Genomic DNA, 71,710 nt, shown 5'->3' on the forward strand with positions numbered 1-71,710 from the left:
CCCAGGGGGCTGGACCTCAAGTAACAGAAAGTCTTGCTTTGCTCAGTTTTTAGACCTTTTTTTTTTTTTGGCGGGGGGGCGGGTGGCAGTGGGAAGCTTCTGGTTATGAAGTCAACACATGCTCAAAAAAAAAAAAAAAAAAAAGAAAGAAAGAAAATGACTTAAAAGTATAAAGAAATAAATAAAAATGAGCTGAAATTTTCCTACCATGAAAATATCCACCTTTGGCAGGTTAGTGCATTTAATTTGTTTGCTCGACAAATGTTTATTGCCTGCCTGCCATCAGCCAGTCCCTTGTTCTGGGTTCTGGAAACAGCGTGAGAACAAGATGGACATGGTCCTGGGCCTCCTGGACCTGAGACTTGGCAAAGCTGACCTGGGCAGCATGGTGGGTGTGGTGGTGTGAGGGGGGCAGAGGCGGCCTAGAATACACACAAAATCAGAACTTACTGATAGGGTTTTGGAGTCCACAGTCTCCACTAGTAAATGGGAATGACTAATTGTGGAATTTTCAAAATGCAGCTGTTGGGGTAGAGGGGAGGGCAGACAGTACACCTCATAGTCAGGCTTTAGGATGAGGGGCCCATCCCCCTACAGGAACCCTCTGGCCTAGCTGCTTGTCCTCCTGGGTGTTTGTGTCTGTCAGAGCCTGGACTCAGGTCTCACCCAAATTTCTCTGGCCCAAATCCTGGACTAATGTGAGTCATCTATGGGTGTCTTGAATGGCCACCTTTGAAGTCTTTCTGCCTTGTTTAGCTCAGAGCATGCAGGGGTTCCATGGAGGTTGCACAGCAAGGCAGGGCCATTGCCAAAGTCAATGTCAGAGATCAGTATTCTCATCTTCTGTGTTTTTTTGCTGCCACCCTGCTCCATCCTGAGCCAGTAGGGTATGGAGACAGCCTGGCTAGGGGTCTCTTGCCCATCTCTGCTCTTCCGTTTCCTGCATGAAAATGGCCAGGCTTTCTAGAGAAAGGGCATCTTTGCCAGCAGCCTCTCCTTGGGGCTGTAGCATTTTACACAGAAGCAGGGGGTGGACTTAGTGATCTCCTGATGCCCCATCATCCCACCTCATGGCTGGGGATGCTGGGCTGATATTCCAGAACAAGATGTTTGCAAATAGGCCACGCAGGGCCGGAGAGATCCTGCACCTGCAGTCAGAGGACTTGGTTTCAATCCTTGTGACCTTAAGTATGTCATTTAACTTTTCTGTGCCTCAGTTCCCTCATCTGTAGAATTGAGATTGCATTCCCTGCATCATGGCCTGGTCTGTGGATTAATGAGCTAATGGTGCTAACAGTATTAATAGTGCCAAATGACTTTGTCAGGAATGCAGTTAAGTGCCCACTCAAAAGGTGGTAGCAATTATTGTTTTGGTTAGAATAGCAATTAGCTTTTTCTGTATGCCCTCCTACCCCCAGCGGGTAGGCCTTGCACAAAATAGGCACTCTAAAAAACATCTGGCTATTGCCCAAGGAACTGAGACTTTACAGCCTTAAGGGCATAGCCCAGGCACTTGGCTGTATTTTACCCTGAGGTGGGACTATGAGCAAGCTTCTGTCCAGCGCATGCACAGTGACTGACTGAGCACACGGCATGGCTGATGAATGTCCACAGCACAATGCAACTTTGCCCAAATCAGACAATAGATCCTGCCAGTGCACTGACTTGAGAAACGAGATTCGATTTCTAGCTGCTATGATGTATAGGCATGCTCTCTATAGAAGCTCCTAGGCTTTTCACTCGGGCCATATCACAGCCAGGTTCCAGCACCAAGAGCCTCACCCAAGGACCCTGGCAGAGACCATGGGAGCACAATCCTCAGGATTTCCTGGCCATGGCTGCAGCCTGCTGGCTATTGGGAGACGGGACATTATGGCTGAGAGCAGCCAAGGGATACCTTGTCTCCTTGGTCTTTCCAGGACTTGGAAGTTTGCAGAGCTGGCCTCATCCCTGAAGGCTGGGAAGACCGTCTCTGGAAAGGGATGTCCATCCCTGGGTCTAGGGTGACCAGGCTCAGCTAATAAAAATTCAGAATGCCCACTTCAACTTAAATCTGAATCAAGATCAAATACTTTGAGAATAGGTACCTCCTAGACATTAAATGAGAACTATTTATAATCCTTTACTAACCTGCAGGTGAGGCTATGCTTGTGTTTTTCTGCAGGACTCTGATTCACCCATCTGAATCCCTGATAGACTAATCTGACACCTTGGTTCCTCCACTTCACCGGCTGAGACTTGAGGAGTCACAGACCAGTCCTACTTTGCCACCAACTTTTGCCACTCTGCGTAGCAATCTGCCTCCCTCTGTTCCCTTGTGTAAAACCTTGCTTGATTTAAATAGTGCTTAAAATAATGTAGACAGATTATCTTTGTAATTGTTTATCAATCTCCTTATGTTATACTGCCTGTAGATCTAGAGAAATATTGGTATGATAATTTTGGTATTTATGCTCATAGATAAAAAAATTTTAAGACTTGTTTAATGTTCTCAAGGAAACACTTTCGTATATTGGTAATCAAATTCAGCATATCAAAACTCACTTAACCACTAATGTCACTCTGATTGTAAATGGATTTGTGTTACTCCGCATGTTTATAATTCTTCATCTATCTCTTGGAATAATGTTAAAAATCACTTGTTAGGAGTTTGGGATGATACGAATGTTTCGCTGGATCTTACTAATCTTCAAGATGATATTAAGGCAATTAGTTTAGCTTATGTTTCTTCCTCCACTCCTGCCGAGATTGCTGATTCCTTTCTGGCCTCCTTACAGCATTACACCACAAAAACCGCTTGGTTCCCCTCCTTCATTAACTTTGGCATTTCCTTGCTTATAGTGCTGGTTCTCTTGTTTTTGTTCCCAATTCTCGCTAAATTGTTTTTTCGTGCTATGAAGCAAACTAATATTGAATTAAAAACAATGCAAATGTTGGCCAAAAACAAAAAAGGGGGAATTGCGGCAGGCTGCACCTCCCATGCTGTCTCTTGACATGGTCCGGGCACTGGGGGAGACTCCCGAGAAGCGGGGAGTTCCTGTGCTCCCCCGAAGAGGGAAAGTTGTACTTCCCAGAAGAAGGAAGTTCTTGCACTTCCCAAAGAAGATCTGAACTAGGAAGTCTCCATGGCAACGCCTGCTAAAGCTCTCCTCTTTGTTCTTGGTTAATGCTGAAGTAAGTTAGTTATTAATTGGCATGTGAAAACCTAATTCGGACCCAGGTGACAATTGGCTTATTGTTCTTACGCATGAACTATCACAGAGGAAGTAAAAATTGTTAAAGATATAGTTAGGGAAGAAATGTTTTGGCCCTGAGAACTATGGAGAACAAGCTGCCCTGAACCAGCTGTGCTTGGAAACCATAGCCTAACCTAGGGGGGTACCTGTTTGGGGCAACAATACATTCCTGGTGTATGCAAGAGGTCAATAATTTGCAGGCCGTGTGGAGGTTAGGAATTTCTAGTTAAGAGTTAGACTTCAGCAGAACTTACATAGATTTGATGAGTTGTTTTAGATCACTTTGAAGTAATTGATAATAGGCTAGATTAATCTAGTGCTAGAGAATGGGTTGATTTTAGTAATATAGCATAACAATGCTATATTACAATAACAATTAGGATAGCTTGACAAGATGATTGATTGGTACTGAACATTGTACTGTCTTAGACAATTATGTTAGAAAATGAGTTGTACCTAGGAGAGTATTTGTCCCTGTTGATTTTCTTAATCAGATTAAAGAAGTGTCCTTTGTAGTATGAGATCAAGAGGGTCTTCGTATATTCATGAGAAAATATGTAATGATTGTTTCTGTTCTGCTTTGATGCTTATGCTGATGTAATCTCACTGCTCGCCTTAAGGTATAAAGACCTGCTGAGACCCTCAGTAGGAGAGACTTGCACCAAAGAGAGTGTCTGTGTCTACCTCACTTCTACCTCGCTCCACTTCCTCTCAGCCCTCTGAAAAAACTTCACTGACACCGTCTTCTCCTCTCTGAGGAGGGTCTCTCAGGGGTCTCTGAGACCCCTGACACAACTTCTAGCTGGAGATGGTCTCCAGCATTTATACTAAAAAGTCATTGTTTATCTGAGATTACTATTTAACTGGGCATCGTAATACAGGGCAGCCTTGTCTAAGCCCTGCTAGTACCAGCTGTGAGACCCTGGCAGCTTGTCCCTCTCAGATCCATGGTCTCAACTATACAGTGGGGGGTCAACTGCCCTCCTGCAGGGTTGTGTGGGTGTTGGCAAGATTGCATAGACATGTCATAGAAAGGATGAGTGAATTTAGAGGCAATCTGAGTTGAAATCCTGACTCGGTAGTGTCCTAGCAGTGTAACTCTGGGCACATGCCTTAGTTTCATCATCTGTTTTAAACAAAAGATGATCATAATACTTTCCTCAAAGGGGATGACTAGATTAAATCATATAATACACATTTGAAGTGCTTATTATAGACCCTGGCACATGGTAAGTGATATATAAGGATAAGGTACTATTGTTGCTGTTTTACTATTATAGCTACTATTATTATCATCATTATGGATTGCTCCATATTATTCAGTGATCTTGCAAGGTTGTTCCCTTCTTTTTAGTCATTTTCACTTTAGTATGAATTATGTGCTAGAACATTTCCAATGGGTTACTTGTGAGCACAGGCTTGAAGAGGGGTGATTAGGAGAGAGAATGAAGGCCTGGTGTCCAGAAAAGGGTACCTGAAGACCCTCAACCCCACATCACACCTGGATTCCAGGGGCTTTTCAAAGGCATCTCAAACTTGACTTGTTCAAAATTCAAATTCTTGATTATGCCCCCAGCTAAACCTGCAGCTTCCACAGCGGTCTCATCTCAAGGGCCTGCAAATCTCTTCCAGATGCTCTAGTCAAAAACCTTGGCCTCCCCTTGACTCTGCTCTTCCTTCCACACTCCATCCCCAAATCCACAGGGAAACTCTTATGATTCTACATAAATCGAGCATCTGACCACTGGTGGGAGTCATTTGAAACATTGCAGGTACCTCCTCCCTGGTCCTATCAGGCCCTAAAGTTGGGCTTTCTACCTCCTCCCTTGACTATCAAGTGCTTGACTGGGCTGGAGTATCAAGTGCTGGACTGGGCTGGAGTGATACTCATCAAATGCATGTAGATTGAAACAGGACTCTGCAGGGAGGGCTGGGGGACTACTGTAGGGGAGGGGGGAGGGCATGTGGGCTCAGGCTGGACCTGGGCTCTGTGAAGCCCCCCATGGAGACAAGTCACCCACCAGCCTCTGAGAAGCTTCTTCATGAAGAATCATTTTTGCAAAGCATGTAAGCTGGAGTGCAGGTCACTGTGAGACTTAATTCATCGGTGTCTGCAGAGCAGGGGCCTTCTCTGAAACTGACAGACCTCTGGGGGCGCACCTCTTTGGGGAGCCAGGATATTGGATCACTCTGTGCTTCTTCCTCAGCTTGTGCCCACTGTATCCAGATACAGGCTGGAATCTTGGCAAGAGCCAGGGCTGATTTTAATATAAATGAATCTTCTCTGCTCTCCAGAAGCCCGAACTGCTCTAAAAGGATAATTAATTGGAATGAAAACACCAACTCTGGCTCCTAGGAGCGGCTTCTCTTGGAGAATTCACAATTCTCTTCCTCCAGGCCCTCCCTGTCCTCCTCCCCAGCCTTGCTTTTCAGGCTCCCTGCAAATTCTTTTAGCATTTCAGCAGCAGAGGAACATCCCTGGCTCTGTCTCCTGTGGGAAGAGGTCCTCTGGGGTACCATCTTGGGCTGTGCATCGAGGGCTTCTTGTTGGATGGCCATAGACAGATTGGGGGCAGGAGAGGTGGTCAGAAGCACAGGGCGACCTGTTGCAAGAGACAGAGGCTCTCCCTTGGCCCAGACCATCTTCCTCCCCATTTCTTCTTCCCCTCCCTCTCTCCCACCTCTTTCCACATCGGTTCCCCTGGGTTAGACTGATGGTGAAGTTGGCACATGGGTAGTAACCACCACCCTCACAACCAGGTGCTTCTAAGAACTATGAGTACTGAAACTTTACAGTCACACCCCGTGAGTTAGGTACCATGATGGATCCATTCTATTGAGGAGGCAACCGAGGCACAGAGAAGTTATGCTGCTGCTCAAAGCCACACAGTGAGTGATAGAACCAGGGTTCCAGGTTCCCTGGGCCTGGACCGCTGGGTGGGATGGAGAGGAAGGACATGGTCAAGCTCATGGTCAAGTTCCCACCCACTGCCCAGTGCCTCTTTGCCAATACTCCCTCCTGGCAGCTCTCTCTCCGCTGCTGCCCTCTCGCACAATCACATCCCCTCTCTCTTGCTCTTTCTTCCCCCTTAAAAGACCCCAATCGTGGCTGATCAGTTCTCAGTTCTCCGTGTGAGAACATAAAGCGGACCTTGGTTCTGAAGTGAAATTAGACGTAATAAAGCACAAGAGTGCTCAGCTTCAAAAGCCCTTGAGAAATCCCAGAAGCCCCCTTCAGAATTGCCACCACAGACTCCAGTTCGCTCCTGGCTCCCAGAATGCAACTGGCTCTCCTCCACGCTCTCCCTCCAGGTGAAAACCTCCTCTTCACTTTGTGGTGGATACCACTGTTTTTCTGTAGAGTTTCAAGCTGAGTTTGGAGGCGAATTGCACTCTATTCTCCGGGGCAGGGAGAGGATCCGAGCTCAGCGATGACCGAGCGGGCTGTGGTGGGCTCGCCTGGGGAGCAGCCTGCCTTTACCAATGCTGTGTCTGTGGGGAATGCACCCGGGTCCTAGAAGCCAGGCTTCCCCCCCTGGTGATGACGTGGCTTATACACAGCTTCTTGCAACCGCAAAATGCCTTTTGCATTGCAGAATTGGGCTGCTTGGAGGAAAAGAAAGGTCCTCCCTTCCCTCGGATTTTCCCACCTCACTCTGAATAGACAAAACGCAACCCCCGATCTCTTCATTCCATCATGCACTTTTCAGTGCCAGTGAACTATCCAGGGAGAGGCGCAGTGGGGAGGGAGGAGCAAGAGCGCTGGGTATGTGCAGGAGAAGACAGTGGCCATATCAGTGCGCTCCGGCTCCTGTAACAGATGCCACCGACTGTGTTGCTTAAACAGCAGTTAATCTTGTCACACTTTGGAGGGAGAAGTCCAAGATCAAGATCCAGGCAGGCAGCTTCCTTCTCTTTGGTTTGCAGGGGGCCACGTTCCTGTCATATCTTCACATGGCCTCCCTCTCTACACAACTGTGTGCAAATTTCCTCTTCTTCTGAGGACATGGCCACTTGGGATTATGGCCCAACCCAATGACCTCATTTGACCTTAACTACCTCTTTGAAGACCATATTTCTAAATATAGCCACATTCGGAGTTGGGGGTGGTTGTTAGGACTTCAACACGTAAATCACAGAAGGGAACATAGTTCAACTGGTAGGAGCAGCCTTTTGTCCAGTGGGAATTTCAAGAGCCCTGAGGGGCAGGTGGGATGGTTTAGCTAGATGTGAGGCAACCCCCTCACATCAGCAGACACAAATGAAGGTGTCCTGATCACCCGCAGCTCCCCCACCTTTTGTGACTGGTTGTTTAAGATCCCAGAGCAATGAAGCTTAGATAGAGCCTGATTCAATTCATAACATCTGTAGGGATTTGACTGACACCTAGAAGCCTCTGGAATCTTGGGATTGAGCCAGGGAGTGTTTCAAATCCAGTGCAGAGGAAATTTCTTTAGAATCTAAAGTGTAGACTGGGGTTCTCTAAGTCAAAACCTCTTTTCCCACTGCACCATGTCTCAACCCCGCTATTGCCATTGCAGGTGCTTTATAAGTAGAAGTGGGAGGAGCGAGCCCTCCCAGGTGATTTCTACCCCCAATTTGACAATGTTTGCCCTTTGGGTCTCACCTAATAATCTCACCTCCATCTGGTGACTGGCCCATGTGTCTGAAACATTTCTGGGTGTGCATGGGATTGACTTGACATCTTGAAAGTGAAGGCTATTCTTTGGGTCATTTGCATCTGTGGATCATAAGAAATCCTCAAGTGGCAGCCAGTGTACCTGGCCAGTGACAGGAGCAGTAGGACCTTCAAACCAACAGAGCATGTTATGCCCAGGAGGCTACTTGTTAAAATACAACAATACAGGACGAGCGGGACATGGTTTTGGGAGCAAGTTGGAAGAGTAGGGTTCAAAGTGGGCTTGGCTCTTTGCTCCTTGAGAGGGGGGGCTCAGCCTAGCCCCCTTCAATAGAAAGAGCCTAAGATTTTTGAATCTGGAAGACCTAGGTCCACATTCTGGCAGTGTGACCCCTCTATAAAATGGGGATACTCAATGATATCATCTATAAAAGTGACGAGCCTAGTTTCTGGCACATAGAAGGCATTCAGGACATACCTGCTTCTTCTTCCTTGTTCTCCCTCCCCCCAAGTCTGTTTCTCCAGGCCTTCCCACACTCATCTTGCCCAGGCAAAGTGACTGTCACACCTCTTCTCCCTTCTCTGCAGGGTTTGTCATATAAGACAAAGCAGGCTGGGTATGTGCAGTAGAGTTTTTGAGTGTTCCTCGGTTTTCCCACCTCTAAGTGAGTGGGTTGGATATGGTAATATCGGGGTGACTTCCTATTTCTGACTCCCTGAATGTTATATTCTGTTGGGGCTGTAGAACCTTGACTTGAGCTTTCAGTTTGGGGGCAGTTAAGCCCCAACTCATCTTGGTAGTGAGAACGGGCCTGGATCCCTAAGGGCCAGCTCCAGGTCAAGGGGCCTCTCCCCACTCTTACCATGAGTGTCGGGTGGGTGGGGCCGGCACTGGTGACAGAGCTAGAGGGTGTTGCTATAATTAAAACACCAAGTCTTACATCGATTCCATGCTGACACTTTTCTACAGTTGGGCTGACATCCATGACTAATAAGAATGCTTTGTCAAAATAATTTTTTCGTTATGAAAAGATTCTTGCCAAAGCAGCAGAACTACTCCATCCAGGAATCTCCAAGGGTGAACTGACTCAGAGCAAGCTCTGAGCAGAAATCTGCCTTTTGGCTCTTACAGACCTGGGGCTGGGATGAGTCTGAGTTCTGAGGGGTTACTAGTTCCATGTCTGGTACTCCAAGCTCATAGTCAAGGCCTGACACCCCTCTGTGCATGGAAATAAAGATGCCTGGAGCTTGAAGCTCTTGTCCAATGCACAGGGGGGAGAGGACCTGCCTGAGATCTCACTGACTCCTGGGAGGGCAGGGCTGGAGGCATTTTATTCATGAGTGAGGCACTGTAGAATGGAAAAGACGATGGGCCAAGTGCTGTTCCTCTCTTAGACTCAGTTTCCCTAATTGAAAAGTAAGGATGATAATGCCTCAGTTAGGGGCTTGTAATGAGGGTTAGATGAGATAGTTTATGGAAAGGTACTCTGGCTTGGTGAAGATATGAGTGATTCTTAAGGAGGCTCTATGGAAGGGTAAAGAGCCTAGGTTCTCAGCAGAGCTCTGCCCCTGATCCATTACATGACCTTGGATCCATCTTTGCTGTTCTCTGGAACTCAGTTCTCATTTTGTGTGGTACGGATAATAATGCCTTTTGTGCTGTTCTCACAGGGCTTTATCAAGATGATTGAAGCTAAGAGGATGTTGTTCCTCCTGAACAACATTATACCTGACCCCACCGGACAGGAATACAATAAGGATTGGGGTTCTGAAGTGGTTGTTATGAGGCCGACAATATTATTTCCATTTTATAAATGAGAAAACAGACACAAATGGTCGAGTACCTTGTCTGAGATTGTGCAGTTCAGGCAGCCCAGTTCCAATCTGTGCTCTTGTGCTCCACGCAGCCTCTCTAGAAGGATCCTGAGTGTTTATAATGACAATCCAAAGCATCCTAGGCCTTCTGAATGATGAGCCTGTCTCAAGGACTATGCTCTATGAGGATGTACTACTGACAAAGAAGGTGCCAGGGTCTATGATCAACTGACGAGTTGCTCTCTTTCCCTGGTCCTGCCTTGGAAACAAGGATGTACAACTTTGGGGAGCTCTCTGGGCAGAGAGGCAACACTCTGGGCTCCAGGATGCTCTTTCTTCCTCATGATTTGATGTTTTTTTTTTTGTCTAACTGCTTATGAAACAGTTTTGTTCTCTTGAGCCCTGGGGATTGAAATGGTGGCCTTCCCACATTTCTGGGAGAATCCACGAAGCAATGTGCTACTTCTCTTGGGAAGTTTTCAAGGTCCTGGTCTCTGCACCACACAGCCCCAGAGGTTCCTAGATAATCTTCCCAATGCCCTGTGAGAGGGTTTTGGGGGGGGGAGTCTGGGGAAGGGGCCTGCTAGTCTAGATACAATTCAGGATTGAGTTCAGGTCAAAGCACGACAGGCTACAGGTTAGGCTGGGCCAGGAGTAGTGGCATCTGGAATTTCCATGGCAGTCACAGCACAGGTGTAAGGCAGGGGTGTATAGACTTCCAGCAACCCTAGAAAACAGTGGGTCCAAGTCTCTCTTTCAGAGATGAAAACTGAATTTGGGAGAGGGGAAGGAGCTAGCCAAAGCTACACAGCAAGGTGGTTGCAAAGATGAGACAAAATGAGATCTTTAAAGAGCCCTTAGGCTGCACTTCCACATCTCCAACAAAGCTTGTAGGACAGACTTAGAGCTGGAGGAAGGAATATTGTCCTTAACTCTTGGCCTAAGGGCTTCCCTCTTATGGACTCTATTATTTAGCATTGTGCTCGCCAACTAGCTAGGCCTCTGGCTTGGGAGGTCAACCCAACACCCTCTCAGATAGGCCTTAATCAGCTGTCAGCTTTATGGGGACATACGAGTCCTTCCCCTTTAAAAACATACAACCAAACAGTGTCTGGCTCCCTGCCCACTGCCTTTTCTGTGCCAAATGACTTAGTGCTGTCCCAAATGGAAGCATTTCCTAAGGTAAAAAAGCCCACACTTCAGAAACAGGGGAATGGCTGGGAACTGGCTTTAATTGGACACCCTGGGACAGACATTTATTGTTTAAATCCCATAATAGCAGTATGAGGCAGGTATCATTTAATTCCCACATTATGGAGGAGACAATGGAGGTTCAGGGTGGGGGGGGGGAACTTCTGTGCCCTAGGACACACTGATAGGTGTCAGAGCTAGGACTCACATACAAAGCTATTAACTCCAGGATCTGAACATCTTCATAATACCAAGTTGTTCTTTTAGAGGAACAAAGAATGTGGGAGAATTCCCCTCGGTGGAGCAAGAACTTGGATGATCTATCCCAAGACCTGAGCCTTGGAATAAGAGAGAAATGCAGCTCTTAGGAAAAATCAGCTGTATTATGCAACCCCCCCCCAACTTTAGATAGAACTGAACCCCACTTGTGCTATGGGGTGATGTTCATCTGAGCGAGTCATCGGGGTGAAGTGTACAAATGGGAGCTCTGAGGTTCAGAGAGGTCTGGGTATTAGCTCACGGTTGCACTGGGTTTTGGGGCAATATCAGAACTTGAATCGCATCTCTAGTAACTCAGAATTCTGAGGCCTTCCCAGGGAGCTGTCCCGGGTGCTGATCCTAGATCAATAACTCTCGATGGATTTGGGTTCTTAATCTGACTTGAATTCTTGCCCCATGGGACCCTTAACAGTCTCTTTTGGTAGAGAAGGACAAAGCCCTGAGAAGACAAGTGACACATATAGGCCACACAGCAGATCCTATGTCACTGGAGTTACCTTAGCATTCACTGTGCTGGCTGCAGATTTTGCATTTCTAGATTGACATATGAATTTTTTTTTTTTTTTTTTTGGTCTCCTGGATTCACCTCAAATGCTTTTTGAGACCTGACTTTAAGCTTGTCTTGGTCACTGACTCTGCCAAAGTAACAGAAATATCCTACAAGTGTGTGGTATTTGCTAATTTAATTGCAAGGTGCTTTCACTTTGAATTTTTAAAATAATCTTGTGAGCAAGGCAGACAGGACGGAAAATAGAGATGAGAGAGAAGAGATTTAGAGATGTTAAGTGATTTTCTTAAAATCATCCAACTAGTGAGAATCAGAAGTTCAATCTGGTTCTTCTCTATCCTTAGCCTGATGTCCTCTACACGTTTCCCAAATTTGATTCTGGAACAACTCTTGTTGGCTTCAGACCTCTTCTTGACTGGACATGCCTGTGCCCTCACTCTATGCCTCAGCCTACTTTCTAGCACATTTGGGGGTCCTGCTCACCTGGTTTTGGGCAGATGCCCTTTTTACAATCATGCAAGGAGGGAAAAGCACCATTTACAACCCATCTCCACCTCCCTATTGTCCTGAAAAGCAGCAGATTCAGGGACACTGGCCAGGAATTCGTACGAAAACTGTATGGGGGTCCACAGTCTTGACCTTTAAGACTAGTGAATGACTACGACAGGTTTATTTTGGAGTTGAGAGACAGGAGGCTGTGGGGGTAAGTAGGACTCAGAATGAAAGATGAGTAGCTCTCCATGTTTCATTACAGTATGTTGTGGATGAGGGCACTGTGACCACAAAAACTTGTCCACAGTGTATGTGGAGCCTCTTTTGGGCTGGTAGATTAGGGTCATGTCTTCAAGGCGGTTCTAACATAGAATGACACCCAGTCATGGACCCTGACCAGGACACATAGACAGCTACTTCTAATACTCTGCTCTTCCCCTCCATGCTAAGTGATACTTTCCAAGATCGGATTAGTGGAAATTTCCTGTAGTCTGTAGTCTCTATTTCTGGGTGCGTGCATGCCTGTGGTTGGGCATCTATCCGCTCAGCCTTTCTCTCTTGTCTTTCTTTCATTCATTTCTCTTTCTTCTCTTACCCTGGCCCATCTCATCTCTTCACCTATGCAGAAGTGCATGAGGACCCAGTGACCTAGGACCCCAAGGGATGTTGGTCATGGCCAGAGGGCCAGGGAAGCTGCTGGTGAAGAATCTCAGCACGACCTTCTCATCCAATTAGATGGTGAAATAGAGAACTCTTTCTCCCCTTCTTGTCCCGCACCCCATCCTTTATCTGTAATAAGCTCCCTTTTCCCAACTGCGATGGAGGAGGAGGAGAAGGTGGAAAATTATTCCTGTTCTGCTCCTAGAAAACTTTAAAATGCTATCACCATGGAAACCGCTCTCCAGCAGTCATGGAGCACGCTTGTGGGAGAGGGCGAGGCAGGGGGGGTTGAGGGGAGATGAGGATGAAGTTGGTGAGAGATGCTCACAGGGGTCTTGCCATCACCTCAGCACTGTTGTTTATTTTTGGTTTACTTGTTTGATTGCCGTCTTCCTTCTAGTTGATGCACGAGGGAACAAGGCTGTCTGGGCTGAGAAGTCTCCCTTGGAACTGAGTGGGCACAGAGACATTCCCTTTAAGGCTGGGGTCACTGGAGCTCTTCACCACCACCCCCTACACACACCCAACAAGCTCATACATTTCAAGCACTGACAGTATGAGTGTGTTCAGGCTTTGAGTGTGTGTTTGTGTAGGGGGAGGAGTACAGAGATCAAACATCTTCCCTTGAAGTAATTTGCAAATTTGGGGGAGAGGGGGAGAAAGATGACTCTTCTCCAAAACTTACTACACGCCACACACTTCATTAAATGTCATCTCCTTTTTAAATCTTTACACTGATTTTGTCAACAAAGGCACTTGATTTCCATTTGATAGAGGAGCAAACTAAGGCTCAAGGAAGTAAAATGACTTTTCTAAGGGGATTAAGTCAATAGCAGAGTTGGAATTTGAAAGTGACCAGTCTGGCTCCAAATGATAAGTTACTGTTTATCTGGTGCCTACTCTGCATCAGGCACTGCACTAGACACTTACTAGATTTATAGTTCTTAGTCATGTGAACAATTTTTACCTCGATTCACAGAGGAGGAAACTGAAGCTCAGTGCAGAGAGTTTTCCCAAGGACACACAGCTAGGAGGGGAAGGTCATAAGTGGTAGAGCTGGAATTAGGACCCGGGTGTATCTGATGCAGAAGCTGGCGCCCTTTCCACCACACTGCAACCAGATAATGTGCACAAGAGAGTAAAGGGCCAAGTGTGCCTTCCTGCATGGGTCCGGTGTGATGGCCAGCACCAGGGCAGGTATTGTCTCCAAGGCACAGCCAGCCTGGAGATTTTGTTCTAGAAGCGGGGGGGAGAGGAGAGGCTCCATGAGTCCAGTGGATAGCCATCCTAAGGCGATCTCACCTGAACCAACAGGCTGAACATAAGAGAAACCTTGAAGATAAGACCCCTGTCAACTTAATTGGGATGTTTTTCTTTTTCCAGAGGGAAAGGAGAAGGAAATATCTATCAGTCAGGAAGGGCCAGGTTTTGCTGCACTAATCACATCCCCAAAGATCAGTGGCTTAGTACTCTGGGGTTTACTTTCACTCATATTACACTGTATCTTTCAGCCTTGCAGAGAAGCAAACAGCGACATTAGTAACTCCAAACACACATTTAACATTTCCCCTGATTCTGCAGGTTGGTTAGGTGATTCTTCTGGTCTATGCCAGCTCAGATGGGGCTGCATGGCTTAGAGTGGGGGGCAGCTGAACAGTCGGGACCTCTCTCTGCATGGCCTCTCTTCCCGCAGGAGGCCAGCCTGAGCTCCGTTCACACGGGGGGTGGGGGTGGGGGGGGTAGAAGAGCTCCCAGCTGTGAGAAGGTAAACTCCAACATGCAGGGGCCTTAGACTCTCTGCTTGTATCACTTTTTCTGACATTCCATTGGCAAACACAAGCCACTGGGCGAGCAGTTTTAAGAAGTCGAGAAATGGACACTTTCTCAGAGTGGGGGAAGTAGCAAAGACAATTTGCAGAGAGGAATACAAACAGGATGGAAGGAATGTTCCAGCTAGCCTTTCAACCCACACATGTGTCTTCATCGTGGGTCAGCTAGAGAGGTCTGCCCCAGCTCTCCCCCATTCCTGGACCGGGGCTGGTCATGGCTCTATCTTATTGCTGCCATGATTACAAAGGGAAAAAAAAAAAAAAAGAGTGGTGAGTTGCCCTTGGGTTGTTGCAATCCACAAGGATGACAATTTCTGGTCTCATTTCATGGGCCAGAGTAAATCATATGGTGATGACCAATTCTAGGGGGGGAAGTAGGATCCTGCCACATGCTTGGGAGGAGGACCATCCTAATGACTACTACAGCATCATTTATTGTGTGCCTGCTGCATGCCAGGCACTTGAGAATGTTATCTCAGTATTATCCTGGCATCTTTAGCTTCAAAACAGATATAATAACTTCATAATGAAGCAGAGTGTTGAGGAACCTGCCCAAGGTCACACATGTGATATGAGGCAGAGCCGGACTAGGTCCTGGTATTCTGACCCCAGAGGTGATGTGCTTCCCAGAGTCATGCTCGTCTGCTTACTGCCCAAGAGAGGCAGAGGGCATGCTCCACAGGTGGCTCCAGCATCCTGTAAGCAGGTGGGTGAGGCGAACTTTCAATCATTCATTCACTTAGCTACGTAGGAGCTTGATTCACAATGATTTAAATACCACCATGGACAAGAACACTGAACAAGACAGACCTGGTCCCTGCCCTCTCGTGAATTTTTGGTTTGGAACACCCACTTTTGATCCCAAAGGTCACAAAGGTCCCATAAACCCCCAGCTTTAGATAGAGGGGGAGTTTCTACAATTGAGAAAGTTCACATGACCTCTGCTGTAACAGGGGTTCCCCAAGGATCAGAGGTTGGGGAGCACTATACCAGCACCCAAGCTTCATGCATGGCTTGAGTTGCTGACAGTTTCATACATACTCAGGGGGGAGTAGCAGTTACTGGGTAATGCACCCTACACTGTGGGCAGCTTCTCATGGCAGCCTCCTGCCTCCAAGAAGTTAGTGTTTTCAGAGATGAGCGAGAAGGTTCCTGAAGGTCATTCAGGTGAGCCTCCTGGAAAATGAGAAGTGGGGAGGGTGGCCATGGTCTTGCCAAGCCATTAAGGTCCTGAGAGCTCCCACACTGTCAGTATAGACAGACATTGGGGCCCCAAGAACTTTGGGGTGGGGCCCAGCTTTTCTCTCTGCCCTCACCATGCTTCAGCGTCCAAAGCGCCCAATTGTATGCTTGTCACGTGGTCACCCAGCTCCCCCTGGAGCCCCTCCAGGCATGAGGCGCTCACTACCTCCAGAATTGGTCTGTTCCAAAGTCCTTTCTGATTACTTGGCTACTTTGCCCAGGAGCCCACACAACCCACATGCCACCAGCCACGTGGAGCCAGCACATGCCAGGATGCTGCTCGTCCTGGGTGCAATGACACCCTTGTGGTGGGCCGGCTGCTAGTGGGGGGGGGTGTTATGTGAGCATGTATAGCCCCAGGCAGATGGGCCTGGCTCTGCAGGGCTGTCAGTCAGGGATGCTGAAGCCTCAACTCGCTCTGGCTTCCAGCAAGTACAACTATTTATAAAAGATGAGGCCTGCCAGGGAGCAGAGAGAGGCTGAGACATCTGCTCCCTCTGCTGGGGCGGCCAGCACTCCCCACAGACCCCCCCCAGCCTTGTCGCCCTGATGGGTGCCCCAGACGCCCCAGTCCCACCCGCTCCCCTGGGGCCCCATGGGTACCCCCTCTCTGCCTGGGCCCCACCTCCAAATGGACTCTCAGGGATGGGGCTGCAGGTGGTAGATGATGCCTTGCTCGGGGTGACAGCTCCCTTGCTGCTTCCCTTCCAAATGCATCTCTGAGAAGAGGGCAGCACCTCTCAATGGGGTGAGGCTGTGCTCCCTTCTTTGAATGCGCAGGGACATGTTTGTCGTTGGAGAGCTGACTGCTGGCCACCAGGCTGCTGCCCTCTGAGACGGGAAGGCTGAGGACAGGGGCCACAGATGGCCCTCATGTGCCTACCCTCCTGGTCCCCCCAGAGCAGGTACCTGCAGTTGGCGGGTTAGCATGTGGGTGTGGAGCTGAGTTTGGGGCGTTTTTGAGCAGATGGAAGGCCCTGGGTTCAAGTCTGCCATCTTCCCTGAGTCTCAATGGGGTGGGAGAGGGAGGTCACCTCAAAGAGCGTCTGCAGATCCTGGGATTGGAGTGAAGAGGAATGGAGGGGCAATTGCAGAGGAAACATCTCCAATTTCTAGCCCTATTCTGTAATTTTTAAAATTGGGGTAACATTGATGGATGGCACTGTATGTGTTTCAGAGATGCAGGTTCACACCCCTTTGGTGCATGTCACCACCAGGGTGCCCATGGTCCCCAGCCAGAGTCTGGGGGGCCTGGGTTGTGGTCCAGCCACTTCTTTTGCTGATATGCACTTTGGCTTTTGTTATGGAGCCCTCCCTCTCCTTGTTTGTCATCTGCCTCTCTGGGGCTTGCTACAGCGCCCACCTGCTAGTTGTTTGCTTATTTGTCCTTCTGGCTCTTGTTACCAAACTACCTGCTAATTTTTGCTAATCTGCACTTCCAGTTCTTGTTATTTTTTAAAGATTTATTGGCTAGAACTGGGGTGTAGGCCAAAGGTGGGGGGGCAGGGGAGTGTGGGGGATGGGTAAGAGGATTCAGTAGAGACAGAGTGGGGGGCAGAACAGGCAGATCTACTGAAGTTCACTGCTGAGGGGAGCAGCAGGTGAGAGAGGGAGGTCTGTTGTGCCTTGTGGGTCAGCTCCCTGGCAAGGGATCAAACTCAGGTCATAGGGGTGATAATGCTGAGATTTAACCCCTAGATCATCAGGGAGGCCGCAGTTGGTTCTTATTGAGCCCATCCTGCTCCTCATTTGCTAATCTACCCTTTGGGTTCTTGTTTCTCTCCAGTCATTGTGGGGGTGGGGAGCTTCCTTTAAAGAAGCCTCTGGACTGCCCTTGAAAACAGGGGTGAAGCAGCTGGAAAGTAGCAAGGAAGGGTACCCCTGGCAGAGGGCACAGCGGGGGTAAAGGCCAGAGACCTGCCAAGTGCCTAGCCCACAGCTTGTCTCATCACAGGTGCCTCTAGAGTCTGTATCTGCACCCTCGGGGCCCCTCACAAGCTCAGGACTTAGAGAAGAGCTGCAAATGGGGTTTTCACCCAACTCTTGATTGAGATAAGTTGAGGCAGAAAGAACATCACAGCTAAGAAGGGAGAACAGAATGCTGAGGCCCTGGCAGTGATGTAGGTGGTAATGGAGCTGACAGGGAGCAGGGTAGGGGGAAGGGTTTGACTGCCGTTACATTATTTTTGCTCCCAAATTGAAATTAAAGATCATTTCAACTCCAGATGCTAGAAACGCCTGGGCTCATTACTTCTTAGGATTTTGTCCATGCTCTCTTTCTAGATTCAATTAGAGCAATTTAAGGTAATTAATTAAATTTGTTATTTGATTAATAAAGATAGAAATTCAGCTAAGTTGCTGTGAAGGAGGAAGCCATGTTGGGATTTGCTAGCAGAGGTTTGGGGGAGATTCCTTCCTGCCTCCTGATCTTCCCCCTTTACCCACCCTGTCATCTATGCCCCCCGCTCTTCCACCAGCCCAGTTTGGGCCAAGGAGTGGAGCGAGGAGGGGAGATGGCTGCACCAATACCACCTACGGGGGAGAAGTAGGAAACGAGGCAGGAGTGAGAAGAGCATCGCTTCACCTGGAGAGGCTGGGGTGCTGAGTAGGAGGGTTTGGAACTTGCTGGGGAGAGCTGATTAGGCAGAGGAGCTGGGGGCCTGGGAAGTGGCTCGAAGTCAAGAGTCAATATGGGGTTGGGGAGGCAGAGCTCCAGGAAGAGGGGAGAAGGATGTCTAGCCAGAGCCAGGTAGAGCTGTCCAGGTGGGCTGGATGCAGGTAACAGGTGCCAGTACTGGCAGTGGGTCAGACACTGACATGGGGAGTCAGGGTGCGTTAAAGTTTAAAATTTGAGGTGCTTCTTGGACACAGACCCCAGAAATGCCACAAAATCTAACCCAATAATTTTGATGTAGACTGAGTTGAATGAAAAAGTGGGGAAAATGCTGAAGCTCCTATCCTAGAGGCCAAATTCCTTAATAAACAAAGAGTTCTCATAAATAAGAAAAATAACCTAGTAAGAAAGGTGAGAAAATGTTAGGAAAAGACAGTTTGTAGGAAAGGAGCTATAATTGGTTCATAAGCATATGCTAAGTTAATTGTTCTTTCCCTAATAAGAAAAAAGCAAATTAAAAGTAGGTAGAGATATCAATTATCCTTCAGATTAAGCACGTTTAAAAAATATGCTAAAATTCTGGGTGGAAACAAATAGGACCTTGAAAACATGCTGGTGCATCTCTGTGGAGAGCAGGCTGGCATTTTCTAGCAAAATCATGATTACTCATGTTCTTTGACCTAAAGATTCAGCTTCTCAGTTTTCCCCCTAGATTTCCAATAATTTATTGCAGCCCTGTGATAGTTTGACAGGAAACAGCAAAAAAGTCCAAGAGTAGGAGAGACTGGCAAACAAATGATGGTAGTGGAGTACCATGCAGGCCAGAAAAAGAAAGAAGCAACTTTTCACATCTTGATAGACTTTTGAAAAACTTCGGAGCTGGGCTCCAAGGGGTCGGTTCTTGTCTTGGTGAAGAAAGAATTCAACTTTGAGATCAGAGTTAGCAGAAAAGCGAGACTTATTGACAAATGAGGAAAAGGAAAGAGAAACTCTCCGAGCAGAGAGGGGCCCCAAGTAGGTTGCCACCGAGGGAGCAAGAAGCGGGAGTTTAAATAGGTATAGTGGGCCGGAGTGGGGGTTGGGTTTTGGGTGTCTCCTGTTGATTGGCTGAAGCCTGCTGGGTCTCCCGGGTTATTTGGTCTGTTTTCCCAGAACCCCCTCCTGGCCGTGTCATCAGGACCATCAGATGAGGGCAGTCAGGGTGATGACGCTTGTGAGCAGCACCTTGAGCCTCAGTTTCCACCCGCGTGGAATGTGGAGATGATTGTGAATGAGGACGTTAGATGGGTATTGGCAGTCAGTTAGGATCAGGGTGCCTGAAGCCCATTTATCAAACTGAATGAGGAGAAGTCAGTTGGGGTCAGGGTGCCCCAGCCGAGTGAACACTGAATGTTCAGAAAAACACACAATGTGGAAGCAAAGCTGGTTCTGGGAAAACGGCTTTGCTTCCACACTGGGGACTACAAGAGATGGCCTTCGCATGTTCTCGCTTAGGCCTCACAACAAGCCATGAGACAGGTGATGTTATTCCCCTTTCGCCAGGTGAGAAGCGGGGCTCAGAGGGCTGAAGACCTCTGCCCCACCTCACACAGCAGCCCAAAGACTTAGTGCCACAAAAGCCTCTTCCTTGTTTAGTTTTTGGTGGAGTAGGGGGACCTCATCACAGCCCACCTCCGGGAGGCAGACCTCACCTCTAGTCCTTGCTCTGTACGTGTTCAGTCAGGGCTCCGCTGCCCTCCGGGGCCACTTCCAGCCCATGGCACCCCAGTGCCTTCTAATCAGACCTGGCAGGTTTGGGCTACTGACTCGCCACCCCCCCAACCCCACACCCCACTGCCAGCCCTCCCTTCTTCCCTGTCATGCCTGGGTCTCCTGTGCTGGCTTGGGCATGGCCGAGCCAGTCCTATACTCCTGCCTCACTCCAGGCTGGTGAAAGGGCCTGAGTGAATCTGGGAAGCCATTTCTACCTGTCCATGTTCTGCCCAGTTCCTGCTGTGACCTCACCTGTCATCCTTTCCTATCACCTGCTGTATCAAGACAACCGACATCTCCTACTGGCCAGGGAGGGGAGTTGTGGGGCGCAGACAGGGTCAGTTCAGCAGCCATAGCTCCCTGGCTAAGGGAGCCACCTGTTCTGTCTGAGCATCTCATGGTGGGAGGGAGACAACCAGGTCTTTCATGAAATAGGAGGCGGCTTGTGGGGGGCCTCAGGTGCTAAAGAAGTGACTTTCTGGCTGTTGCAGGCTTCACGGAATGATGGGAGCAGCATGGATGTGGGATCCAACTGAGTTGGATGCCCTCCTCCAGGTCTGATGGCTGTGTGACCTTAGACAGGTTCCTTGACATCTCTGAGCTTCTTTCCATGATTGGTTCATGGACATGCTAGAGGCCTGCAATGAAACAAGATGCGCTTTGCAAATACTAAAGCTTTAGTGGCTGAGAGCATGGGCTCTAAGACCAGGAAGGTTGGTTTCAAATCCCAGCCCTGCTGTGTGATCTTGGCCAAATGACTTCACCTCTGTGACAGGGGGCTTTTGCTGTGCAACAAACACCCCATGGCTCAGTGGCTCGGTGTGACTACCATGTATAATTTGGGGGGTCGGCAATTCAGTTGGAGTCAGTCTGCTAGTTTTCGTAAGTATTTTGCTTTGTCAAATTGTCTACTATGTAAATGTACAATTTGTCTTTTTTCTGACTTGCTTTACTACACAGAATTCCCTCAGGCACCTTCCATTTTGCTCTAAACAGCAACATTTCGTCTTTCCTTAAGGTTGAGGAACACTCTGTGACGTGGCTGGATCACATAGTCTCAACCCCACCATCTCTCAGTGGGCACCTTGGTTGTTCAGGGCTCGGCTGATCTTGGCTGAGCTTGCTCACGTGTCTACTGACGAGGTGGATCCCCAGCATGGGCTGGTTAATGTGGCTTCATCTGGAATGACGGAACTGCCGGGCCTGTCTCCACTTCTGGCAGGCGAGCCAGGCTTGTTCCTGGGGTGGCAAAAGGGACTTGAAGTTCCCAGTGGTCTCTGCATCGTGCTTCCTTCTGTCTCATCAGCTAAGCCTGGAGCAGGGGCGGGAGGCACGGCTCCAGGCAGTGCACAAATAATCCTACCTACAACCACGCTCTGTGCCCGCCTCTCTGGGCCTCCTCTGTCGAATGGCCTGAGCTTGTATCTTCCTTAAGGGAGCATTGGGAGGACTGAAATGAAATGAGCAAACTGTCAAGCGCCCTGCCCAATTTAGCACTGGAAAGAATGAGCAATTCACGATGGTGAGCTGCTGTTAGGAAGATTATTAGCAGGGACCTGGAGAGAGACCATTAAAAATCCCACCCAGCAGGTTCTGGGGTAGTGAGCGGATCCTAGGCTCTGGGAAGACAGCTGTGGGCCTGCTTTCCTGCCCAGAGGAGGTGGACGGTGCCAGGCACGAAGGTCTGGTGGAGGGCCCTGGCCAGAGGGAGTAGGAGGTGACCACTGCAGCTCCTGGTGCAGCTTTGCACCCCTCAGAAGTCCTCCCTGGGATCCAAAATAATGCTTCTCTCACTTCCTTTCTCTCCCTCCTCCTGGGCTAAAGGCACTTCTGGACCAGGAAGAAAGTGTTTTGGGCACGTGCTTACCTGCAGGGCTGGGTTCTGGGAAGCAGCTGTTGGGCTGGGGTCCTGTGCCTTCTCCCCATCAATGCTCACATGGATTGTCAGGTAAGTCTATGCACCACGCTCTCTGCCAAACTGTCCGCCACAGCCCACATCTGCAGGGTGGCGTGTGAGACACGCACGCCTATGAAGGGCAGGTAGAAACTGGCAGTACTGGGCATGCGGTCTGGAACGGGGCTTGTGGTCTGTGATGTTGCCAACAGCCCACCAGAGCCCCTAGATGGTTGTTATGTCTGGGCAAAATCAAAGAGGCTGCCATCCTGGTGAGTTTGGGCAAGCCAGCCACAGGAGGACCGGCGGTAGCGGGGGAGGAGGCGAGGGCTGACCCACTTGATTAGGGTTTAAAAAATTTTGAAAACAGGATTTACACAACTACCTTCCCAGACCCCAGCTTGGCACCATCCCTGGGTTTGCGTGGTTCCGGCGTTCTTCCCGAGTCATCCGGGGATCCCGAGGGCATTTCTCCCTTAATGTGCTCTTCATTCTCCTCAGCTCATCAGGCCCCATCCCAGACACCAGAGCTAGGACAGTGAGCCAAATCAGATGCAAGTCCTTCCCCCAGGGGATTTATGGTCTAAGGGAGACAGAGATTAATTGATCACAAGAATAAATGTAAAATTATATGACCAGATGGTTTTCGTTTTGAAATATCCATCTTCCTTCTTTCCCTGGCACGCCTCTTTTTTTTTAATAGGGCACTTGGCCATGGGGGAGGGATGACCCTTTGGGCATCAGAAGTCGCTTCTTGCCTCTTGAGTGTCAAAAGTTAAAGCCTGGGTGTTGGGAGGGAGGGGAATAAACTAAGATCTGGAAGACTCAGGATGGCAGCAGTGCCCAGACCGATGGCACTCCTGGACCTGGGGAAGGGAGAGCCACTGGAGGAACAGGGCTGGCTGGCATTGGAGATGAGCCACAAGCTTACTCTGACTCACCCCTGCTCCCCATCCAAACAGGACCGGAGTGCCTGGCACAGGGGGGGACCTGTGTCTCCATCCCAGGGTAAGGTGCGGGAGGCAGGGCACCGCGGGGCTGTGCTCTGAGCAGCAAAGTGTCGAGGCGGCTGAGAGTCTGAAGGCCCTGGAGTCTCCTGGACCTGCGCTGCCCCCACAAGGTGAGGCTCACCCAGAGGCACTGGCAGAGCAGGGTAACCTATCCTCCCACCTGCCTCTGCAGTTGGCCCAGACCTGGACTAACAGGTGGGCTGTGCACATTTTGTTTGGGGGAAGAAAATGTTCCTCTGAGTTTCACTGCTTTGTGTTTTATTTTGACACAAGCATATTAGTCACTTTACCTCCTTGAACTTGGCAGCATCTGGCACCGCTGACAATCTGACATGGCGCGTGGGATGCTGCTGCCCTCTGCTATTACCTGCCCAGCTCACACTCTGGACGAGGCGCCTCTGCCTGGTGGTCCAGCATGCGGAGAGACAGGCGAACCACCGGCTGGACTCAGTCTCAGGGTCTCCGCCTGTCCTGGGAGCTGCACCCGCAGGGAGCTGCCTTCCTGCACAGAGTTCTGGAGGGGGAGCAGGAGGCGTGGCCGGCTTGACCATGGCCCTGAACTGGCCATGTGACCTGGCACAAGTCATGTTTTCTCTCTGAGCGTGTTTCCGTGTCTGTGAGACAGGAACGGATAGTATATACAGGGGGTCAGGGGTTAGTTCCATTTTCTTTGTGCTCTCTTGCAATTCCCAAATTTTCTAAGGACAAATTGTAATCAGATCACAGCGTGCCTGGCCACTTGCCTGGAGGCAGGGAGGCAACTCAAGCAGCAGAGGGAGGCAGGGTGGTGTCCACTGCCTTTCCAGAGGCCTCTGAACCTTTCATCAGTGCCTTGAATGTTTTCCTGGACTGAGGGCTGAGCCCTGTTCCTGCTTGGCCCATCTGCTATGGACCAGGGGGCGCAGGAAGCAGTTACCATCCAAGTTCTCTGGGGATCTGCAGTGTCTGCCGAGAGTCTGACTCACTCACTTCATCCATCCAACAAAACATATAAAATAAAAAAAAAAAACCCCACAAAAAACTCAGCACCTACTATGTGCCTGGCGCTGTTCCAGGTGCGGGGAATACAGTGATGGACAAAATAGCAACACTGTTGTCCTCATGGATCGAGGCATGAATATGTCTCATTATTTTTAGCACAAATAATGAGCAATTGAATAAATGAAAGTATAATGAATGTCAAGTGGTAAGAGGAGACTAGAGGTCAAAGGTCAAAAGGATAGAGCAGGATGAGGGGAGCCCTTTGAGGTGGGCTGGTCAGGGAAGGTCTCTCTCTGAAGAGGTGGTATTGAGCAGTCGGCTGAGCATTTACACAAAGAGCAGCTTTCCAGGCTGAGGGAATAGCAAGTGCAAAGGCCCTGGGGCAGGAGTGTTATGGATACTTGAGGTGAAGGAGGAGGGGCAGAGACAGGGAAGAGACAGGCAGATAAGGCTATCCCCGGCTGACCCTGGCTGAGTAGAGAAGGGGAAGTCGCTGCTGTAGCAAACCAGGGGAGACATGCAATCCAGATGGCAGCTGGACCATTGTGGGGCGGGGAGGTGGGCCCAGTAAGAGTTAGGATTTCGGATGCATTTCCAGTGAAAGTCAACTACTCGGGGCCCGTACTCTCCTTCCACAGCAGTCTGAGTTCTGGGTCCCCCGCAGCCTACCCCTTAGGCTATCTGCCTCTCTTTATCAGGCCTACCCTCTCTGGGGAAGGGAGCAATCTGGTTCCTGGCTGGCACCTGTTCACTTTCTGTGCCCCCTCTACCTTCCTGCTGGAAAGGAAGCCCCACGAGGGAAGGGCTTTTTAGAAGTCTGGCTCAGGCTGTCTGCCCAAAGCCTGAACAGCCCAGGGCTGGCTTGGGAACGAGTCGATGCAGGAGAGTGGGGGTTTGCCGCGCAGACCTCCTACCTGAAGACCAGCAGCTCCAGGCCAGCAAAGGGCAAGGCGGGTCCTTGTCAGTCCCCATGAGTCGACAAGGCTGGGTGTTGGTGGGAGGGGGTGGGGGATGGTGCCACCTGGATCATTCTGCAGAACTGGGTCGTAGAGCCCATCAGGAGTGCCAGGTGGAGGGACACAGGCCCCCACCCCTCCCTCTTCCTAACTCCCAGGATCTACAGCAAAGATTATTAATTTGGTACCACGTCTGAGCCAGCATCACAGCTCTGGGCGCCTCAAAGCCAGCGGCCCTTGTTCTGCTCTGGAACAGTGAGATGGGAAGGTCCCTTGGCGCCCGCTCCCCCATTTCTCCCCCCATTTGACATAATTGCTTTATCCATATCGAACACCCGTGATGGGAAAGCTCGTGCTGAAGGGCTCGACGAGATCATAATGCTTGCCTGAGCCTCCTTGGGAGGCTGTGGAGATGCTGGAAAAGTGGGTCAGCCTGCTGGGGGCTGTGTCGCGGGGGCACAGGCCGGGGGCCTGGGCTCCACAGTCCTCTGGACTAGACACTGTCCAGATGCTAGGGGAGGGCGGGGTGACTGAGTGGGGTTTTAAGACAAGAGATCATTGCGTAGCCTGGAACTGAAAAGCTGGAAATTGTCACAACTGCCTGATGGTTTAGGGCACAGATTCCCAAAAAACAAAGAGCAAAATAGAGGTGTTTTTGGTGATAAAATACTTAAACAAAATTAAAATGACCCTTTTGCCTTGACAAGACTCGTCAAGCCCTTTATATGTTAACAAGAATGGTAATACTGAGAACAAATGGAGTGTTTCCCAAACTCCTATCTTTGATACCCTCTTTTCTGGGAGGATCTGGAAGGATTGGGCTTCCTTTGAACACTCTTTGAGACACACAGATCTCTGTCACCAGCTATCTAAGAGGCTTCCTCCTCTCTGCTTCCCTCTGTTCTAGCTTCTTCCCTCTCTCCTTCCATTTTCTTTTTTTGTTAATCCAGCTTGCATAATGCTACCACCTCCACTGACTCACAGAGAAACACTTGACTCTCTTCCGTGGGCACTGGGGAGCTATTGAGCAGTACATTGCCGCAAGGAAATCAGACTTCTCCACCTGGGATTCAAGGTTCGCCTGGCTCTAAACTTAGCACCTGTGGCTCCCCCACATACCTCCGCATTCCTGCATGCACCAAGATTTCTCTGCTTGAGCCAGTCTCCTCTCCTCACTGTCCCAGGGCGGCTGTGAAATGCTTGTCTCCGGGGCTTTACTTTGGCTTTTCTCCTGTTTGGCCACCTCCTTCAGGTAGCCTTCCCTGATTATTCCTTGTCTCTGAAGTCCCTGGTGATGGTATCAGAAACAGACAAGGATGAGAAACCGAAATGTTAGTTAAAATGACTATAAAAGGATACCCTATGATATCCAGGAGACTATAACTATGTGTACCCAAAGGAAAAATTTAGGAAGAATTTTACAAAACAGAGATCCATCAGCCTCAGAAAGATTGACCGCAGGCCCTCTGGCTTTCTCAAAAAAACTCCAGTAGCATTTGCATGCCACACAATCTCAGAATGCCTGATGACATAGGCTTGTCCTTGGTTCACTTAATTTTTCCTTTTGACATTTTATGGTGGAAAAATTCAAAGGTAGAGAGAATATTATAATGAGAGCCCATGCAGTTATCACCTCAACTTCCCCAACTATCAATCATCTTTCATTTGCACATGCACCTACTCCCTGGGATCGTTTGGAAACAAACCCCAGACACTACATATTCTGTCCATATTTATCTCAGTACGCTTTTCTACTATTTTTTTTACATAACCTTAAAACCACTGTCCCACTGTAAAGTAACAACAATATCACTAAATACCATTAAAAATCCAGTGTCTGTTCACATTTCCAGTTGCCTCTCACATGTCTTAATTTTATTTATTTTATAGTTTGTCCGTGCTAGGATCCAAATGACGTTGTTAGACAGATTTAAGTGTGTTTTCATCTATGATTCTCATCCATGCCTTTCTCTTGTTTTTAAAATAGATTTAATTTTTTAGAGTACTTTCAGGTTGACAGCAAAATTGAGAGGAAGGTAGAGATTTCCCATGTACACCCTGCTCTCATGCATACACAGCTCCCCCATTGGCCACATCCCCATTAGAAGTGGTGCATTAGTTACAGCCGGTGAATCTTCACTGACGCATCATCATCTCCCAAAGCCCATAGTGCTATACATTCTACGGGTCTGGAAAATGTACAGTGGCATGTAATCACCAGTATGTGTCATACAGAGTTTTGTCTTTTCTAGAAAGTCATAGAGTTGGAATCATATAGTCTATGTAGCCTCTTCAGATGGTCTGCTTTCACTTAGCAACATGAGTTTACGTTTCCTCCATATCTTTTCATAGCCTGACAGCTCATTATTTTTCAGTGCTGAATACTATTCCATTGACTGGATGTACTAAGGTTTATTCATTCATTTACAGGAGGATGCCCTGGTTGCTTCCATTTGGAAATTGTGCACAAAGTCTCTACAAACATCTGCAGTAAACATGGCTATAAACATGAGCAGGTTTTTGTGTGGAAATAACTTTTCAACCATCTTTGAGTAAATACTAAGGAGCGAAGTTGCTGTTTCATATGGTGAGAGTATGTTTAGTCTTGTAAGAAACTGCCGAACTGTTTTCCAATATGGCTACACTCCTTAAAAACAGATATTTTTTTCAGAAACCAGATGCTTGATCTGTGTTGTCCCTGTGCCAGCTGCAGTCCACGGCGTCTTCTCATTCAGTCCTCTGTCCTCTATATTTCTTGTGAATTGATGATGAGCTCTTGAGACTTGAGAAGCTTCAAGTTGACTTTTTTTAACTTTTAGTTTTCACCTGGAGGCTCGTAATGCATAATGTTTCCAGTGTGAGGATGTTAACAGCTGTGGGTGTTCAATATCTAGATCCTATAATCTGTTAGGGCTTGCGATTAGGTGAGATTCTAATCCCATCATCCCTTTCTCATTTATTAGCTGAAATGCTTCTGAAAAGAGAAATGTCCCTCATCTACAATTTGGGTATCCAGCAGTACAGTTTACACAAGAAAAGCAGGATAAATGCTTTTTCTTTATTTACCAGCTAATTACCTTTGAATAGAGTGATGCTAACAGTTAACATTTTGAGAGCACCTACAGATTATCAAATGCTTTTTATCAACACTATCTCATTTAATTATCACAATAACCCTGTGAGTTGGAGAAGACAGATGGTGCTATTTTTTAATCTTTTATTTATTTATTTGAAGATGAGAGAACAGAGGTGCAGAGAAGTTAAACGATTTGCCCAAACTCAGAAAGTTATCAGAATAATCATCACCAACATACCAGGATCGCTAAGTCTGTGCCAGCCACTCTTGTCTAAATGCAAATGAACATATTTGTTACTCACAACTCGAAGGGCCAGGCAGGGGCAATGATTTTCTCCATTCTACAGATGGGCAAGCCGGAGGCCCAAAGAGGTTAGCTGACTTTCTTAGGTCAGCTCATAATGGTTATTATTTATCGAGCATTTAATGGGTGCCAGGGGTCCTGCTAAATGCTTCAAAGAACATAACAGCTGTTCTACCATGGGTTGTGTGATGGCTTCTTGCCATCTGCCAGGCACATCGATTCTGCAGAACAACCTTATGCTAACCCTGTGTTCCAATGGGGAAACGGAGGCTCAGAGCGGCAGGGTCACACTCCCTAGGTGGTAGGGCTGGCATGTGACCCAGTTGGACTCCAGTCGAGTTCTGCTCTGCATTAGACTGTCCCCAGCCCAGGCACAGTCAGGACTGCAGCCCAGATTTGGGGGCTTGTGTCTGCACCCCTTTATCTCCCATCTCCAGCCCCCATGGAGTTTCTGATCATGTGAGAGAACTATGCTGTGGGTGCGGAGCTGCCTTCTGCCTTCTCCAACCTCTGATTACCAACCTGCCAGCCAGAGCTAAACTGCAGGGTTTGGAGGTAATTGACAAGGGGAGAGAGAGGCACAGGAAAAAAAAAAAAAGAGAGAGAGAGAGAGAGGCAGAAACCTCATTACCTGGTGAAAGAATTAGTGGTTTTAGTGCCTCCACAATGTCCCTAGATGTAGCTGGCTGGCCTCTAATTGCTGCTCACTGCCACTTTTCTTCCAGAACCGGCATATTAAACTCACTGAGCTGAGCTAGGATTGAAACGACATGAGGCCTCCTGGCCTCGCTGGGAGGGGCTGGAATGACACTGAGAATCTGGGAGGGGTAAAGGGCAGGAAGGAGGCGTACCTTTGTCTGGGGTGGGGTGCTGTAGGGTAAGGTGAAAGTATCAGGTTTTCTACCCTCCCACCATTAGGATAGATGACGGAACCCTGTGGTCCCAAATGACTGCCTGATGGCTGGCACCTGGAGTAGGGTGTGGGCATATGTAGATGGGATTCACCTGGGCTAAGACTGGGCCTTTAAGGGCGGCATCATGGGAATGCCAGCAGAAGAGAAGCAGAGAAGCAGGAGAGCAGAGAAGCAGAGAGAACACGAGAGAAGGCCGGAGAGCCCAGAAAAGAGTGAAGACTTGCTTGGGGCTGGGAGGCCTGCCAGCCTCCCGGCCCCCCCAGCACCCCTGCCTGCTGTGTACCCGGTAAATCCCAGTAAAATCCTGCAAAAGCCACTGAGGACTCCAGGACTGTCTCCTCTTTCACTAGGTCTGCTGGATCAGAAAACCTGCCCTGTGTCCCTTCCTGCCCCCTACAGGTGCCCATCTTGTGCCCATCAGACATCATCGCAAGGCCCTCAGTCATGACGGTCTGAACAACGCTTGCCATCCTGAGTTAATGCTGCTGCCACGGGCTGGAAGGGAACTGTCATAAGTGTCCTGGCAGTGATGCTCCTCTCCTAATGAGATGCTGGGCCTCTTCCTGCGCCCGGAAAGGCCCTTTGGATGGCGAAGGAGATGGGGGAAAAGACAGGAGGAGGAAAAACAAGAATCCAATTAAACCCTCAACTCGAGCAGAGTAAATGAATTTGACTTTAGGTGATCAAGAGGGAGAAAACTTCTAATTAGACACACAGCAATTCTGGGGCTGAGCACGCTCGTGACCCGCCCTCCTGCCCGCCCCCGTCACTTTTTTAGATAAATGTTAAGGATTAGAATGAGATGTAATTAAAATCCGTCAATCCCATACACTTGCTGCCCATGGGGTTTGATGACTGCTCACCTGCTTTCTCCTTTGTCATGAACTCCCGCCCCTCTCCTCGCTTCTCTGTCCCGATTGGCTCTTGTCACCAGCCAGTCCCCTTCCAGAGAGAGGAAGGTTGGGCGGGAGCGGCAGACCTGGGAGCTGATGTTCAAAGGCCAGGAGAGGCCTGGGAGAGCAGGACTCGCCTGCACGAGGCAAACTGGCTCGAGGTTTCAAATCTGGATGGAGGCCGTGGGATACAGTCTGGTTTGACATAATTTGATATGCATTTCCGCCTCTGTGAAATTTGGATATTTCACATAATTGCTTGGACTTTCTGGTTTCTGTTGAAACATCAGAGATCTGGCCATAGTGGACCTGTCTTCCCACACAGGGACAGTCCAGTCAAGCTGACGTTTAGACAGGATGCTTGTGCCCCCTGGAGTCTCTAGTCTGGCCTGATTCACTCCTCTGTGTGATCATTGAGTCCCTGAGGACTTGCGTTTGCAATCTCTGATCTAGATCCTGGATCTGATCTCTAGATGAAGGGAGGTGCCTGAAGGTCCAGCCCGAAGTCCAGCCCGCCACACCTCTCCTCTGAGCAGAGACCCTTCATCTGATAGAGCCTCCTATGAGGCTCTATTCAAAGGCCACCTCCCCAGGAAGACTTTGCCATCTGGCAGGCATTTGTCTCTTCCTGCTCTGGTTTTGGGGATCTGGGTATCTACCCCCAGGTAGCACCCCAGGAGTGTGATGGTGGCTCCACTTGCCCCAATGGGCTGTGAGCTTCCTAAGAACAGGCTCAGGTATGATTTGCCCTGTCTCCCTCCAAGTGGCCAGCACAGGGCCCTGGCCAGTGTAGACACCCACTGAATGTGACTTGACGGAACTGAGTACCTCCTGAGGCAGGACCAGCCTGGGCAAACATGGGCAAGGCCATCTTTACCTCTCTCTTGCTTCCCTTTTCTCCTTCTGCAGGCTCCAGGCTCACTGACCGGAGATCACTGACAGAATTAACACAGCACCAGGGCCAGGGAATCCATCTTGCAAATAAGAATGACAAGAAGCACTGCTCAGCACAACAGAAAGGTGCACTAATGAGAGTGCTGCAAGGGCATGGCAGAAGAGGGGACCATGGGAAACACCCACCCATCCCTTTGGAAGCAGGTCTTCACCAGCTGACGCACAACACGCAGCCTGCAAATTGTTTTGGTCAAGCTCCTTCCCTCTGACCTAGAGTCACAGGGCAAGCCCCTGGACCTAGCTGAGCTCCAGTGTCTTCGTATGCAAGGTGACGATGATGACACTGCCGTGGAAGTGCCTGAGAGTTAGCTGTATTATGATTGTAATATAAGTGTCTGACATTAAACTTTTGATTGCGGAGGCACTTATTTCAGAGACATTCATCTTGAATAAACATTGCCAGTGACATAACTAGAGTATAAAGAACAAGGCCACACCACCCATGAAATTCCCCTTTTTGAAAACCCTGGGTGACCTATGCAACTGACACTGGGGTGACCCTGCATTTCCCTTCCCACGCTTTAATTCCTCCTCTTAATATTTTAAATTTACCAGTAAAGAGTGAATCCACAAAACTCCACATTTGACCTCAATAAAGGCAGAACCCTGGGTGTCCACATTCTCTCTCTCTCTCTCTCTCTCTCTCTCTCTCACACACACACACACACACACACACACACATACACATTGGCCTTCCAGGACTTGTGAGTAATAAACCTTGTTTTTTCAAAGCCCCTGATGCTTGTGCTGAGGACGTCTTATATAAGAACCACAGGGCCCGGACAGGTACACACTGGCTTGGAAAGGGGAACTGTCTGCGGGGGCCGCCACCAGAGTAGGGGCCCAGGTGGGTGCCCTGAGGCATTTGATCTGTCCCATCATCTATGGGCCAAGGCTGAGACCAAACAAAGACCTTGTGCACATTTCTTTACATTTCTTCAAAAGTTAAATCACAGGACCCAGCAAATGCATTTCTAGATCTTTATGCAAGAGAAATGAAAGCACACGTCTGCATAAAGACTTGCTCGTGAATGTTCACAGCAGCATTGTTCATTATCCATAACAGTCCCCAAACTGGAAACATAAATGTCCACCGATTGGTGAACAGATAAACAAAATGGGATGTATCCATATAATGGAGTATTACTCAGCCATAAAAAGAAACATATTACTGTGTCTACTAGAACTTGGATCGAACTCAAAAGCATTATGAGAAAGAGCCAGACATCAGACACCAGATTGTGTGATTCTGTTTAGACAGAACGCCTGGAAGAAGGCAGCTCTATAGAGGCAGAAAGTAGGTTAGTGGCTGCCTGGGGCTGGGTGGGACAGGGATTAACATAAAGGGACACAGGGGATCTTTATGGGGTGATGAAAATATCTTAAAACTGATTGATGATGGTGGTTGCACTACTGAGTTTATTTACTAAAAATTCTTGCACTGTAAACTTGGAGTACATTTTATGATATGTAAAATATTCCTCCAAAAAGTTGTGAAAAATCACCTGTGCAGAGCAATGTGGGACTCACAGACGGCACACCATGGTGCCCAGCTCGGTCCCTGCCCTGTCCTATGTGCTCCCGAGCTGTTAGCTCTTCATTTTCCCTCCTTCAGAGCTGTCTTTGACTCAGGACAATTCCAATGGGTAGGGTAAAGGTGACTGCAGGTGTTGACACATTTCAACTGAATTAATCTTCACAACCCTGTTAAGTGGGAAATGTTACCCCATTTTATTTTTTTTAAAGATTTATTTATGCATACAAGAGCTGGGGTGTAGGCCAGAGGCAGGGGGTGGGGGTGAGAGGATTCACCAGAGACAGAGTGGGGAGCAGAACAGGCAGATCTACTGAAAGTCACCGCTGAGGGGAGCAGCAGGCGAGACAGGAGAGGTCTGCTGCGCCATGTGGGTAGCTCAAACTCATGCTGCAGTGGCTGTGGATAGCTTCATAGTGTGCTGAGACCTTTTTTTTTTTAAATATTTTTAAATTTTATCTATTTTTTTACATCACTCTTCATTTTTGTACAATGTATGCTTTCTTATCTCAGTTATAGTCCCCGTGAGAGTCTCACCACCAATTCACCCGTGTACCATCACATAGTCCCTTGTGCTCTTCCCTCTCCTCTTTTGACCCTACTCCTCTCTCCCCCCTTGTAGAATGTCTCTGGTTTATAGTTGCCTGTTGATTTTGATATTTACTTTATTATACTTTTTTCCCCCCTGATCCCTTATCTGAATCCTCTACATTCCTTCCAAAAGTGAAACCATCCAGTATTTTTATTTTTCTTTCTGGCTTATTTCGCTGAGCATGATCCCTTCCAGCGCCATCCATGTTGCTGCAAATTGCCCGAGTTTATCTTTTTTGAATGCTGAGTAATATTCCATGGTGTGTATGTACCACATCTTCTTGATCCAGTCATCTATTTTGGGGCATGTGGGTTGTTCCCATAGCCTACCTATTGCAATTAGTGCTGCAATAAACATAGGGGTGCAGGTGTTCTATTGATTTATGTTTTTGTGTCCTTTGGGTAGATCCCTAGGAGTACAATTGCTAGATCATATGGAAGCTCTGTTTTTAGCATTTTCAAGTACCTCCAAACAACTTTCCATAGTGGTTGGACCAGTTTGCACTCCCACCAGCAGAGCAGGAGAGTTCCTTTGTTTTTTGAATATGTACCATTCTCCATAGTCCTGAGACTTAACCCCTTGCACCACCAGGGAGGCCCCTGATACCCCATTTTAAAGAAGGGGATAAGTGAGTCTCAGAAAAGCACCTGTAAATGACAGAGCCAGGGTTTGAACCCAGAGAGCAGCCAGCCTGGCCTTCATTCATCTGCTCACCCCTGCTCAGCACTGCCTCTTGGGTGGGTATGAGCACTTCAGCCTGAGTGTAAAACTTTGCTTCAGTGTGGCCTTGGGCAAGTTCCTTAACTTCTCTGTGTTCTGATCCTCCTCTGTACCCTGGAGATTGTCAAGATAAGACCAGGGCATGTGAATAAAATTCTTTGCAGTGGTCGGTAGGATTTCCTTAGGAGTGGAGGGCTTGGCTGACCCCCACCATCCGTCACTCTCCTGCTCCTAGGAAGGGCTGATGGGACCTTTGAAGATGGTGCCTCACTATAGGACCTGCGATACCTCGTACAGTTTGCCCTTCTGGAGGAGGGAAGGGCATTTGCTGCTGGTCTAGGTCTCTGTCACATCTATAGTCTAATGGCTGCCCTTTGTAGCCTTGGCCTACCCCTCCCTGGCTACCCACTCCTCATCCCTGTCGCCCTGACCTAGGGCCTGAGAGAGTAGAGCACCAGACATAGAAATAAAGACCTGACCCAGCCCCCAGTCCCTCACCCAGCGACCTGAGGCTGGGGTGGCGGCTAGGCCTTCTCGCAGCTAGAGAAGACATTCAAACACTTTGCACGTAGAGGCTCCATTGGGAGAGCTGCCTGTATGGCCAGGGTGGGAGCAACTGTGCTGCCCTGGCCTGCCCGTGATCCCCAGGGGCCTGAAGCAGCTGGCTTCTCTCAGAGTCTAATTGCCCGCCTACCCAGAGACCCAGCCAGGCCCTCACTGCGACAGTCATCATCTGTCTTTCTTGTCCTGGAGAGGGAGCAAAGGAAGGAAGATGGACAGGGAGTAAGCCAACCCTCAGTGCAGAGAGGGCTGTGCCTGGGGAATGTTCTGGAAATGACTCCAAGGAATCTGCTTGTGTTGGGAGAAGGAGCCTAGCTCTGGAGTCAGTTGCTGTTGTAGTCCTGACTCTGCTGCTTCCCAGAGGTTGCTCAAATTGAGGGGGCCTCTGTATTACTGTCTTTGAACTGGGTGTCCTATTAATCTCCTTCTCCCAGTGGAAGGGGGCAGCTCTGAGAGAGAGACCTGGAGACAGCTGGTGGGAAGATCAGCCTCTTCTTGAGCACTTTGTTCTATCACAGCACTGATGGTAGAACTGTGGCTTCCACGTCTGGTCTCCCTCTAACCTGGGGTTCTAAGAGGGCCCAACCTGGATCTGATTCATCTAGTGTCCTGGTGCCCTGCACATAGCATGGTACAGAGTTGGTGCTCCATGGCTGGTTGCTGAAGTGAATAAATGATGGTAAAAGTTTATCACCGAGTATTGATTTTTCTCTCCTCTCAGACTGCTATCAGGGCTATTTCTTGGCAAAATTGAGATTAATAAAGTTTGTATCAGATCCCTGCCCACTTTACTTTCCCTGTCCTATTCTCTCTTTATTTGGCATCATCTATGGTACTCTTATCATTAGTCAGATGTCAGGGAGAAAATGATCAGTGTAGCTAACTTATACTAAAGTGAAAATGACTGATAGGGCTGTCATTCTTTACATTTCTCTAATGGACAATCCCTTATCCAAAGGGACAAAAGCTAATGACCAACTGTAAATAGTTCAGTGCCCCTTTCCAGTCCCATATCCTGGGACTAATTTTTCCTTCATGTTCCCATATATCCAATGTAGGGTAGGGCAAATGGCCCTCCATTCTCTGCTTGAAACCTCCAGTAACAGGAAGCACAAGTGATGGGGAGCTCAATGCTTGTAAGACAGTCCATCCCATTGCTCTGACTAACCCATCAGTCCATTTTGCCCTTGTCTGTCTATGGAGCCAGAGTTAAATGGAGTAGCTCTGCCCCTTCCCCTAAATAAGACCTTTAGACTTGCTGCTTCCTGAACCTACCCCAAATGTACTTTCTTCCCTTCCAGTCTTTGCTCTTTTTCCTTCTCTCTGTGCCCTCTGCCTTCTGAGGTCACTTTCTGAGGCCATACCTTGCTCTTGGCTTATTTGTGGCGCGAATATGATGGACAACACCCTGAGCCCAATGTCCCTGTGATTCTTTCCAAGTCCAAGTTCTCAGAAGTTCTTAGAGGAATGGGTTTGGGGAATTCTGACTATCAGCATTAGTGAGATAATAACAGCCAATGTTCCTTGCATGCTCACTGTATGCTGGCACTCTTAGAAAGGGCCTTTTGTGAATGGCCTGGTAAAATCCTCATAGCAGTGTTTCTAATAGTCACTATCACTCTCCCACTTCCAGATGGGGGAACTCAGCCTCACAGAAGTTTTGCAGTGTCCCCAAGGTCAGTAGCTGAAAGTAACAGAGGCAGAATTTGAAACTTAGGTGGTCTGATTTCAGACCACCGTCCTCTGAATGCTGGGATCTGCTAGACATCTGATGCTGCCATCAATGAAGGTGTGCATGGGCGTGAACACACGCAGCACATTACACCACACATACACCACACTGCACACCTCCCATACACTACATCACACACGCCCCATATGCGTATACCATACATGCCGCACCCATATACATGCACACACACACACACACACACACACACACACATGCCTACCAATCATGCCCGTGCTCACATGCACCAAGGTCCTTCTGTCTGCTACAGTGGGCTGGACATAGCAGAGTAGGGAAACCTTACTTCAAATTGTCCGGCAAGAACCAACCATCTGTGGCTTTTGCCCACACAACTTGGATCCACACCCTGTGTTTATCTCAGGCTCATCTTTCAGTTCCAAATGTGCAAATGTTCCTCCCACTAGTACTTACTTGGTTTCTTCCTACTTATCCTTCAAGACTCAACTCAAACATCACCTCTTCCAAGAAGCCTTCCCAGCACTCTTCTGTAAGTACCTCCAGACCCCCCTAGCACTGGCCACATTGTCCCAAAGTTAGCTTCTCAAGGGTGGGGTGCCATGTCTGCTTCTCTTTTGCTCCCAACACCTAGAAAAGAGGCAGACACAAAATACATAATAAATTGTTGACTTTAGCTGTACCCTCTTGCCATGAAACATGGAGCTACCACTAAGCTTCTGCGCCATTGTTTCCCCGTCTTTGATTCGGGAATAATAAAAGCTGCCCCGATTTCCCTCATGTGGGTTTTAGATGTTCCTGGCCGAGCCTGAATTTGAAAGTCCTGTGTAAACAAGACCCGTGCGCGTGTAACACGTGGGGGTCGTGCAGAGGGTGAGTCTCCACACCAGGTACTCTGACCCGGTGTGAGTGTCCCGGGATCCCCGGACGGACATGTCCCCGCTTCTCCAGCCCAGGCTGAGCAACGCGCAGGGTGACGAGAGCCAATGGACTGGCTTCCAGGGCACAGCGGAGAGACCCCCAGATGGAAAGGGGGGTTGTTTGCATGAACAAAGCTTTGGAAGGCAACTGGCTTCAGCTTGGACAGAAAAGCAAACCCCACAGGGAAGCATTTTGCTCCCTCACAACGAGCTGGAGAAGAGCAAAGAACAAAGAAGAAAACAGAAAGAGCGACTCTCTCTGTGGCCCCAGCATCCCCAAGCAAAGGCTCACGCACGCGCGACAAGAGGGCTGTGAATTTCTGAAGGATCAAGGAGCTCTTTCCAGTCCGAGATATCTCCACAGGGGACTCGCGGTCACATAGGAGGAGCCGACAGGCTCTGATGCCAGACTCCCCTAACCTCGTGGACAGGGTGTCCTAGGATGGCTGAGCTGGGAGCAGCGCCCCTGCCCTCGAGCCCAGTGAGCCGCCTGCTCCAGGGAGGGGTCACCCCCGCCCTTTGTCCAGAGCCCTCCCCAACACACCACCTCCCCCCCAGGGCTGGTCCTGAGAGTTACTGGTGGAATAAAATTCCATTTCATCCATGACTGAGGAAATAAGGTGCACGTCGAAGTTCTTTCTAAACGTCAGCTCCGTGGATCCTTATGAACAAGCGGCAAACGCCTAGTACCATCACCCCGGTTTTACAGATGAGCAAACTGAGACTGAGGGAGCCTCCACAGCTGGGGGTGACGAAGCTGGGGTTCTAATACGGGCTCCAGCGTGAGGAGAGGTCTGCTCCTGCCAACACCAGAGGGGTGGACAGGTCAGGCTGCCAGCCCTGCCAGCTGTGGGGCAGCCGTGTATAGTTACCCCTCGGCAGGTCTGCATGAGTTTGGACTTCAGGGTGGAGCCTGTAGAGACCTCATTTCCCAGGAGAGGAAGCGGGGGAGCCCCTAAGTAGGCAATGGGTGACCCAGCATGCTATGAGCATGGGCTTGACCAGAGCAGTGAGGACCCGAGGGAAGCCTCACTGCTGAGACAGCTGGACATCTGGTGGAGACTCAACGGGCTCATGGGTGGGGACAGCCTTAGTTCTGTCTGGCTTCTCTGAGCTCCTGTCCTGTGCTGCCTTCCCTGGCCCCAGGGCCCGACACACTAGGTTTCCTCAGCCAGCATTGTTCTTCCTGCCTCCAGGGCCCCCAGCCTCTCACCCAATCACCCTGCCCTGCCTTTTCCACATAGACTGCTCCTTCCATCTCAGCTCTGCCAACATCTCACCATCTCTGGGAGTGGTTCTCAACCCCCAGACTAAGTCGGCCCCACTTGTGATTCTCAGTGTGTCCGGCATACCCTGCTTCATCTCACCTGTAATTAAATGAATCATGGTGTTGTAATTTCTTAAATAGCTTTCTTGAACTGCACATGTTTAAAGTGTAAAACCTGATAAGTTTTGACGTATATGCTCGTCCGTTAAACCATCATTGCAGTCACAATAACGAGCATAGCCATCTCCCCTAAAAGGTCATCTCCTGACCCTCAGTAATTTCTCTCTCCCTCTCAAATCCTCATCCCATCTGGTCAGCAATTGACTTGCTTTCTGGTTGGCATTTTCCAGAATTTCTAGAATTCTCTCCAGTATTGACAACTTTTGTCTGGCTTCTTGCATGTGGCATACTGGTTTTGAGATTCATCCACACGGTTGTCTATATCAGTAGTTCCTCTTTATTGCAGAGTATTGTATTGTCTGGCTAGATCATAATTTGTATAGCTTCTTTCCCTCTTTCCTGCCCCCTCTCCCAGAGAGTGGGCTCATGTTTGCAAAGGGCATCAAATTTAGACAGTTATTTCCCAGTGGGGTTTTACATCAGTCATTGGACATGGGTAGGTGGCAAAAGTATTCATTAGTTAAAAGCAAATGTTCAATATAGGACACATTTTGTATACCTGCTTTGCCATCATCTTTACTTTTTTTTTTTTTGTGGAACCCTCGCCGGTGGCCAGGGATCGAACTGGCGCTGCAGAGGCTGTGGGCAGCCTCACAACCCAGAGCTCAACCTCTGCGCCACCAGGGGAGGCCTGCCATCATCTTTACTTTTAATATATCATAGGCCTCAACAGCAGGATCTATCAAAGCTTCAGGCCAGAAAGCTTCAGCTTTCTAGGACTGAAGGTGGGGGAATGAGGACTTCGTCACCTCCTGAGACGCCCCTACCTCCATCCTTTTCCCAAGGCCCAGCAGCCCCAGCTCTGCTGAGGGCCCAGGAGACTTTCAAAAGGCAGATTTGAGCTCAAGGATGGTGAGAGAGCCAGCCCCTGCAGCCTGCCCAGACGTGGCGATCACTCCAACTCCAGATAAACACAAGGCAGAAGCAATGGATCCCATTTTGCTGTTGAAGAAAGCAACGTGGAGATGAATGCTGTGGTGCTCGGTGCTAGTCCTGTTTTGTGAGCACCTGGAAGGATTGTTCTTCCTGGCCCCTTGCCATTGAGTGAGGTCACATCTTCTCTGACCAATGAATTGGAAGCCGAAGTTGTGTGGTGTGTGTCATTTCCAGGCTAGAGGACTTAGCTGTAGATATAATACACGGCCTTCCAGAACATTCTTTCCTTCTGCCATTGTAACCAGCAATGTGTGACAGGATCATCCGATCAGCCTGTGTTCCTGGGTGAGAGTGAAGTGAGCAGAGTGGCCCACTGGCCCGTGATGGCCACATAGTGAGAGTGAGAACTTGGCCTCTGTGGTTATAGGCCACTAAGATGTCAGGTTAGTAGTTACTGCAGCATTATCAGGCCTATCCTGACAGGTACAGAAGAAAGTCGATGTGCCATTTGCAGGGCATGAAATATCTCACTCTATCCTTACAACCTTTCCAAAAAGGAAGGGTGTAGCCGCCATTACTTGCCTGAGGACAAGACTACAAGTGGAGAAGAAATCAGTGCCCCCAACGTCAGTCAACTGAACAAGGATTTGAACACAGACTGTGCTCTTCCCAACAGTCTACACAGTCAGAATTGCCCAACAATCAGCTCAATGGTTTTCCATGTCTAGGGCCTGACTGTCTGGGGGTCAGCTCTTTGGAGTTGACCTCAGGGAGTGGAGAGATCCTCAGACTGGACACCAGCCAGGCTGTCCTTGGGTCCTGTCCCTGGACACTTCCTTCCCCATGCACGAACGTGTTCCGATGCCAGTGTTTACAAGTGTTTACTCCTGTGACTTTTTGTTACGGCAAAAGCATCTGATGAAGACCAGCCAAGAAAGAGGAAAAGCTCCATAAACCAGGGAAGGGAGGGAAATGAGAGGCAGGGGGTCAGGCTGTGGAGGATAAGGTGGGTGCCACCATGGAAGGACTGATGTGGAGGGAGGGGTGAGCATGAGCAAGTTCAGAGTGAACAGTATTAATGAGAATAGCAGTAGTCACCACCTAGGGAGCACCTGTTATGTGCCAGGCACTGTGCTACAGGCACTTCCTCTATGACATCACTTCCTGTGAACCACTGCCCTCTGAAGTCACCATTATTAGCCACATGCCACACACAAGGAAACTGATACGCAGAGAACTGAAGGAATTTGCTGAAGTTTACATGATGAGGGAGGAGCAGGGCCAGGATTTGAATTTATCCCTGTGTGTTCCAAAGCCCATGATTTTAGCCCATTACACACTCTGTCCTGTGGAAGGATAGATGTGCATCAGTGATGGTGCACAGAGCGGAGGGTGCCCTTCTTCAGGTGGAGGCAGCCCAGCTGGACAAGCAGAAGTGCCTTTGTGTGGATGGGAAAATGTACCACCTGGCAAGCGGAGGGCAGAATGAAGTTTTGCTTCCAAAAGCGAACACAATTTCTACTTGCTTCTGGGAGACTTTGGAACATTCACTATGTCTCCTTTTCATTTGATCTGAAAATTAAGAAAAATATTCATGGGCAAGTCCAATTTCACATGCTTCATCCCAGGTCTCTCAGCTAGAGGAAATAACAATCTAGAGATTATAAAAGGACAGTGGGATGGCAGCCAGGCAGGAAGCCTGGAGGGATGAGGGGAGACGATGCTGCCCATTGGGAAGGAAATAAACAGAGACAGCACTCTAGACTCTGGGGAGGAGTGTGGGTCACCTGCAATGAGAGGGAGAGAACACCCACTTCTTATGGCAGAGTACTGTGGCCCAGAAGATGAGGCAGGCATGACAGGAGCTAGCAAAGGTAGGTCTAGAGGGTCAGAGGAAGAAGGAGGTATCTGGGTACAGAAATAAGTGGACCAGGTTGGGGTCCTCTGTGAATATCCATTTTCCACTTATTGAAGAGATAGGCCTTTCTTCATTGTACATTCTTGTTGTGAATTAATTGACCAAATATGTGGGGGTTTACTTCTAGACTCTTCTGTTCCCCTGATCAAGGCATCTGTCTTTATGCAGCACCATACTATTTTGATTACTATGGTTTTGCACTATAGTTTGAGCCCAGGAAGTACAATACTTCTGGCTTTCTTCTTCTTTCTTAAGATTGCTTTGGCTGTTCAGTGTCTTTTGTGGTTCCATACAAATTTTAGTAGTTTTCTCTATTTCTGTGAAAAATGTCATTTTGATAGGGATCACATTTAATCTGTAGATTGATTCCACTGGTCATCAGGGAAATGCAAATCAAAACCACCATGAGATACCACCTCACACTTGCTAGAATGTCTATTATCAAAAAGGACAAGACATAACAAGCGTTGGTGAGGATGTGGAGAAAAGGGAACCCTAGTGCATGTTGGTGAGAATGTAAATTGGTACAGCTACTACGGGGGAATTCCTCAACAAATTAAAAATAGAGCTACTATAAACTACCATATCATCCAGTGATCTCATTTTCAGGTATCTATCTGAAAGAAATGAAAATAAGATCTTAAAGAAATACTTCCACTGCTGTGTTCATTGCATCATTATGCACAGCAGTCAAGATACGGAAACCACCAAAGTGTCCATCAACAGCTGAATGAATTAAGGAGCAGGGTGGTAGAGCTTCTCGATGCTACTCAGTCATGAGGAAGAAGGGAGTCTCGCCCAGTGTAACAACCCCGATGAAACTTGAGGGCCTTGGACTAGGTGAAATAATGCAGAGAAAGACAGATTGTGAGTTATCCCTTAAATGCAAAATCTGAACAAACAAAAGTTAAACGCACAGAAACAGAATAGAAAGATGCTTGCCAGGAGGTGTGAGAGAGAGGGGGTTGGAGAGATGGGAAGCAATTGGTAACAGGGACAAACTTTCAGCTATAGGATGAACAAGGTCTGAGGAGCTAATGTGCAACAGGGTAACTAGAGATGATAACCTCTATTGCACAGCTTTGAATTTTGCTGAGAGTAGAACTTAAAAGTTCTCCGTAAGTAAATAAATAAAACCAACTAGATGGAGAGAATTCTTCCACTGTGTATCCTCTATCAAATTGCCACCTCATGCACTTTAAATATCTTACAGATTTTATTTGCCAGTCATACCTTGATAAAACTAATACAATGAAAAAAAATGAGAGCACTTTGTATACTAACTGTATCTCAATAAAGTGAGTGAAGAGCCTCATATGTATGTGCGTGTGTGAGCATGAGCAGGTGTGTGTACGTGTGTACATACATATGCACGTGTAGTAGACGCTGTTATCTTCCTTTTCAGGAGGGGAAACTGAGAAACTGGTGCATCAAGAGGTTGAGAGGCTCCTGCAAGGTGTCCTGGTCCCCACTGAGTTTGCGCCGGTGGACGTGTCCAGGTGACTGAGCTGTGGCAGCAGGCATGATGGCAGTCGCCCAGGAAGGGCCTCGCATCTTCTGCCGGGGTCGGGAGGGACCCACGAGTCACTTGGATGGGACCACCCACAAAGGGCCCCTGGCTGAGGCTGTGAGGTGCTCTGGGAGCAATGGAGAGTTTCCAGGGACACAGAGCCTGTGCCGGGAGATGTGGCTTTATGTTATTTATTGAAGCGAGGATCGCGTGGTACCATGGGCCACTGAGTGTTGTGCACACAGCCACTCCAAGGGCGAGTACCACTGCTCCCGCACATGATGGAGGCGGGACGGGCTTAGGTGACTAGCCCCAGATCAGCAGCTCTTCTGTTAGCCTTCTGATGGCGGGGGAGGGGCCAGGGCCCTAGATGATCCTGGGCCCAGAAGGCCTCTGAGACCCTTGGACCCCAATCTGGGTTAGGCCGCACCCCTCCGGTCACCCAGGCTCTGGGACAGCAGTCCCTGCCCACCTGGGAGTACGGTGGAGGAGGCTCTCCCGGTGTCTCCAGGGCACCCGGGTGCTGGGGCTCTTCTTCGCACAAGATGGCCAGCGTCTTGCCCTGGGAGAATGACTGCCCTGTAGACCATGGGCACCGGGGCTTTTGTGCTCAGACTTGGGTTTGAGTCTTGGACTTGTTTCTGAGTTGAGGGGGTGACCCACTGGTCATCCCTATCCCTCTTTCAACCTCAGATTCCTGGCTATGAAACCAGGGTCATCAAACAGAGTAATCAAAGGTCCCGCAGCCTCTGATGCTCTGTGGCCCCAGAGCATGGTGGGCACAGAGGCAGGGACAAGTTGGGAAGGCTGGCTTTGTTAGCCCACCCTGAACTTGGGAACTAGCCAGACTTAGGCTTTATAAATTTGCATTTCCTTGGCTCACCCCTCCCCCCTGCTCTCCACCCCCCACCACCTGCCCACCCCCAGCAGCCTCCGAGGCCTATCCAGGCTGCTGCTAAGAGGGTCGCTCTCCCTGGCTCCTGTCAGCCCAGGGAAGGCTCGCCCTGGGGGAGCCCTCCCTCCATGATGGCTATTTTTAAAGAGCTTCTCTCTCCCCCAGGTTTTCCAGTTTTCTGATGTTGGCTGTTTTCTCCCACTGCCTGGACAAAGCGGGTGGGGTTTCAGAGAATTAAGTGGAGATGTGGCTGTGTGACCCTTCATTAATGCCCTCGCCACACAGCACGGGCCTTGGAGACCACACTGGGATTTGTTCCTATGTTTAATTCATGTTCCAGGGGCTTGACTTCCGTGATACATTTGTCTCCAGAATGAGGGAAAAGACCTAGGCAGAGAGAGGTGGGGTTGGGGAGGGGGAGAGGCAGAGAGAGAGAGAGAGAGAGAGAGAGAGAGAGAGAGAGAGAGAGAGAGAAACTCACAGAGGGAGACATGGAGAGAAGAGGCTCTCTGAGTGAGTTCTCTAAACTTGGAGGCACCCAGACAAGCGAGACCTCGAGGCGAGAGACAGAGACTGATGCGAGTGAGCTGTGTGCAGAGGCCTGAGGTGGGCACATCCCTGGAGTGAATCTTGGCTTTTTTTTACTAGTGTCTGACCTTGGATATAAATAAGTAATCGAATTTTTGTGAGCATTCAAGTCTAAGGTATATATTTCCCAGAACAGTGTCTGGCATATAGTTGGCACTTAATAAATGTTCCTTCTGGAGATACTTTGCTATCATCTCTCTGTTCAGTCAGATGCTTGCCCTTTGGGGCCAGGGTCTGAGCCTTATTTGTCTTGGGACCAGGCCCGGAGAATGCCCCAGAGAATGCTCGCAGGAGCATCAGCCTGCAGATGAGTCAGGCAGCCATGCAGGGGTGCTAACCTGGATGGAGCAGCCGTGGCTCCTGGAGAGGGCTGTGTGCAGTGATCCACATCCCTTTTCTACCTGTGGCCCAGCCCCCTGCTTGTCCCCAGATGTGTACTCCAGAACCTCTGTCCCTCCATTTGGCTTCCTGAGCTGGCAGTCCAGTTGCCATGGAAACCAGTGGTTTCACAGAGGACAAAGCACTGGGAGACTCAGCGATGGACAGAAACTCACAAACACATTATGTAGAATAAAAGACAGTCGGGGAGGCTGGGGGTGCAATCAAGGTTTCATTGCTACTTGTTTAGGGAAAAAAAGCCTTCACAAGCCCTAGCTAGAAAAGGGATTGTGGCCATATTTATAGGTTTTATTTTCTTCTGGATGACTTTTTATTTTCTCGTGAAGCAAACCACAGTCCAGGAGTGCTGCTAACTCTGCAGTCTGTTGTCCAGCTCAAATGTCCTGCCATTCAATCATCTCCTTGCTCAGAGTAACTGCAACTTACTGGGTGCACTGAAATGTACATGCCTAACCGACCCTGCTTCTGTGCTCTCATGTCATAGCAAAGTGGGGCCAGTTGGAAGCAGGGACACTGTCCTCTCCACCTCTCCAAGAACTGTCATCCTTTTGCCAATGGCAGTCTTCTTGGGTTTATTTGGTTTCTTACTTTAAAATCCTGAAATGTGGGAGGCTTCCACTTCTAGCCAAGAAAGAGTAAGGAAGTCCAGAATTGCCCTCGCCTTGAAAGCATCACAAAACTGAACAAAACATCCAAAGCAACTGTTTTCAAACTTTAGACAAGCAGAGCAAGGAAAGCCAGGCTCAGCTCTGGAGAACACAGAGATTAGAATTTGTGGAGGCTAAGGCAGCTAGAACTTGCAGCTTAACAGAGAGGTAAGAAATGCAGAGGGGGAGGGCATGATTCACATGGGGAGGGGGGGCTGTCAAAGTCCTTGAGGTTGGGGTAACTCCTCCTAGAAACCAGTAGGAAGAGAAATTCCCAGAGCTCACGGAAGGCTGGGGATAGATTATGTTCCCACTATCCAGAGAGTTTCGACCCCACAATTCATGGGACATCAGATTGCCTTCAGAAATCCTTAGTGATAAACTCAGGTAACCTTACACTAAAGGTTGTTCTGAACCTGCCAAACACAACTTAAAAGGCAAGACTCAGGAGAACTGAGCTAATCTCAAATGACTTAACTGCAAACTGTATTCTTTAAATGAATACAACAAATCCAGCACCAAAAAACACAATACTATGCTTGACTTTCACCATGATCATAGCCCAAGAGAAAAATATATCAATTAAAATGGATCTGAAAATAACAAATGATAAACTGATGAATTCTACCAAACATTTAAGGAAGGAATAATACTAATTGTATACAAACTCTTCCAGAATATTGAATAGAAGACTTTCCGTTCATTTTATAAAACCAACATGATTCTGGAACCAAACCCAATGAAGATATTATCAAAAAAAATGATATTCAAAGAAAAGAAAAACCACAAGCTAGATCAGTGATTGCCATGCATTGGAGAGGAACATGTGAAATCAATGGGAACTTGACTGTGGTGGTAGTGCTTACATGACTACATTTGCCAAAACTCCTTAAATTGGTGAATTCTATTTTTTGTTCATGATACAACAACAATACTGATTTAAAAAGTTGTATGATGGTGACTCTGGAAGGGATCTTGGAAGTTATCTACTCTAACATGCTCATTTTAGAGAAGGTGAAAGTGACCGGGGATGTGTATGGGGTGTCAGGAAATTATCAGATGGGGCATGTAGGGCAGGTCACAGAGACACTTATTTGACTGGAGCATGAGGAGTGGGATATGGGGGAGGGGTGGATCTGTGGGGAGGAGACAGAGAGTCCAGAACACTGGCCTGCATTAATTAACATTTAGAGCACCTTTGTGCAAATTAGTAAAAAGAAAGGCTCCACCTCTGGGGTGGACCAATTAGGAAGAGGCATTATACGGTTGGACCAATCAGTGAGCAGTGCCAGAATGCAAAGCTTGGGGAGGAGACTGCACCCCACTCATAACCTCTCAGTTGAATGTTCCCCTTGTAGTGAATAGCTGTGAGGTTGACCTGCTGGTATTATCTGGACAGGCATCATTCAATGGTGACAGTGATTTTCTCAGTGGTGCGTGGCCCACCCATCTACATCTGTCACTGTCCCTCTCCGAGGGTAGGGTGATAGACGAACCCCTATTCTTGCACTCTAGCTCTTGCTATTCAATGTGTTCCTTCTCCATGCATAAGAGTAGGTTCGAGTATTTCCAACAAATACATAGCAGTATGTAATCACTACAGGGCTGTCCTCTGCCCGTGTCCCTTACAGAGTCCCCAGTATGACACTTAGCTACTGTCCCTCTGGGAATACAGCAACGTTCCTGACTGTGTTTACCCTGGGTCTCTTCCCCTGTGAGCACACAGAGTGCTCTGCCTATTGTATACACTGTCACCAATTCCACCTCCTTCCGCAGGGACTCACTTCAGCTATAGTTTTCCCTAAAAATTCCCTTCATGGCAGATATTGTCTTGTGAAAAGCCAGTGCATAAAATCAGTTTCCCATTTCAATCAGAAGCTATTTATTCTTTTGAAAAAGCAACCAGTGCTTGGTCTGCTTGTCACCACCAACAAACGTCTGGGGAGTCCCTTTCTCTCCTCTCAGATCTCCCTACAGATGTCAGCTTCTGTCCCTGGAGGAGAATCTCCAGGGCTCTGGAAGCCTCAGAAGTGCTCATTCTCACCCTGATCCCTCATTTTAGGGTTCCGGGGCTTGGGAAGGATGCAAGTCCTGTCTCCAGAGCTCCCACTTAGCTTAAGCTGCAGTGGAGAGGCGCTGCAGGAGCACAGCTCATCAGAACCAAGCAAACCAATATTCCAGAACTTCACCTGTAATCTTTCATTTCTTTCCATAAAAACTTTATACCCATTGCAATTTGGATTTTCAGTGGTTCCCATTAGAGACGACAGAGTGTATTTCCTTGTCCTGTTGATGATGGACTTGGCCATGTGCCTTGCTTTGATCAAAGACATGTTAACCGGCATGGTGCAAACAGCAGTGGTAGATGAACTTGTGAAGTTGGTTTGGCCTTTTATGTAGCTATCATCTATCATGAGGAGAGCATGACTTGGGCAACGCTGGTTCCAGAATGAGAAACATGCAGAGAAGACCTGAAGTCAACCATTACCATTAATAGACACCCCAGCTAATGAGCAGACTGGTGAGAGAGAAAATTAACTATCGCTGTGAGTCACTGAGATTTGGGGGATTGTTTGATATGGAACATTATTTTAGCAATAATATATTTGCCATTGTAGTCAAAATAAGTAGCAATGTTTACAATATGATAAATAAATAGCAATAATACACTCACATTGTATTTAAAATAAGATCCAAACTTTACACCATGGACGAGAAGACCTTACATTATCTGGCTCCATACTGCCCGCCTTTCTGATCTCAGCTGGGGCCTCCTGTCTTCCTCACACATATTTCAGCCACTATAGCACTTGTTCAAACTCTCATACACACTACTAAATATACCATTTCCACCTCAAGGCTTTCATCAGCTATTCCCTCCACCCAGAAATCTTTTTCCAGACTTCTGCATGGGTAACTCTTATTTTTTGAGTGTCTGATCAAATGTCTCCAACTTAAAATATTTAGACAATCAAAAGTCACTCTTAGTCACCTTATTTCATCTTCCTTCTTGTTGAAATGATTTTTTAAAATTATGTTGCTTGGTTATTGCTTCTTTTCCTCCTCTAATATATAGAATTCATGGACACAGTGACACTATTATGGTCAACTTTTATGTTCAGTGACCGTAACTGTGCCCCCCAAAAGTTAGTTCTTCAAAAGGTTATTAAAATTGATAACCCTATATTAACACTGAATAAGTGTAAGAGCTGAGGCAGAGATTTTCACTCTTGAATGAAAAAGGGACATCATTACACATCACACATCTTTCAGACATAAATAAATAACACAAGGACACTATGACTCATTTTATGCCAATGAACATAAAAGCTTTATAGAGATGGACAGTTTTATGAAAAACACTTCTTATAAGAAGAACTAAGAAATCTAAAAAGTACCATATTTATTGAGGATTGAATCCATAACATAAATTTTTTCACCAAAAAACCTATAGGCCCATGGGCCTCCTTTAGTAAATTCTTCCAATTATTTAAGGACAAAGAGAAGACCTTTTCCAAGGACTAGAAAAAAGAGAGAGCATTTCTCAGCGTGTTTAATGATGCCAGCATAACTTTGATAGTCAAACCTGATAAGAACATTGTAAATAGAAACCAATAATACATAAAATGGACGCTATATAACAACTAAGTGAAGTTTATTCCAAGAATAAAGATGTTAAGATAATTGGGTAGTTTTCATTTTTGTTCTATTAAGATTATAAATGATAAAGATTGAATGTTAAACCAGCCTTGCTTTCCTGGAAGAAATCTAAACTCAGAGAAAAAAATAAATTTACGTGCCGCAGAGATTCTCCCACCTCCAGCCTCTCTCCCCTGGTTCACTTTAGTCCAGCCTTGTGGCCTCCTGCTTTCCATGAACATCCAGCCATATTCCTGCCTCAGGGCCATTGCACTTGCTGTTCCTCTACCTGGATCATGTATCTCCCAGACAACTGTACCTCTATCTCCCTCACTTCTTTTTCTCACAGCTACTTTCTTAGTGAGCCTTTCCTGACTGTCCTATCTAAAATGTCTATCCCTCTTCCACTCTGTGTAACTTCTAGTCCTCTTTCTTGCTTCATTTTTTTGACCTTAGCATTTACTTCCATGCAATACATTTTCTCTTGTGTGTCAACTGGTCTGGACCATGGAATGCCCAGATTACTGATTAAACGTTGTTTCTGCATTTGCTTACGAGGGTGTTTCCAAAAGACATTAACATTTGAATTAATGAACCAAGTAAAGTATTATAGATACCCTCCCTAATGTGGGTGAGTATCATCATTGCAGCCCTGAATAAAACAAAAAGAGGGAGGAATATTGAATTTACTTTCTGCCTGTTTGAGCGGGGATATTGATCTTCTCCTGTCCTGGTTCTCAGGTCTTCAGACCTAGACTGATTTCCATACTGTCTCTGAATTTCAAGTCTTTAAACTATACAACTGGCTCTCTTTAGTCTCTTGCTTTGTGGCCAAAAGATTGTGGGGCTTCTCAGCTTCCATTATCATGTTAGCCAATTCTTTATCATCTATGTGGTCAAGTGTATATACACATGCTATCAGCCCTGGGGATGGACTACCACATCTCACTTAGTGTATGTCTTCCTTAATGAGCGTTAAAACTCCATGAAGGTAGGGAGCTGAGTTTTGCTTTTGTACTGTTGTATCTCTGGCATCTAGAACATTACCTGACCTAACATAGGTAACCTTAATAAATTAACTGAATGAGTGAATGGTTTCAAAATCCTTCATAGTAAGACATACATTCAGCAAACACTTACTAAGCCACTGCCATATTCCTACTCAAGCTGGGAATGCAATGATGAGTCAGATCCCATCTTTATCCTCAAGCACATGGGCAGGGGAAACTCAGGGACAAACAATTCATCTCAGCGTGTTAGCTTCAGTGGATTTTCATTATTTGAAGTAGTAATAGTCTATAAAATCACTACAAACTCTGAATCAGTGAATACTGGGCTATTACTCCTACTGAAAAATACTGGGTTAGTTTCCTGCAGGCCTGGGGGTCAAAATATTTTTGTCAACCAATCAATACATAACCTTGTTTTATGTATGTTTCCATTTAAAGACACCTTAGTTAACATATAGTTGATTCACTAGCATGAACTTAGACCAGCAGAACTGTAATTCATGTTTTAATTAACTGGCACACAGATTTTTCTCCCACACCACAGACTCCTAGCACCTAGAACACTAAACATTATGCTTGGGGGATGTTTTAAACAACAAAATCATCAACAAAATGCACCCAAAAAAATGAAACCTGGCACAGAGTAGATCACGAAAGGACACTTGTTTACAGGGGGAGTCTGAGATGCAGAGTTTCAGCCTAGAACAGGGGAGTAGAATGACTCAAAGTTTTTGCCAATAACAGTATGGGGGCTTGGTTTTAGAGAGTCGATAAATTCACAAATAAGGAATCTGCTAATTATGAGGTTTGACTGTAACTTACTGGGTAGATCCCAGACCAGGTGGGGAGTTTGAAAAGAAGCAACTGGCAAGGTGGGTGGGGAGGTCTCTGCAAGAACCTTTGTGTCAAAAGGAGAAGATGGATTCTCCCTGAGACTGTTTTCCCCATACCATTCCCTACCCCCCTCATCCCTCTTTTGACAAACCCATTTGCAATCTGCTAACCATGGCTGGTTTGAATGCCTTGAGTTGTCAGGTCTGATTTTAGTCTCTGAAAGTCAATTTTTATTTTTAATTCCTGCCGTCACTTCTCAGAACTGGCAGCTCCCTGTGGCGTGTGACATGTGCCACAGACAGCAGAGATCATGGGGAAAAAAGAAGACCCTCTTCAGGAATGAAGCTGCTCATGTGGATTTCCTGACAGCCCGGACACATTGTATTTTCTTCTGCTCTCCATGCTAAGAGTGTTTACACAGGAATAAGGCAGAGGGTGTAAGTCTCCAAGTCCATGCCCAGGGCTGATAGTCCACCTGAAATCCTCATTCCCTACTGATGATGCCACTGTGGTTTCTAGAGCAACCATTCAGATTGGCAGAACATGGGGGAGGGTGTGAGGAGGGTTGAAAGAGGAGCCCTACTTAGTCTGAGCCTTTTCTCACAGCAGGAAGCAGGAGAGTGAAGGCTGGAAAGGTGGAATCCCACTGCTCAAGGCATCATATCATTAAAGCAATCAAGTACCCAGTTTGTCAGTCAGCAAACATTTATTGAGCATCTACTATGTGCCTAGCTCTGTGCTAGAAGTGAACAGGTCAGATGTTAACCCTCTGGAAGTGGAGATTAAACAAACTCCCACATGTGTTGTTTTAACTGCAATCGAGAGACAAGAGCCATGAAAGAAATTTAGGCCGCAGAGGAAAGATAAGAGAAACTGTTCTAGTTTGGGGATTCCAAGAAGGCTTCCTGGTGGTGACTATATTACACTGAGAGTGACAGTTGATGTTATCTCTAGGTAAGTACTGTCAGATTTAGTTAAATTGCGGGACACACAGCTGATACTACAGAACGGCTTGTTGTGCTGGGACATGGGTCTTTTCCTGTCTTCTGACTCAAAACCCATTGGCTTTCAGACTAGAACTTAACCACCAGCAATCCTGAGTCTCCAGCTTGCTCACTATGGATCTTGGGACTTAGCCTCCATAAGTGCTTGAGCCTGCTCTTCATAACAGATCTTTCTATATCTCTTTCTATCCAACCTATTGCTTTTGCTTCTCTGGAGAACTTTGAGTAGTAATACAGCCTCTCTCTCTAACCCCCAAGGCTCCCGAGGGCCTCCAAGTCTTATATCTGCAAGGACTATCTTCCCAGATGTCCATTGCAGACCCCTTGGCATGACGGAATCCTTTCCTTGGTTACACATCTGCCCAGGCACATATGCGACCTCCCTCCCACAAAGGAAGAAAGATCTTGGTGAGGAGACCCAGCTCAGAGTCTGGGATTCAAGTCCTGACTCTACCACTGACTTAGAAGCCCTGCGCCTCCTGGCCTTATCTGCTTATGGCACTGACATCCCCTCACTGCCCACCCACAGGATGGGCCATGAGGATGAAATGAGATCTTGAATTTTCTCCCTCACACCACTTCTGGGCCCTAAGTTGTGTGTCTGCAGAACCTGCTCCTTTTTATTCCTATCCCCAGCTCCCGGCTGAGCACCTTGCTCCCCTAATGCACTCCATGAATGTTTGATGACAGACTGAAGGAGCATATGAGGAACCTCCATGTAATCACAGGAGACACCCATCAGAGGCTCCACAGCCTGGAGATGTCCAAAGACATTCTATTAAATGAGATGGAAATTAAAATGACAAGCCAGCGGTGCTGGAGGTGGTGCTGGAGGTGGAGTGGAGCGCACTCGGGAACCCAGGGGCGCTGGTGGACTTTCTTCCAAATGTGTTTTCCAGCAAATGGTGGTGCCCAGTGAACCTTGGATATAAAGCTCTTTCCAAATGAGTCTTTAATAATTTAGCTATACAAATTGAGCCTAATTAAATTGTACCCATTGAAAATGCACTGCTGTACAACCGAATGATGAAATCGAGATAAAAAAGCAATACAGAATAGATGCTAAGGTAATTTTCCACTTGTACTAAGCAAGCTGGGATCTTCAAATTGCAATTGTGCTGAGTGCCCACCCGGGATTATTAAAGGGCCGGTCCTCCAGGTTTATGGGTTCCCGAGGCTGGTACCATCTCTCTTTCTCTTCCTCCGGCTGCCTGCTCCTTGGTTATCAGACCCAAAGGCAGAGCAGGGTGGGAGAACTTGCAGATTCCAAATGTCGCACCAGCTTCTCTTTGGGCCTTTATAAACATCAAACATGCTCCCGCGTAGTGGCTTTTGTGCCTGCAATTGTCCCTTGGAGGAATGATTGCCCTGGGGGACTTTATTTTTTTTTAAGATTTATTTATTTATACAAGAACTGGGGTACAGTCCAGAGGTGCCGGAGGGTGAGAGAATTCACCAGACACAGAGCAGGGAACAGGACAGGCAGACGGGACCGAAGACACTGCTGAGGGGAGCAGTGGGCGCGACAGGAGAGGTCTGCTGTGCCATGTGGGTTAGCTCCCTGGCCGGCCAGGAATCGAACCGGTGCTGCAGAGACTGCGGACAGTTTCACAGCGCTGTGCTCAACCCACTACGCCACTGGGGAGGCCCACCTGGGGGACTTTATGGCACTGATTCATTCTCACCTTCCAGGTATGGGCTTAAATGTCCTGAGTGAACAAGCCTCCCAGACAGCCCAGTCTAAGTGCCCACTGTGCCACATACTCTCCGTCACTGCTTCGCCGACACTGGACCATGTCACTCCTTGGGAAGCATTCCTTGTCTTCAGTTCCTCTCTTTCCACTTCTCCCTGCCCCCCAACCCCACAGCTGTACCCAGATATAAACTACAGAAACTCAGAGACTTTGCCTTATTCCTTGCTGTCTCCCCAAGACCTTGACACAGAGCAGGTGCAAAGTGAGCACTTGTTGAATGCACGGATGATGCCAGAGATGGAGGGTCCTAGAAGCCAAATAGCTGATCCCGATGCAAAGCCCAGACAGGGAAGGAATTTCCGAGGCTTCACAGTGAGTTTGAAGGCAGCAGCGGCAGCTTTGGCTCATAATCCAAATGCCCTCCCTATTTCTCTTGCACTGTCCCAGCATAGCACTGAGCGTGAGAGCTTGGAGCCAGACTTCTTGGGTTCAAGTCCCACCTCCGACTTTACTAATGTATTGACAAGTTCCAGGACCCCAGTTCTAGAATAATAATTACAGTAGAACCCAACTCGAGGTCTCTCTGCGACCTTCCTAAAAGTCACTTTTATTATCTGCACATTTCAGTGGAGGAAGCAAAGGCGCAGAGATTTCAGGGACTTGCTCAAAGTGACATTGCCAGCAGCAGCCAGCACAGTGCTGGGACCCTGGTCTCCGCCCAAGACAACAGCCCGGGGCTGCGTAATCCCTTCCTCCTGGGGTACCCCCAGCCCCTCTCCTCCTCCAATTCCTGAGTTCTGATTGATAAAGGCAGGACTGCTGACTTCTGTTCACAGCCGCTCTCCTGACAAGGTTGCCTCATGTCAGGTCTGAAAGGCAAGTTTACAAGATAGATTTAAAAGCCTCCTGGACAAGGGAGCTGGTTTACATGCCTCCAGGGCTGGTTTAGTTCTCAACGTGTAATGAAAACAGACTTTTGGTCCCCCAAATGAGCTCAGCAGAGGCACTGGGCTGATAGCAGGCGGGATGGATTGCTGCAAGGAGATAGGCCATCCCCCATTTTGGGGACCCAGGGCCATCCCCTCAAGACCCCTTCTATTGGCTCCCTCCTCCACCTGCTCTGTCTACCCTTTCCAGAAACCTGCATCAGTGAACCTCAAACTGCTGGAATATGAGTCTGTTCTGATAAGTAGATGAGATGTGTTTTCTAAAAGAATTGAACCAAAATTTAAAAGTCAGATGGTTTCTTATTAAAAAAAAAAATGGATTTTCAGCTTTTCTTTAAAAATATCTGATGAATTGTGGGGAACCCTACTGTGTGCATGTATGCAAGTGCATACACACACACACACACACACACACACACACACACACACGTGTTTCCACGGTTGGCAACAGCGGGCAGGGAGAGAGCAGCCCCCTCTCTGGACAAGGCAAGTTTTTCCCGGCCTCCTCCTGTCCCTGACACTCCTCTGCCCCTTCCCCAGTTTATATTTCCTGCCTGTCCCCTGTGAGCACCTGAGTTTGAAAGCCGCAGGCTGCTGTAGAAACGCCTGGAAGGGACTTAGACCAGTGCCTGGGACGGCCCCTCCTGGGAAACATTTGCTGCCCTGAACATCACCTTCAGACTTGGGGTTCTGGTTCTCCCCTCTTTGATATCAAGAGGCAGCCACAGTCTCCTCCAAGAGGCTCCTGCCCCCCAACCCAGCTGTCAGAGAAAATTTTGAAAGCTCAGATCTGATCTCAATATGTCACTCATTTCCCAGCTTTGAGGAGAAAAAGCATTTCCCAGTCTCAGGACAAAGGCAACCTCCTTGGGATGACATTCCGGGTCCGTGGCCTGAGCTGGTTTTCCTGCCTCTCACCCTGGCACTGTCTGACCCGCCCTGGCAGCCTGACCTGGCCATCCTGCGGGGCCATTTGCCCTTCCCCAGAGGGCACTCCCCTTCGGCAGGTGAAATTGTGCCCGGCCGTCATGGACCCCACCCACTGCATCACTTCCTCCTAAGAAGCCTTTGCCCCCTGCCACCACCCCAGGGGGCCGGGTCAGAGCTAGTGCCTCCCACCTCTCCTCCCCCAGCCCAGAGGGCAGATTCTGTGTGTTCTTGCCCCTGAGTGCCCATTCGTCTTGTCCACCTGCCACCCTAGCGATGGTAATGCTGACTGGGCACCGTGCGAGCACTAGGCTGAGTCTTCTACATGGATTAGCTCATCTGGAGAGGGCACCAGCTCTCCCTGCATGTTCAGATGGAGAGACTGAGGCACAGCACGGTTAAGAGGCATGTTGAAGCCAGGATGTGGCCCCTCAGGACTCCTCTTGGAGGTGGTCCCAGGTCTCAGCCTCCCGGCTTTGAGGAGGCTTAGAGGAGGGCTGTGTGTGTCTCTATCCAGGGCCCTGCACTCTGGCCAGATGCACCCGGAGGGTGTCCTGGGGGCAGGGCCAGGTGGGGCAGGGCCAGGTGGGGGCCCCTGAAGCCGAGTCCTCAGTTCCTAATACCTCAGATCAGTTGCCCAATCCCCACTTCCAGCCCTTCCCCCATTTCCTTCACCACCTGCCCCACCTCATTGTCCTCTAATAGAAAAGCTCAGAAAGCAGTTTTTCTTGGTGGGAACATATTGACCACAATGGGCTGCTGGAATCTCCTCCTGTGACCCGGCTTCCAGGCCTCCCCGCACAGCATCCTCTGCCTGTGCTGCGCCCCTCCTCGCTTCTGTCCTCGCTCCCAGAAGGTTGTCTTGTCCTTTCGCAGGTAAACTCAGGGCTCCTCATCTGGCCGCTGCCGACCTCTCTGTCCACTGCCCGGTGCCCGTGCCTTGTCCACTCTGCCTCCCTCTCCTCAAACAAGCAGAGAACCCCTCTGCCCGGCACCCCCATACTGCTCTCGCTCCTTCTTATTTGGGTCACGGGTCACAGCTCGCAGATCACCGCCTCAGGGGGACCTGGGCCCATGCACCTTCATGGCAGAGAGGGCGGGCTCACATGTCTGTCACCCCTCTTCCCTGCGTGCCAGCCCCGGGGGCAGAGACCGCACCTGTCTTGCTACAGTGCCGCAGGGCAAGGCTGGGCACGCAGGGTGTTCAATAAACGCATGAGTGAAGGCAAGGAAGGGGGAGAAAAGCAGGCCCAAGGGAAGAGGGTAGGAGGAAGGAGAGTCCGGAAAAGAGCCGGCCCTTCCAGCTGTCCTGCAGCCAGGCTGCCCTTGGAAAGCAACAAAGCGTCTCTCCCGCAGCTCAGGGGGGTGTGTGAGGGTGGGGTGGGGGCAGGAACAGGAAGAGACAGATGTCTCTCTCCACCCTCCAAGGGCCCCTCATTAGCACTGCTCTCCCACTGAGGCCCTCTCTCCTCTCCCTGCCCTGAGAACAAGGATGGTAAATGAAGACAGGCGCCCCTGGGTGTCAAGTGTGCTGGGAAGGGCCAGATAATGGAAATGAACGCCAGAGGTTGGGCCTGACCAGAGGCCAAGAAAGATTAGAGCTGGAAGAGACAGGCGTCCTGGTGAGAGGGGCTGGCAGGGAGGTGCTGAGGGTGGGGCCCGCGCTCGTGGTCCTCAAGTCCGCAAGCCTCTGGCTGCTGATAAAACACCACCGCGACACGGATCACAAACGACACGGATCACAAAGAGTCGGGGTCCCAGATTAGCAGTGGAATTAAGTACTGTGAGAATTCAAGGGGAAGAAAATTCACATAAAATTCAATTTTAGGATTAAGCAGTCATGCTTTCGGCAGAGCCTCCTCTGCGATGGCTAAGACAGCCTGCAGCTGAGCAGGGGCCCTCACCTGCCTGTCCCCCGGCGGCAGTCGTGCTGGGTTGACACCTGCCTCCCATTCTCTCAGATCCTTGCGAAAGGAATGGCCCTGTCTGCTTGTCTCCTGCCCATCAGTGAGGCCACTGTCCAGCCGCCTCCTGTGACTGGGTCACAAAGAAAGGGCATCGAGGTGGTGTGGAGGGCACTGGGCAAGCCCTTCCCTGCTGCTGGGTGTGGTTCCCGACGACTCTAGATGACATCCTGCCCCCTGCATGGCACTTGGAGCCAGTGGGCCGTGTGCAGGCTGGAAAGTAAGGCTCCAAAGGACCCCAGGTATTCTCAGAGCTACCCCTCTCCAGATGACAGACTAGCCCAAGGTGCTAAGTGTCACGGCTGGAACTGAGCCCCAGGGACTCTAGATATCTGGAGTTCCTGCTTCCATGAACCCCATTCATGCAAGCAGGCAGATAGAGCCAAGTAACACCTACCCCAGGACTTGGATTAGAATTATCAGGAACAAAGTCCTTTCTATGCCCTGAGGTTGTCCAGCTGGTAAGATATAACCCTAGCGCTACTGGACCGCATATCTCTCACCATGTGGGGATGGTCTACTTGAGGTTAAAGCTAGAGGAATCATAGCTAAGAGATGGAATAAGACAGACTTCAGATGATATCCCTGGAGCCCCTGGATCCAGCCATGCCTGAATACAGAACATTGGCGGTTTCAGTTATATGAGTCAAAACCTTTCACGTCCAAGACCATTTGAATGGAGTTTTTATTGTTGGTTACTGTAGATGCAAAGAGTTCTAACATAATTTCCCTGTCCTGAAGGAGAGAGACTGAGCTTTTGAGAATGGCCTGCAGAGCTCTTGGTACAGGTGCGCCATACTTCCCTTCTGCACCCCTACCAACTGTGCTTGGTGCTTCAGCCACACCAAACTGCTTATGAGCCCACACTCCTGCCATCCAGCCCTTGAGCCTCCCTGAATGCCCTGTCTAAGATGCATTTTCCACTTTGTGTGCCTGAAAACCTCCTGTTCATTTTCCATAATCTTTCCCAGCAATTACTCTACTCCCCCCTCAGGCTTCCCTACATAGGTTATTTCCTTCCCTGCACCGTGTCAAACAGGCAGTGTACAGTTGACCCTTGAACAATGTACCCGTTAGTGTGCGGATCCTCCTCCCTGCCCTCAGTCAAAACCCCCCGTGGACATTACAGGCAGCCTTCTGTGCACGTCAGGGCGGCATCTGCACATTCAGCCATCCAGCCAACCGCATGCACGGTGAGTTGGATCTGGGAATGTGGAGCACGCAGATAGAAAAATAAAGAGCCTAATGTCAGTGGACCTGTGCAGTTCAACACCCTGTTCTTCAAGGGTCCACTGGATTTTTGGTTGTGCTTCTTCTCCTGGTTGAAATAGGCCATTTATTTGTCTGTTTCCTTTAGAGGGAAGGGGCCAGTTCTCAAATGCCTTTATATCTCCCGAGCTTAGCAAAACTGTTCTCTCTACGGCGGAGCTGGTTAGATGCTGCAGAACTGAACAGAACGTGGAACAGGGGGCACTAAGCAAACATGACTGACTGTTTCTCTCAAGCCAACCAGTGCTTGCCAAGTCATTGGCCTCAGGTCATTGGCCACATCTGGCCAGAGAAGCTTTCTGGAAATACAGCCCTTCTGACTCATTCCCATCAGTCCCTGACCTGGGTGAGAGAGTTGCTTCCAGAATCTCACCACTTGGGTTCAAAATATGGCTCTGTCACGTCCCACTGTGTGTCTGTAGGGAGGACACTTAATCTCTCTGAGCCCTGGCTTCTTATGGTTGTTGGATTGCACTGGGGGAGGGGGTGGCATGGTATCTGTTTAGAACTGCGTCTGGCACATTAGTAAACACCCAATAAATGTTAGGTGTTATTATTCATTGTGAAGAATATGAGGTGAAAATTAACAAGAACTTTAACAAGGACCTTCTGTGCCTTTCCTGCGACTCTGTTTCATATTAAATAATATTTTATGTGAATGCTTACCATGTCGTCCTGTTTAATTGATTTAGAAGCACTTCAGAAAGCTTGCTACTGCCCACAGCACAGGTATGCTGTTTCAATGTGATTAACAAAGATGTTTGCAGTCATTTTATAAAACGTCGCATGTCAGGTCTTTTCTGAGAACATCATTACCTCATTGTCATGGGAGAATTAGATTAGGGTTAGATCATTTTGACTAATAAGTATTTTACAAGCCCAGGCTCTCCCAAGCAGGGTAAAAGAATGGCCTAGAAACGTTAGGGTTCCCTGCAAAACTGACGGTCCCTGTTCACTTCCTAGCATTGGTCACTGGAACAAGGCATAGAAATTTCCCACCCTCGTGTAGCCAGATAGTATCCTTAGCTCCTGGGAAAACAGCATGTGCCCAGAGTGATTTAAAGGCTTACCTAAATGGGCTCCGGGCTCCCCTATCAAAAAAGGGTGCTGGAGGGCAGGGAGATCAGGGGAAACTCATATACTGAAAGCTTCCTGGGTTCCAGGTATCCCACTTTAGTGCATTGTTCATTACGCCTCATAGCATTCCTGTCAGGAAGGTATGATGGGTCTAATGACCCATTTTATGGATGACAAAGTAAGGTAAACAGAGGTGAGCTGACTTGTCCAAAGTCATACAGCATTATGACATAGAATTGAAAACAAAGCTGTCTCGCCCCCAGGGCTCCTTCCATTCCATACCCTCTGTGTGCTGGGGTGTCATGTGTGTATCCTGGAGCCTTTCCCCAGCCTGACTATGAGCCAGGTTCTGCTTCAGTGCCCCACCATATTTCCAGAAGTCTTCTCTGTGCCCTCCTGGCCCCTTCTGCCAGTCTGGTGGAAAATTCCAGCACAGGTTCTCTCTTGGGTAATATAGAAATGACCATGTCTTGCAGTGTTTAGGCTAGTGGAATGGATTTCCAACAGGGTCTTTGCCATGAGGAGACATGCCCATCCTGGGGAAGAACATGTCCTTCTGTGATTTACTCCAGGTTGTGATGGGTGACAAGCAATCGGAGCTGAAATGTGCCTCCAAGTGTGTGAGTAGATGAGCTTGGAATGGGGAGTTCAGAGTCTCGAGGATCCAAGGTCATTCAGTGTCATTAGGAGAAGGGACCCCTTAGCTCTTATGACAATGTCCACGTTCTTTCTCCAACTTCCCTCTGGGTGCAAGGACCCCAAGGACTTTGAAGGGAGCAGGGCGACAACATGCAGGGAGCCTGAGTCCCTGCATGACTGCATGGAGCAGTGCCCCTTGATTCTGTGCTTTATGACATGAACAATAAACTCTTCTGAACCTGGCACTTTGTTAGGCCTCTTGGGATGTGACCACTCACCTCTACGAGTAAGGCAAGGTGGTAAAAACAGACTAATATCTCTGGATTGAGAGTCAGTTCTAATCTGAGCTCTTCCACAAACCTGCTGCCTGACTCTGAATAAGTCATTTCCCTTCCTCTGGGTTTCAGTTGCTCCACCTATATAATATAGAAGATAGATTTTTTAACCTTTAGTACAGGAAGTTAAGCTGGATCCCATGGTTAAAGAAGACTCACAGGATCCTAAATGAGAACACACTAGAGTTGATTGCAGGGAAAGGGTGGGCCATAGCGGCTGCATTAAAGTCAAATTTTGTCTCACAACCAGAGGTCTGAAGGGGCCAGGGGCAGGCTCGACTACCTTCCTGCTGGAAGGGGCGTGTGCTCGAAACACCCCCAAATGGGAGGATTCTCAGAGTGGGTATTTTTATATTATGCTGCTCATGCAGGCACATGCCTGTGACGTAACCACCCTCAAACACAGAGCCCTTCGGGGGCTCACCAGGACCAGGTTGCAAATCATCTACCTTATCTGTAAGCAATGCTGACCGGCTGTCCCGAAGTCCTGTGGCCCTGCGTGTTTCATGTCCTGATGAAGGGCCCATGACAGGCGGGGGCTTTAGCAAAACAACTCACGGCTCAGACCATCCGCAGGCCTTTTGATGACCAGATGATCGACCTTAGTTTGACAGCAGTGTAAACGCTCGTGCAGCTTGCAAACATTTGTAACAACCAATGGGGGTGGGTAGGAATTTAAATAGCCCACTGAAGCAACTGATAACACCAGTGCAGTTTTCTTTCTATGGTGACACTTCTTTTGACGCTGCGATCTAGAGCCATCTGCCCTTAATGGTATACATTTGTGGAGTGATTAAGAACTTCAATTAATCTGTCATGAATTCAATCTAAATCTTCTTTCTTCAGTGCAATTCTCCTCCATGGGCATTCGGTCCCAAAGGGGTTGATTCATTCTTCCAATACATTGATTATACACATTAGTATTATCATAAATCCTATTAGCTTCTACAATATTAATTTTACCGGTGAATCCCATAGTCTGCTAGACAGCAATATCATGTTCTACCCTGGACCTGTGGTTACAATAGAAAGGAGACATAATTACTGTATAATTATTTGGTCCTTCTTAACAAAACCTGCCTTTTCCCAGATACCCTATCATATTTCAGGTAGGAGGATAGCTTTGAGGTCTTGTCTCTGTTATTTCAGGATTCAAAGCTGCGTGAGGACACAGCCAAACTCCTGTGACTCCACTGATACTGTCTCCCAATGAGAGACCCCCGGGAGGCTCCTCCAGCCTCCAGGACAGGCTGTAAAAAGTCCTCTGATCCCAGTCCTGGGTTCTATGGTGGGTGGGGACTCCGAATGGAAGAGAGGAAAGGTTGGGGGCTGGGAAGGTGTTGGGGAGTGAGGTCGGGAGTTGGGGCGTGCTGCTATTCAGGCCTCAGAAGAGCAATTATTCCCGCCTCTCCATGCAGGAGGCCTCGGATCATAATCATATTGATTTCCTATCAGGCAGACAAGCTGGACTGGGGCTTGAACAAGCCTCTCACCGTACAGTGGAGGAGGTCTACCTGGGCCCCCTGGTTTTGCTGAATCATCTTGGAAAATGCTAATGCCTGCCAGGGACAAGCTTTACTTGGCAGCCAGGCTGAGGCCCCTTGTCTTGCAGTGGGGGGCTGTGCTCCACCCCAGGTCAACCTTTGTTGGTTAACCTTGCACCCTGGTCCTCTTGCCCTTGGTGTTCTTTTCGCTTCAGCTGCTCACTGAGCAAGCACTTTCTGAACTCCTGCATGCCTGGCCCTTCCACCTGGGTGACCTGGCTCCAGCCTTACCTCTCACCCCAGGACTGTGTAGTCTCCTTGAGTGATGACACTGGGGTGACTCACCCAAGGAACTGACTTGCAAGGGAGCAGCCCAGACTCACACTCAGGTCTTTGGGTTCCACCGCACGCTCCCTGTTCTTCAGGGCTGGACTGTCCATAGAGAAAGGCCTGACCCTGGCACCAGCACAGCCTGAAATGGGCTGAGCGTTTGTATAGGGAGGGGCTGGAGTCCCGGAGCTGGTAGAACGAGCTCCTGAGGTCATAGGTCTCTACACACTTTGACGACCAACATCTGTTGACAAAGGCCTCTCATGAATGATAACCTCCGTGGCAGGACAGGTGCCTCCTGCCCAGTTTATAGATGAACAAACAGAGGTTGAGGGAGGTTGTGACAGAACCATGAACAAGGCCAGGTCCAGCACTCTGGATGGTCACTTCCCGGTACCTGATGTAGCAGCAGCCCAGATGTAGGCCTTTGATTCACTGCCAAATGAATCAAAGATCAAAGTACAGTCTTTCCCATTTTTTTCTTTAGCTTTGGGACTTCTGAGATGGTCAGATCAAAGACTATAGGCCATTAGAGCAAGAAGGGGCTGTGGGGATCCTCTAAACCTCTCATTGTATAGATGAAGAGACCCAGACGCAGAGAGGGCCAGTGGCTTGCCGAACATCACACAGTCAGTCAGAGGTGGAGCAGGCAGTGGACTCCTCTTTCAGTGCTCAGGGTGACCTGATTGGTCTCAAAGTCTATCCACATAGAGGACAGTGATGCTGGGCCAGGAGAGACGTGCTTTGCAGGAGGCTGATGGAGAGGTGACCCCTTGTCTGAGTCACCTGTACTGACTGAGACCCAGCAAGCTTTTGCAGGGAGCTCATTGGGCAGAGGGAAAGGGAAGCCTCTTCGGGGCTTTGCTGTGCATCTGCAGGAGCAGAGCTGGAAGCACCTGAGCCAGAAACAGGACATCCTACTCGTTTCCGCATACACCAAAGAGGAAGCCCGGTGGCCCTGCCTTCCAGGAGCTGTGGTCTCTTGGGGGGACACAGGAGCCCCTCCAAAATGTAAAACTGTAGGCCTCCAGACTCCACTGAGGAGAGGCGGCACTTTCTCCAGCTCCCAGTCGATCTGTTTTCCCTGCCCCTCGTGTCTTTCTTCCTTGTGGCCTTTGCTTGCTGTCTCTTTTCTGCCTTTTCTATTCCTCCCTCCCCCTCATCACTCTCCCCGTGCTCTGTCCACCTTTCTGGGTCTCTACCCCGCTCCTGCTCTCCTGTGCTGCTTTGCTGCCATCTCTGTCTCCACCCCTCCCTCTCCCTTTCTGTCTTCAGTCCCTCACAGCAGGGAGACCCCCCTCTGGCTTGCTCAGGCACCAGCCAGGCTCTCCTTGCAGGCTTGCTGCCTTCCCCTCCCACCTGGGCCTGGCTAACTCTGCCTCTGCTAAGCGCTCCTGTCCTGCCTCTCCCCAGCCTGACCTCAGTCCCCTGCCTTCTCCCTCTCCGGAAGGGCCCTCCCCGCGGCCAGCCAGCAAGCTCTGAGAACACCCGGGCCTCATAACCTGAAGGGCAGGATTGATGAGAAAATAAATTCCTGATTAGTGTTTTAATTTTCAGGATCTTTAGAGGGGACTAAACAGCAAGGGAGGCTGGTGGAGAAAGTCTGTATTATTAAAACCATAAATCTCTGCGGAGGGGTAGGGAAGGGGCCAACAGGAAGACCCAGGGGAGAGGCAGGGCCTCTTCTGGGATGGGGATTGAGGGGCAGTAGGAAATTGACGCCAAGGACTTGGGTTTTCCCCTCCTTCCCCAACCCAGGAGGCTCTGGAGTGGGGGGCGGTGTCAGGACCCCCTGGCCACACCTACCCGCTCCCTGAGTGAACTGAGTGGGGGTGAGAAGTGGAAGGTGTTAATTTGCCAACTGGTTGAGCAGGTGAGAGGCCAGAGATAGAGGAGACACTGGGGGAAGGGGTTAGTTTGCTCAAGTGGCAGTTCTGGCTCTGCGGCCTGCCTCAGATCCCCCATCTACTGGGTGGAGAAAATCACAGCCCTCCCCTCCTAAGCATGTGACAATGCACACAATGCTGAACGCAGAGGCGCCCACTGAATGCCCGCTTTGCTTCTTGGGGCTGGCACAGAGCTCTTTCCTCTGCACAGTTTCAATTTTAGTCTCACTCCCTTCCACAGGCCACAAACTGAGGCCCTGAAGTCAAGCCCCTTGCTCCAGGTGACGAGGGCTTGAGCCCAGCACTGAAGCCAAGTCCTCTCCAGGTGTCCCAGGGTCTGCCTCAGAAGGGGGTAACACCTGTCACCCTCAGAGAAGACTTAGTCCAGCCAGCAGCCCTGCCAGGCCGGAGGGATAGCGGCTGCCGGGGAGTGGGGCTGCTTGGCATCACTGACAGGGCCCAGAGATTGTGGGCCACAGGCCTGGGGCAGGGAGAAGAGGCTTTCAACCCCACACCAGCAGCCAGGGCTGAGGGGTGTGGCTGGTGGCACCTGGAACATCTGTGAGCCCCCAAGTCATCTTAACACTTCAGGCTCCCCAATCCTCGCTGGGTGCCCTCTGATTCCTAGGGGCGTAGCTGGCCAGTGCACTGCGCAACACCAGGGGGCAGCACGCCCATCTGAAGAGCGTGGGTTGTGTCACGCAGTATAGGGAGGGTTGGGTGACCCAACAAACTAGGAAGTAGCCATTCCATGGGATTTCCTCCCCATGGGGTCTTCAAACCCCACTGTAGGGCAGGAGGACTGTTCCTCTGGAGAAGGGCTCTCAATGGGTCAGTCAGAAGAAGGGGCTTGGCAGCCATCTTGGGAAGAGGTGAGGGAGGTCCCCAGGCGGGGGCAGGTGGACAGAGCCAGCAAGCCCAGCCATGGGCGAGAGGACGGCCGTGGCCTGTCCTGCAAAGAAAGGCAGGAGGAGGAGTCCAGGCAGTGCCCCCAAGAAGTCTCAGGTCTGGGGTGGCTTTTCTATCCCTCTCTCTCACCAGCCAGAAAATGTCACTGTGTCTAGAGTCAGGGACCTGCTCTGGGCTCCCTGGGACCCCCTGTGGCCCATTTCTGACTGACGGTGCCGAGGGGGCCCCCAACCCCACTCTCCCATTCCAACTCATAGCATCACATCTATTTTAATAAGGGAGCTTAACTGTGGAGGCGACTGGGGCCTATTGCCAGCTCCACCCCCACAAGTTCAAGGGCCCATGCTCTCCTGCTCTCATTTAATTGTTTCCTTTCATTTTATTTTAATTGTTAGAAATTGTCTTTGGAGCCGGCCTTCTTTCTGGTAGCCCCAGGGCGGGAACAGAGGGAGGAAGAATTTGCCTGCCCAGGGAGAAAGGCCCTGGCTGACCATTGGCCTAGTTTCCCCGCTTCCCTCGGGAATCTGTCCACATCCTGGCTCAGCTGAGGTTCAGGACAGGGCAAGTTAAGCTGTGGTAGTGCTACAGTTCAAGCCCATGGTGAGCCGGGTGGGGGGGATTTGGTTAAGTGGCTGCTTGGGTTCTAGTTCTCATTATGCTGCTTTCCTGCTGGATGAGATGAGCGTGGGAAAGTTACTTGCCCTTTTTGTGCCTCTCTCTCCTTCAATGGAAAGTAGGGATACAAATACTCCCCCCAGTATCATTGTCGTGAGACTTTCCCCCAAACCTCAGCCTCATTACTGGACTTCCACTGCCCAGACTAGACCCCTCCACCCAGCAGAGCACTGGGCAGGGCCTCTGGGACACCTACTGGCTGCAGTGCCCGTTTGGTGTCACTTAGCCACAGCCCTGCCTGGTCACCTTGGAGAGTCCTCTCTCTAGCCTCCAGCCTCGGCCTCCTGATTCGGCTCCAACCCGGCCGTTATCCTGTCCTCTGTCTTGTTGGCAGCCCCCCACCCCATCCCAGGCCATCAGACACCCTCACAATGCTTTACTGGGCTGTTTAACATCCACTCCTGTTTAACATTTTGTCCCTCCAAAACTGGTGTCATCACCCCATTTGCAAAATAGCCATTTGCTCACAGTCTCAGCTTGTTGGGTGTGGAGGGATCTGAACTCTGCTCCTGAGCCTATCTCCAGTCGGAGCCTCTGGTGTCCAAGGGAGGCTCCCTGCTGCTCTGTGTCAGGACCCCCTGGCCACATCTACCTCGGTTAATCAATGAACAGTTGACTCCTTTCATTCCTCACTGGGTCTGAAGGCCTCTCTTCAGTCTTGACTACAGGTTCACAAGGACCCTCTGGCTGGCTGGGAGCAGGCCCCTTGCTCCATCCTTCCAACTGCCAACAGGCAGAGCCGTGGGCAGTACTATCTTCCCTGTCCCCGGCTAACCTGTCTTCTGGAGGGTAAGACTGGGACCTGAAGGAACCCTCCCTAATGCACTCTCTCCCTGCCCCCCTACTTCCAGGAACAGAACAGCACAGCTCTTTGCCTGCCCTCTTCAGTGGTGGCTGTTTTCAAGGTTTGTCTAGCCCCCATTTTGAGCTCCTGGGTGTTGGGGCAGCGCCCTGCCCCTCTCTGCATCTCTATTTCCTGGTCTGTTGCAAGGAGAGAGGAGGAACAAGCTACCCCAACAGTCCTTCCAGCCAGGATAGATGACTATATGTGGGGTCCACTTCTGGAATAGTGGGGTACAGATGAGGTAGAAGTGGCAGGGACCTGTGTCAGCCTCTCTGGAACTGCAGGCCTGGTTAGGCACATTTCATGAACAGCTAGGAATCTCTGAGCTCAGCCACGAAGTCAGAATAACCTGCATTTCCCTGCTTCTAAATCTAGGGAGCTGGAAAGGGACCATTAGAAGCAATTTACTATAGCCACAGGCCACTGGCTCTGGGGCCCTGCTGGGCTGACACTTCTCATCTGTCTTTCCAGCTCTGTGTGACCTTATGCAGGTTCCTTGACCTATCTGAGCTTCAGTATCTGTGTCTGTAAAATGGAGATAATAACTGAGCCTATTCTGCAGAGAGGTGTGACAGGCATAGAAGAGTGGCTGGTGTGGAGTCAGTTCCCCGAAGGGTTAGGTAGGCTTTTCTTAGTATCTCCAGAGTAGGCCACTTTGTAGGAACCAGAGGTCAATCAAGGGCCTTAAAAAATGCTGACTCTTGGGCCTCCCCGGTGGCGCAGCGGTTGAGCGCTGGGTTGAGAAGCTGCCCGCAGCCTCTGAAGTGTCAGTTCGATCCCCGGCTGCTCCCCGGCCACCGGAGGAGGGTCCCGCATGGCGTGCAGACCTCTCCTGCCGCCCGCTGCTCCCCTCAGCAGTGTACTTCGGTCCTTCTGCCTGCTCTGCTTCCTGCTCTGGCTCTGGTGAATTCTCTCACCCTCCCACGCTTCTGACTGTACCCAGTGCTTGTATAAATAAATAAATAAATCTTCAAATCCTTTAAAAAAAAAAAATGCTGACTCTTTTGGGTTGAGATCCTTGAGAAGGCTAAGAAAAACTTCTGACCTTGCCTAAGTCCTTTTGTTCTTTCCTAATTGAAAAAAAAAAATCATCACATCCTAAGCTTCTGCCTTTTTCCTAATCAAATAAGCAATTATTTAACCGCCCCCCCCTTTTATGACCTAGAAGAATGTAGCTTGGGGGTCTCATTCATTTCTAGGATTATCAGTAAACATGTTCTCTCTATCTAAGAATCTCATTTTTACTCTCAGTGTAAGGATGAGGTCACCCCCTTTTCATCTGTCATGTGAAGTCTCCCTCTCTCTGCTCTTGATGCCCCAGGTCCCAAAATGCAGGATAAATATCCCTGATCTGTTCCATTATTCTTTAGAATTTAAAACCATGTAAATTCTCCATGGAGATGGTATTAAATTCTTTCTCTTTTGCTAACCTGTCTGATGCTGGTGCATTACTTGTCCAGCCCAGAGGGGCACAGGGTGTTTTCTTCTGTACCTTGACACTGGCACATGGCAAGGACTTAATCAGCATAGCTAAGTGGTTACATCTCTTTCTCCCCACTCCTGCCAAGGGGGGCTACTCTCCCCTTACACAGACGAGGAAACTGAGGCCAGAGATGGGGGTGATCATGCAAGGGCACAGAGATGTAAGAAGTGGAGCCCTGCTTTGACAGATTGCCAGGTCCTCCATCATTACTCCCATGACAGGCCCCTCGGATTCGCAGGGGGAGGTTCCCCACCCACCCACCCGAATACTCTCAGTGGTGCTGAAAGAGGCCCTCTGGGTCCTGGCTGCCCTGGGGCTGTCCCCGCATTAGGACATCTGCCCAGTCCCATTTCCTTTTTTTTTTCATTATAATTTTTCTCATTTTCCCTATCCTCCTTCTATGCTAGAAACCATGCTAGGCACACCACCCACAACATCTCATTTAATCTGCCACCTCAGTACTGGAGCGTGAGTCCTGTTTGCCGCATGTCACGGTCAGGGAAACAGCCCACACAGCTGGTGCAAGCTGGCAGGGCTGGCCCGAGACTTCTGCACCAGATCCACGTCCACCCCACCGCTGTCCCGGAGCCCGACACCCGCCGCCAGTCATGTGCCCTCTCTGTGCCTCAGTTTCTCTATCTTTGAATGGAAGTGACAGGCTAGAAGCTACCTGTCTTCTGGAATTATTGTGAGGATTTGGTTAACAGACACAGAAAACCCAGGACCATGTCCGATGCAGCGAGTGTTCCTCAGGTAACATGAGCTGTTTCCAGCTCTCCTGCTTAGCACAGGGCGTGATGCCACACGTCCAGATGGGCACCCCACATCTCTCCTCTTAGGGCTCCCCTTCAGGGCCCTGGTGGGCTGAGAGGGGAGGGCTCCCTAACCTTCATTTAAACATTCACGCATTTACTGGACACGGGCACTTCACAGTGGCCCATTTAATCCTCACGACCTGCCTCCAAGATAATCAGGGATTATCCTGAATGTTCCTTATTTACAGATGAGCAAACTGAGGCCCTGAGAGGTGATGGAAGCTGCCCACAGTGAAGCAGGGAGGGAAGGACGGTGGCCTGGCTGCAAGCCCTGTGGCCTCCCCATGCATCCCACCGCGCGACAGCCCTCACGGCCAGAACACAAGAACAGGGCAAAGAGGAGCCTTTTCCTTGACCACCGCCCCCAGCTATTCACCATATAATTAATGATGATTATCTTATCTCGTGGGAATGAAATAGACACACCATGACTGCAAAGCCAGTTATACTAGATCCACCTGCCCCTCTCCCAGGAGATAAGGGCTAAATGGGCAGAAACCAAGGTGGTGATCTCTAAACACTGCAGGAAGGAGAACTTGGGGGCAGTAAAATAACTGTTGGCCTGAGTGTCCTGTTGTCCCAAACTATCGTCCTCATTGTTTATTTTAAAACATCTAAATCAGGGTGTCGTGGGAGAAGAGGGACCAAGCCTGGTCCTCAGGGCCTCTAGCATGTTCCTTGGCAGGTCCTGGGAGTGTAAACAGATCTACCTCTGTCCTCTGACAGATTGACTTTTGTAGTTTCTCCATACAAACCAGGTTCCCAAGCCCTCCCTCTTCTATACACATCAGGCTGGACCCTCACCCCCACCCCAGCCTGCACCCCAAGCTGAGCTCTCTCCGGGACTAGCTGTTGTGCCTTTATGCAGCCGATGAGTCGGGGAGGGGTAGGTGGGCTTCTGTTCATAAAACAGCACCCCTCCTGGAGGCCAGATTCCAAGGGCTCAGCCGGTCAGTGCCCTGGGGATGGGACAGGCTATTCAAAAACAAGATCACTGAGGCCCCAATCTCCCCTGATCAACCCCAGGTAGCTCCACCTGCTACGCTGGCCCCATGAGGCACAAAGCCAGGCTGCTGGATGCTGGCCAGGAGAAACCCCAGGAGGTGAGGTTGAAGGTGGGTTTCACGTCCAGAGAGGGGGATCGGTGTCTCCAGAGGCCGGTAGGCCCCGTTTCAGCCCTCCACCTCCCGATGGAGCCCACGTCAGTAACAATTTCCCACTGGGGAAGTGAGCAAGGGAAGCCCCAGTGCCTGTCCTCCGCGTCCACCACACTCGCACATCCCTCATCTTCTCCAGGGGGGGTCCTGCTGGTGTGGCTGGAGGGAACTGGCCCTCGCAGCAAAGCCTGGGGGTTTGCAAGAACCAGGTAGGCCCAGTGCCGCTCCCCTGTGGGTTGGCTTCAGTCCTTGTTGTGAAAGAAGCCTTCCCACAAGGTGTGAGGCAGCCGGGAGTCTGCAGCGGGGCCTTGTCTAGAGAGTCTGTGGTCTGGGCTTGGCCTGAGAGTCCAAGAGACTGGGCTTGGCTCAGTCAAGATTGCCCATAGGCCTTCTCTGCGAGGGGCACAAGGTCTGGGGTTGCATGTCTATCACTTTAATTCTCACCAGGTCCCAGCTGTTTCTGCTGGGTACCCCCCCTCAACACCACCCCCCCCCCCCAGTCTAACTCACACCTCATCACACATTCATCTCTTCCTCTCCCCTACTCCAGGGCAAGACGATGGGCCTGATTTGGTGACTGGGAACCTTGCTGCATGTGGCTCCCAAGAGTTCAAATCCTGTGGGTTTCTGACTCCAATACCAATTTCCTAACAGAAGCTGAAGGGGACTCGAATAAGGAGTAAGGGCTTGTGACCCTTGTGCACTGGGTCCGTCTCCCAGAGGACTGGTCTGATAGATTTACCCATCTTCCTTTCCTATTGTCTTCCTCCGGGCCTGGTCTGAGCTCCAGAAACAAAGACTGGGAAGGGCCCTTTGCACTGGCCTTCAAATCGTGGGCAGGATGAGTGAGGAATATCCCTAACCCTTGACTTTCTGCAGCCTTGGCCTGGAAGAAAATAACACAGCCTCTCCAGAGAGATCGCTCTTGGTGATGAACATTTATGGAACATTTGTTCAACTTGCTCACTCACTGACTTGTCCAACCACTAATTTTCCAGGCAGGATCTACTGTGAGTCAGTCCTGTTCCAGGTGCCAGACATGCAGCCACAGAGCAACCTGAATCTCTGTCATCAGTTTGAATTCTGTCAGGGGAGGCAGCCCAGAAGTGAACAAGGAAATTGGATGTCTCTTAAGTGATGAATATTAGGGAGCAAAATGAGTAGGTTTAAAAAGAAGAGGAAGGAAAGGTCAGGCAAGGAAAGACAGGGCTTAGAGAAGGGTGTGTTTGAGCCACAG

The 71,710-nt window shown here is 49.2% G+C and overlaps 1 long non-coding RNA gene across 1 annotated transcript; it reads right to left on the bottom strand.

The window, feature by feature from the left end:
* Positions 1 to 22,695: 22,695 nt before the first annotated feature.
* LOC129146530 (uncharacterized) lies at positions 22,696 to 40,647 on the bottom strand. The gene is made up of 4 exons (XR_008553393.1): positions 39,486 to 40,647; positions 36,808 to 36,981; positions 26,218 to 26,386; positions 22,696 to 22,734 (listed from the first exon to the last, which is right to left on the bottom strand). It is a non-coding gene; the product is annotated as an uncharacterized LOC129146530 (long non-coding RNA).
* Positions 40,648 to 71,710: the final 31,063 nt, after the last annotated feature.

Source organism: Talpa occidentalis, unplaced genomic scaffold (genome assembly GCF_014898055.3).
Source record: "Talpa occidentalis isolate TD23 unplaced genomic scaffold, MPIMG_talOcc4v2.1 talOcc4.3, whole genome shotgun sequence".
NCBI lineage: Eukaryota > Metazoa > Chordata > Mammalia > Eulipotyphla > Talpidae > Talpa > Talpa occidentalis.